Source organism: Arachis hypogaea, chromosome 13, assembly GCF_003086295.3.
Source record: "Arachis hypogaea cultivar Tifrunner chromosome 13, arahy.Tifrunner.gnm2.J5K5, whole genome shotgun sequence".
NCBI lineage: Eukaryota > Viridiplantae > Streptophyta > Magnoliopsida > Fabales > Fabaceae > Arachis > Arachis hypogaea.
Genome location: NC_092048.1, coordinates 96644542 through 96716630, shown reverse-complemented (window position 1 = coordinate 96716630; position 72089 = coordinate 96644542). Strand labels below are relative to the sequence as shown.

Below are 72089 nucleotides of genomic sequence, written 5' to 3'. Positions count from 1 at the left end.
TCAAGCACACTAGAATGAGTGAAGTGCATACTTCTTTTATTTAATCGTGACACAGCTTTCAATGCTAGTGTGTGTGTTCTAAATATGCACAATTTAGAATTCACAATCTTGTTTTCATCAATGTCACACACTAATTCACTCACTTAATTTTAGTGATCATCACTTCATTCCAACAATCTATGCTTCCTTGCTTTTGCATTTACTCGTTTACTATCCTGTTTTCTATCTTTCAGGATAATTCACCGTAAGCAAAAAGAAAAGCAGAAGAAAGAACCTGCATCAGCCAGTTGATCCACCAGTTGAAGGTGGCAATCCATGAAGTCGTCATCCCCCTTGATCATCTTTAAATGCACCGAAGACGGTGCAAACTTTTAAGTGTGGGAAGGTCGTCCGACCAATCGGCCGATTTTTGGGTGAAAATTTCTAATCTAAACACTTTCACTTTTCATTTATTTTTCTTCTCTCACCATGTCTTTTAGAATTTTTAGTTGTATTTTCTTTGTTTGCATACAAATATATAATAAGTTTAGTCAAAATAATAAAAATTTCATAGAATTTATCTATAGGGCACCCCAATTGATTTAAGTAAAAAAATTTTCATTGAACTTACTTGACTTATATATTGTAAAACATATTTTTGAGCTAAGAACACATAAGCTTGTGAGTTTTTGAGCCTAATTGTGTGGTTGTATCATATAACTACTATTTTCATTCTTGTGTGTGTTATTCTCTTTCTATGATTGTAATCTTTGATTTGTTTGATTCTTTATGTCTATTATTTGGTGTATGAATGCATTTATATGATTGAGGCCTTTATTTCATTTGAGCTCACTTACCCAAATGGCTTTACCCTTTAATCCACCTTTGTTAACCAATTTTGAGCCTGTTTAATCCCTTTTGTACTTAATTTTAGCACATCACTACCCCTAAGTGAAAAACAATAAATGTTCTTAATTTAGATCTTTGATTAGTTAGACTAGTGAGAGTGTGTATCATTTAAGTATGGGAAGTTTGAGAACATTGGTTGAGATAAAAGTTTATTTTTGAGTTTTCATTAAAAATCTTGGAAGTTGGGTACATATTCATGCATTGAATATTGAACCATATGCATTAATCTTTTTGTATATATTATGTTATTAAAAAATAAAAAAATAATATAAAAAGAAAGAAAAGAAAAAAAAATGAGAAAAAGAAAAGCAATAAAAAAGGGACAAAATGCCCCCAAGAAAAGTAATAATAACAATGCATATGTGTTATGGTTGAAAAGAATACATGAGTATGTGGAAAAAATGAGAATTATGGGTAGCTAGGTGTTGTCTTAGAATTGTATAGGTTGTTATATGTGTTTGGTGAGAGCTTAGGTTAATCAAAGATGCGAATTTCAAGCTCACTTAGCCACATATATCCTCACCTTGACCCTAGCCCATTACAACCTTGTGGAAAGTCCTCATGATAAGTGTATCTATGCATTGAATAATTATTGATTGTTAGATGAAAAACAAATATTAGAAAACAAGATTAGAAGAGAATTGAGAGAATCAACCCTATACACTTGAGTGATTAGAGAGTATTGATACAAAAATTGTTGTCGATAAGGAATTTCACAAAATATTTACGTTGCAAGTATAGCCCCAAACCAACAAACAATTCTCACATCAAACTAAATTTTTGGTTTTGTCACAAATACAAACCCCAATAAGAATTAACCGAAGTATTTAGACTCCGGGTCGTCTCACAAGGAATTGCAATGAAATGGTCAATTATTGGCTATGAAGGGGCAAAGGGGTTTTGTTTATAAAAGGGCAAGAAAAGTAAATGGCAAGAAAAGTAAATCAAACAAGCAATTAAAGATGATAAGTAATAAAGAGAAACAATTATTAAAGAGAGACATTCATGGCAAGGATTGAGATCATAGTCTTTCCATCCTAGTCACTAATAATAATAATTAACAAGAATTTATCTTATTACGTCATCTCCAACGATGAAAGAAGGTATGAGTTATCTTCCATGAGAGAAAGTCAAACAAGACTAGCTAATCTCAATCCAAATGTCCTAATCAACTCACTAATTGGATTAGCAAGAGATTAGAGTCAATATAAATGATATTAACTAACAATTCTAGATCACCAACATAGATTGGATTTTCATGACTCAAGATTGCCTAATTACTCTTTCCAAGCCAAGAATGCTCAAAGTCTACTCTAAAGCCCAACCAAACATTTTGTTAAACACTTGGTGAGTAATAAAGGAAAGCATGGTAAATATGCAAGAATAATAAAATCTAACAACTACTAATTGCAAGGAGAGTAAATCAACAACTTAATTCGTCAATGAAAGAAACATCAACATCAAATTGCATTAAATGTAAACCAAATCCAACATGAGTTCATCATCATAAAAGAGAGCAAAGAGGGAAATTAACACTACAACCCATGAGAATAAAAGAGTAGAAGCAAGAATTCATAAAGAAAATAAGATGAAAACATGAGATTAAACCTAAATCTAGAAGAGATTAACCTAACCTAGCCTAATTCTAGAGAGAAGATGGAGCTTCTCTCTCTAGAAACTACTCTACATGATGCTAACACTTCCAAAAATTACTCTCCCCTTGTCCAAGCTTGAAGTATGCATGAAATAGCATTAGAAATGAGTTGGATTGGGCCCAAAATGCTCTACAAATCGCTGGCCACGAGTTGCTTTTAGTAAATCACGTGCACCAATCGACGTGCACGTGTACAGTGTGCGTGCGCATCCCTAGAAGTCAGAAAACTATGGCAAATTTTATATCATTTTGAAGCTTCGGATGTTAGCTTTCCAACGCAACTAGAATCACCTCATTTGGACCTCTGTAGCTCATGTTATGATCGATTGAGTGCGAAGAGGTCAGGCTTGACAGCTTTACGGTTCCTTCATTTCTTCATAAGTTCTCCCACTTTGCATGCTTTTCTCCTCACTTCTTCCATACAATACTTGCCTTATGAACCTGAAATTATTCAACAAACACATCAAGGCATCGAATGGAATTAAGGTGAGTTAAAATCACCAATTTTAGGGCCTAAAAAGCATGGTTTCACATTTAAGCACAAATCAAGGGAGAATTGCAAAACCATGCTATTTCATTGAATAAATGTGGGAAAAGGTGATAAAATCCCCCAAAATAAGCACAAGATAAACCACAAAATCGGGGTTTATCAAATCTCCCCACACTTAAACCAAGCATGTCCTCATGCTAAAATCAAGAAAGAAGCAAAGGGGTATTAACATTTATTCAATGCAAACTAACTAAATGCAATCTATCTACATGAATGCATCCACTTGGTTAAAACAAGTCAACTTCCAAGAAAACATATTTAAGTACAAGGGCTAAAGCCATAGCAGTCAAATCAAACCACAATTGAATTGAATTATTAAAAATATTTTACAAACTTGCAAGAAAAGAGATGATCATGGGTGGAAACATGTAATTGAGCAATCGAACCCTTACCGGATGTGTATCCGCTCTAGTCGCTCAAGTGTATGGGGTTGATTCACTCAATTCTCCCCTAATCATGCTTTCCAAGATTTGTTTTTCATCTAACAATCAACAATTAATTCATGCATGCATACAAATATCATGAGGACTTCCCATAGGTTGTAATGGGGTTAGGGTCAAGGTAGGATGCATATGGTCAAGTGAGCTAGAGATTTGAATTTTTGATTAACTTAAACTTCCCACCTAACCTATCACAACCTATACAATTCTAAACAAACCTAACTACCCATTCTTCACTTTTCACACACACTCATGTATTCTCTTTTGATCACCACACATATGCATTGATTATTATTGAACTTCACCTTAGGGCATTTTTGTCCCCTTTTTATTGCTTTTCTTTTTCTTTCTTTTCTATATATTTTCTTATATATATATATATATATATATATATATATATACTTTTTTTTTCTTTTTGTTTTTCTCATTTTTTTTCTTTTTTTTTTCAAACTAAAATATATACAAGAACATCAATGCATATGGTTTACACATGACTAATACATGAGTATGTACCCAATTTATATATATATATATATATATATATATATATATATATATATATATATATATATATATATATATATATATATATATATATATATATATATATATACTTTTTTTTCTTTTTGTTTTTATCATTTTTTTCTTTTTTTTTTCAAACTAAAATATATACAAGAACATCAATGCATATGGTTTACACATGATTAATACATGAGTATGTACCCAATTTCCAAGATTTTCAACACAAATACAAAATATACTTTTATCTCTACCCAATGTTCCCAACTCTCCCAAAATCAAATAATGAATACTCTCACTAGCCTAAGCTAATCAAAGATCCAAATTAAGGACATTTATTGTTTTTCACTTAGGCTTGTAATGTGCTACAATTAAGAACAAATGGGTTAAGCATAGGCTCAAATTGGCTAACAATGGAAGATAAAAGATAGGATATTTGGGTAAGTGAGCTATTTGAAACAATGGCCTCAATCATGTAATTGCATGTATACACAAAATAATGGAGATAAAGAATCAAACAAATCAAAGATTACAATCATAGGAAGAGAATAATGCACATAAGAATGAAAGTAAGTGGTTATGTCTGATGTAACCACACAATTAGGCTCAAATCTCACATGCTTGTGTTCTTAGCTCAAAAATCATGTTCCACAAAGTATATAATTTAAACAGCAAGGGGAACAAAACAAAATACTCAAGCTAATGAAGGATGACAATTATTATGCAGATAGCTTATTCTAGCAAAATTTATGCAGATAGCTTTCTTTAGCATGTACTTCCACTTGTAACTGAATGAACATTCTAGCCAGACATAAAGGAATTCCTGAATTAAAACATTTCATAACAACAAGGATCAAGTGTAAATACAACCTGTTAGGTTGCAGCTTTTCATTCTTTCTTCTGTTATGCCCTTTCTGAGTCATATTGCAAACGTTCTTTAATTTGTTGGCTGTTTCCCTGCATACTCCTCACACGTTGCTGGCTTTTCAAACCCTTTAGGTATCCGGTTAGTATGCAAAGCTTATTTGTGGGCTTTTGAACTTACTTTGGTGTGTGAACACCAAACTTAGTTCCTTGCCAATGTTTCTCATGCAACAAATTAACCATATGTGAAATCATTTTTCCTTGCTACAGGTAATAAAACTAAAAATTATGAAATAGCAAATGGGTTAACTAGTGTATCTGATTGCTTGAGGCTAGCATTATGCAGAAAGTGAGAATGTTTTTTATGATGAAGTTTTTGGTGGAACACCAAACTTAATGTTTGGTCATATACTTCATTGAAATGACTAAGCATATGATCTAAGAATGCTTGAAAAGATGATTTTTGTGTGCTGTAAAGCACACCAAACTTAGAAGTCTGGCATGTGTTTCAAAACAGTGTATGTATCTGTCAAGTATGTCTAATAAAATTCAAAATCATGTTAAGGTGATCACAATTTATTGAATTTAAAAATGAACAAGAATCTTTAAATCATGGGTTGCCTCCCATGCAGCGCTCTTTTATTGTCACTAGCTTGACATTGGACCCCTCTTTTATGGTGGTTGATGACTGTAGTGTCTCAGCTTGTCCCCCCTGACTACGAGCTTCTTCTTTGTTCCTTGATGCTCAATTTCGGCGTGCTCAAGTGAGAGTATTTTGCAAATAGTGTAGTAGTCATTGACTTGTTGGTTTGTCCCCAACTGTTGATAGATCAACTGTACTTCATCACCCTTGGAGAACCCCTCTGTTAGAATCTTTTTGTTCTTCCAACCCTTTTTAGTCTTGTTCTTGTTTTTCTTCGTTCTTTTTGCTGATCCTCCTTCTTTGACTGTAGGTTTCACTTTGGGACTTTTCTTCTCAGTGGCTAACACTTCAATGTTTTCTTGAATTTCTTCATCACTCTGCACAGTCTCTTTTTCTTTTTGCCCTGTTGTATTATCTATTTCTTGCTTTGGAAGGTAACTACTGATCGTCTTGTTGATTCCTTCCTTCCACTGTAAGTTCTCCTTGTCAGTTTCCATGCAGTCCTTCTTTTCATCAATGAGCTGTGTTTCTAGAAATACATTCAGGGTGACGCTTTTATCATGCATTCTGAGGGTCAATTCTCCTTGATCTACGTCTATAATGGCCTTAGCAGTGGCCAAGAATGGTCTCCCCAGTATAATGGAATCACCTTCATCTTCATCTGAGTCTAAGACCACAAAATCTACAGGGAATATGAACTTGTCTACCTTGACTAGAAGGTTTTCAATCACACCCCTAGGACATATCACTGACTTGCCCACTAGTTCTAAAGACATCTGTACTGGCTTCACTTCCTCTATGCACAGCTTTTTCACTAGAGAGGAGGGCATCAGATTGATACTTGCCCCCAAGTCACACATTGCCTTGTTGATGGTCATACTACCAATGGAACAAGGTAGAAAGAAACTTTCAGGGTCTTCGAGTTTAGGGGGAAGTCCTTTCTGGATTAATGCTCTGCATTCTTCAATGAGCAGTATAGTTTCATTCTCTTGCCAACTTCTCTTTTTGTTTATAAGTTCCTTCAAAAACTTGGCATATAGGGGCATTTGCTCTAGTGCTTCAGCCAGTGGAATGTTTATCTCTAATTTCTTGAAGATTTCAAGAAATTTAGGGAAGTGTTGGTCCTTAGTCTCCTTGTTGAATCTTTGGGAATATGGCAATGGAGGTGTGAAGTTCACTCCCTGCATGTGATCCTTGGTTGGTTCTTCAATTGCTTCCTTCCCTTTTCTTGAAATTTGTGGCTGGTCTTCCTTTTCTTGAGCTTGATTTTGAGTTTGCTTGCTTGCTGTTACGTCCTTGTCATTGGCTTCCTCTTTTTCAGCCTGTTTCTTGTCATTTTCCTTTGGCTTCTTGGTTGCTCCTTCATCTTTCATCAAGATCTTTCCACTCCTTAGCTGTATAGCTTTGCATTCCTCTTTTGGATTAGGAATGGTGTCGCTTGGGACTGAGCTTAAAGGCCTCTCAATAACAATTTGCTTGGAAAGTTGTCCAATCTGTCTTTCCATATTCTTCATGGACGCTTCCTGGTTCTTTGTTGTCATCTCTTGGTGCTTCATCATTTTCTCCATTAAGATCTCCAAGTTGGTGATCCTCTAAGAGTCTCGTGAGATTGGTTGGTTGTGGGGTGTTGAGGGTTGAGGGTAAGTGTTTTGATTGGTGGCTTGGTTATGGGATGGATGATGGTTAGAGTTGGGGTAAGTGTTTTGTGGTTTTCTGTATGTATTTTGGTTATTATTCTGCTGGTTGTTGTGGTTTGTGTTTTTCCAACTGTTTTTATTTGAAGTCCTTTGCCATGGCTATTGAGTTTGATTGTGATTATCTTCCCATGTGGGTGATGGTTGGCTTGTGTAGACTGCTGCAACTTGGAGGCTATCAATCCTTTTGGCTATTTGCTCAAATTATTGTTGAATTTGCTGCTGCATCATTTTGTTTTGAGCTAGGATTGAGTCCACTCCTTCCAACTCCATCACTCATTTTCTTTGTGATGGTTGGCGTTGCCTTTGGTGAGCAAAGAAATACTGGTTGTTAGCCACCATATCAATGAGATTTTGGGCCTCTTCTGCAGTTTTCATGAGCTGCAAAGAGCCTCCAGCTGAGTGATCCAATGCCTTCTGAGATTTCAATGTCAAGCCTTCATAAAAATTCTGCAATCTGTCCCATTCATTGAACATTTCAGGAGGGCACTTCCTAATTAGAGCCTTGTATCTCTCCCATGCCTCATAGATGGGTTCAGTGTCCATTTGTGTGAATGTTTGTACTTCAGTCTTCAACCTGATGATCCTTTGAGGTGGGTAAAATTTGGCAAGGAACTTGCTCACTAGATCGTCCCAATTGTTGATGCTATCTCTTGGAAAAGATTCTAACCATTGAGTAGCTTTGTCTCTGAGAGAAAATAGAAATAACAATAGCTTGTAGCTGCAGGATGCACACCATTGGTTTTGACAGTGTCACAAATCCTCAAGAATGTAGACAAGTGTTGGTTCGGATCTTCAAGTGGTCCTCCTCCATAAGAGCAGTTATTTTGAACCAAGGTGATGAGTTGTGGCTTCAGTTCAAAGTTATTTGCATTAACATTTGGGGTGAGAATGCTACTCCCACAATGTCTAGGATTTGCAAATGTGTAGGAAGCCAAAACTCTTCTCTGTGGTGGATTGTTGTTGTTATTGGCTACTTCTCCTGGTGGATTTGTTAGGTTTGTTGAGTGTTCCTCCATATCTTGGAACTCTTCTTCTGAATCTTCTTCTCCAACAATGCATTTCCCTCTTTCAGCTCTTCTTAATCTCCTGAGGGTTCTTTCGTCTTGTTCACAAAAGGTGGGTATAGCTCCCCTTGTCCCTGACATACAAACCAAAGATAAAAATCACACAAAACCAGAAAAGCAGTAACACTTCAATCCATTGCTAGAGTGAAATTTTAGTTAGCTTAAGCAAAAATTCAAACAGTTATTGTGTTAGTTAAGAATTAAAGAAATAGAAAAGAAAAAGTGCTTGATCTAGATCTCCACTTCACTTAATCATTGTCAATCTAATCAATCCCCAGCAACGGCACCAAAAATATGATGTGTATTTTGGAAAACAAATTCCAACACCCAAAACTCACCGGCAAGTGGACTGGGTCGCATCAAGTAATAATAACTCACATGAGTGAGGTCGATCCCACAGGGATTGAAAGATTGAGCAATTTTAGTTTAGTGGTTGATTTAGTCAAGCGAATCAAGTATTGGTTTGAGTGGTTTGTAATTGACAGAAGCTAAATTGCATGAATTGTAAAGGGAGAGGGAAGAATTACAGTAAATTAAAGAGAACAGAAAGTAGAAGTGCTGAATCTTAAAGAACAAGTGAATTAAATTGCAGAAACTTAGATTGCAAGAAATGTAAATAACTAAATCTTAAAGTGCAAGAAAGGTAAATTGCTTGAATTATAAAAAGAATTGGGAGCTGGGGTTGCAGAATTTAAACAATCACAAGTGAATTGCAACAAGCAGAAGAGCAAAAGATGAATTGAATTGAAGTAGATCTTAAACAGAAAGTAAAAATGCTTGAAGAATTAAAACAGAAAGTAAATGTAGCTTAATTGCAGAAGTTAAAAGAGAAATTGAAGATCTCAGGAGTGGAAGAGACTAGAAAACAAGTCTAGATCTCAAATCCTTCCTTGATCCAACAAGAACAATTGTAAAAGAAAATGGAAAAGTAAATTGCAGAAGAAGTAGAAAAGAAAGCAGTAAAGAGAATTTGTATTCAAATCTTAATTTGCTGAAATTATGTAGAAAAATCACAAAGAGATCTCAATGTGAGATTGAAACAGAATTTCTTCAATTCTCCACCCAAGATCCAAGACAAGAAGTAAAGAGTGCTCAAGCAAGAACAAGGAAGAAGAGAGATCAATTCTCCTTCCAAATTCTCCAAGATCCAAATTCAAAGTAAAACTCTTAAAATTACAAAAATGAAAATTCTCCAAGAAGCAAAAGGTTTTTCTATAAATCAAACTAGCTTTTATTTATACACTTTTTATTTTTGGATTTTAGAATTTGGGTGGGTTTTTTAATTTGGTGAAGAATTGAATTAAATTGGATTTTTAATTAAATTTTCAGCCCATATGTTGCTTGCTCCCAGTGGTGTGCTCTGCTCTTGTGGGGAGCGGAGCATCAATGCTTGTTTTTGGCCTCTTTGTTGTGTGCCAAGGTTGGGTGCCTCAGGATAGCGCTCCGCTCTTGTGGAGAGCGTAGCATCATGGCTTGTGTTGGCATGTCTTGCGCGTATCACTTCCTCCTGGTCGTGTCAAGTTGTGCGTGACATGCTTCCCTGGCCGTGTCAAGTCGCGCAAGGAATAAGGAGAGTAGCGCTCTGCTCTTGGCAAGAGCGTAGCACTCCTTTTGCTTGGGTGAGGTCCCAAGTTCGAAACCTTGGGGAGGCATTGCTGGCTCTTTTTCTTTGTGAAGGAAGTGGCGCCTCTCTCCTCTTTTCCTTGAGGTGCATGGTTCGATCCTTGGGGGTAGCATTTTAGCCATTTTTGGCTTATTTCCTTTGTGAGTAGCGCTCCTCCACTCCCCCTTGCTCATGAGTTCAAACCTTGTGGCAAGAATTTGTAAGCTATTTCCTTGGATTTTTTTTTGAGTGAAGCCCGATAATGCTCTTGAAAAAAGCGGAGCATTATGCTTCTCCCCTTTCTTTCTTGGTTCCAAATTGTGCTCCGCTCTCAAGGAGAACGTAGCATCCAAGCCTTGCTTCCTTGGTTCATTGTTGTACTCCCAGTAGAGTATTGTGGCTTTCCTCCTTCATTGTGCCACGCCTCTTTGTTTCTTTTGCCACATTCTTCTCTTCCTTGGGCCACGCTTCTTAGGTCATGCTTTCTTGTTTTCTTCTTTTCTTTACCTACAAGTAATCAAAACAACCAATCAAAGTATCACCAAATTCACAAGGTTTATAAATCATTTAAAAATTAATTAAATTTAGCTTAAACCTCATGATTTAGTATCAATTAAATGGTAGTTGATTAATTCAAAGAAACCATGCAATTTCATTCCAAATTACTAACTTACAATGGAAGAAAGTGCATAAAACCTAATGAACAAGTGCAAAAATGCTTGAAAAACTATCATATGATGACTTGTCATCAATGATTGTCTCCTAATTTGTGCTTAAGTATGAAAACATACTTTTTAGGCCCTTTATTTTTTAATCTTGATTTACCTTCGATCCCATTAGATGCCTTGATATGTTTGTTAAGTGATTTCATATTTAGGAGGCAAAGATTGGATCAAGGGAATGAAGGAAAAGCATGTAAAAATGGAGAACTCATGAAGAAATGAAGGAATCGCAAAAGCTGTCAAGCCGACCTCTTCGCATTTAATTGACCATAACTTGAGCTACAGAGGTCCAAATGATGCGGTTCCAGTTGCGTTGGAAAGCTAACATCCGAGCTTCAAAATGATATAAGACTTGCCATAGTTGCACCGTGCACATGAGCGCGCACACGCACGATACGCGTACACGCCGATGGTGGCACATGATTTACTTAATGCAACTCGTGGCCAGCGAATTCTAAGGCATTTTGGGCCCAATCCAACTCATTTCTGATGATATTTAACCCAAGGATTGAAGAGGGATGAGACATCTAATCATTAGTTTAGTTTTATTTTAGTTTTATCATGCTTTAGTTAGTTTTTAGAGAGAGAAACTCTCTCTTCTCTCTAGAATTAGGAGTAGGTTAGATCTAGATTAGGAATTCTTAGATCTAGGTTAATTTCATACTTTGATTTACTTTTCCTTTTATAATTCTTCTTCTTCTACCTTTTCTCTCTCTAGTTTTGCTTTTAATTCTTGTAATTCTCTACTTTTGTGTTGATGCTTTTTTGTTTCTTCTATTTTCATTTCAATGCAATTTATGATTCATGTTCTTTGTTGTTCATTTGATTTGTTGTTGTTTAATTCCTTGCAATTGAGTAGAGTAGATTTACTTTCCTTGCAATTTTACTATATTTTCCTTTTATACCTTCCAAGTGTTTGATAAAATTCTTGGTTGGATTTTAGAGTAGAATTTTATGCTCTTGGCTTGGGAAGGTAACTTAGAAACTCTTGAGTTGCTAATGTCCAAGTGATTGACCATTGGGAGCCATTAACTCTAGATCTCACTAATTGATTTGGTGGAGAACTAGGACTTATGGACTTGGATTGATATAGCTCACTTGACTTTCCTCTACTATTAGTTAGGGGTTGACTTAGTGGGATTGATCCTTGCCAATTCTCATGTTGTGGTTAGTGATAGGTATAGAGATCCTTGACCACCAAACCTTGCCAAGACCTTTCTAGCTATTAGTTTATTGCCATTTACATTTCATGCCTCTTATCCCTAAAAACCCCAAAACATACCTCATAACCAATAACAAAGCACTTTATTGTAATTCCTAGGGAGAACGACCCGAGGTTCAATACTTCGGTTTATAAATTTAGGGGTTTGTTACTTGTGACAAACAAATTTTTGTATGAAAGGATTATTGTTGGTTTAGAAACTATACTTGCAACGAGAATTTATGTGAATTCTAGACCACACAAAAGTCTAAATCATCAAAATGGCGCCGTTGTCGGGGAATTGCAATGGTGTTGTGTTATTGGTTATTGTATATATGTGAATATTATAGATAGCTTGATTTTTGAATTGCTTGTTTGTTTTTGCTAGTTTTAAGACTTTACTTCATTCCTCCTTATTAGATTTTGTTTCTTATTTTCTCTTTTCATCATGAATTTTCACTTTGGCTATGAGTTTGGTTCTAACTATGTTGTAGGAAATGAGGGCTACAATGAAGATATGCATCAAGGATGGGATAACCAAAGGTGGGAGGAGCCATACATATGATCAATCTTCATGGCAACAACCTCCACCAATGCACTATGAAGAAGAGCCATTCTATAATGCATACCAATCCAATAGCTATGGTGAATCTCCTTGTGACTTTCAAGAATTACCAACATATGCCTATGAGCTATATCCACAACATAACCCTCAACCATACTTACAAGCCCCTTCTTACCAACCACCTTCATATGACCCTCATCCGTATCCACCATTACAACAACCATATGAGCCATATGAACCACATATAGAGTCACCACCCTTCCAACCTCAATACTTTCAAGAACCACCCCCTCCATATTATTACCAAGATGAACCACCTCCAATGTATGAAAATTTTTAACCACAAGATGAACTCTACTTCCCACCATAACCTCCTATGGAAGAATACTCATGTCCATCAATCCAAGAGCCATATGATCCTACTCGTGATATCCAAGAGGAACAAGAGTCAAGGGATCGTCTCAAGAAAACATTTGATCAACTTCAAGTAACCATGGAGCGTGTTGTGCAACAAGTGGAAAGAGGGGAAATTATTGAACCACCACAACTCTACCAAGAAGAACCACCTTCCTACTATGAATCCTTCCCCCAAATTGATGAACCCTTCCATCCACCCCAACCTCCAATGGATGACATCCTTGGTGTTCTTGTTCGAGGACAAGAGGAGATGAAAAGGGATGTGCAATAATTCACGGCAGCCTTGGATGAGATGGTAAACCGGTTAGCATCCCAATGCTTGAATACTCAAGGAACTCCCACGGATACATGTGGAGAATCAAATGAAGAGCATAACATGAAGGAGAAATTGGTGGAGAATGAAGGAAGTTGCTTTATATTAGAACAATTGGAGGAAGCCATAATTATTGAAGAAAAGGAAGAAGTGGTTAAAGACCTAGGAGATGCGGATCCTCCATGGAAACATAGAGTTGAAGGAAACCCCTCCAAGAAGATCGAACTTGATGCTAAGGAGGAAAGTGCACACCTTCCAAGGCATATTCCATATGAAGAATTGGATGGGATAGAGCAAGAATTGAGCTCCCTTGGTGATGAAGATCAAGCATCAAGTCTTAGTGGTGAAGAATTCTTTGAACATGAAGAACCTTCTCCCGGTGAATTTGAAGGCAATGTGGAGGTAAAACTCTCTCACCTTCCTATTTATGATTTGAGTAAGGGAAAAGGCTTAGATAGAATTGATGAACAAAGGATTAAAATTAAGAGATCTTGTAAAGAGGTGGAAGTCCCTAGAAATAGAAGAACGGGGGTTGGTTACGCTTTGTCAAGATCTTTGGAAGCATCTTTGCCTAGATTGCCATCTACTCCTTCACTTGAGTGGGTAAAATTCATTTCTATTAGCTTTATTGTCCCACTTGAGTATGGCTTGTGATGAGTGGATAATTTATACGCTTTTTGGCATTGTTTTTAGTATGTTTTTAGTAGGATCTAGTTACTTTTAGGGATGTTTTCATTAGTTTTTATGTTAAAATCACATTTCTGGACTTTACTATGAGTTTGTGTGTTTTTCTGTGGTTTCAGGTATTTTCTGGCTGAAATTGAGGGACTTGAGCAAAAATCAGATTCAGAGGTTGAAGAAGGACTGCTGATGCTGTTGGATTCTGACCTCCCTGCACTCAAAGTGGATTTTCTGGAGCTACAGAACTCTAAATGGCGTGCTTTCAATTGCGTTGGAAAGTAGACATCTAGGGCTTTCCAGCATTATATAATAGTCCATACTTTTCCCAAGTTTAGATGACGCAAACTGGCATTCAACGCCAGCTCTCTGCTCAATTCTGGAGTTCAGCGCCAGAAATGGATCAAAAACCAGAGTTGAACGCCAGAAATGGATCAAAACCTGGCGTTCAACTCCACAAATGGCCTCTGCACGTGGAAATTTAAAGCTCAGCCCAAGCACACACCAAGTGGGCCCCGAAAGTGGATTTATGCATCAATTACTTACTTCTGTAAACCCTAGTAGCTAGTTTATTATAAATAGGACATTTCACTATTATCTTTTGAACCATCTTTGAATTTTTGGATAATTTTTAGATCTTTAGACCTCCATGGGAGGCTGGCCATTCGGCCATGCTTACCCTCTATTCACTTATGTATTTTCAACGGTAGAGTTTCTACACTCCATAGATTAAGGTGTGGAGCTCTGCTGTTCCTCAAAGATTAATGCAAAGTACTACTGTTTTCTATTCAATTCATCTTATTTCGCTTCTAAGATATTCATTCGCACTTCAATCTGAATGTGATGAACGTGACAATCATCATCATTCCCTATGAACGCGTGCCTGACAACCACTTCCGTTCTACCTTCGACTGAATGAGTATCTCTTAGATCTCTTAATCAGAATCTTCGTGGTGTAAGCTAGAATGATGGCGGCATTCAAGAGAATCCGGAAGGTCTAAACCTTGTCTGTGGTATTCCGAGTAGGATTCAATGATTGAATGACTGTGACGAGCTTCAAACTCGCGATTGCTGGGTGTAGTGACAGACGCAAAAGGATAGTAAATCCTATTCCAGCATGATCAAGAACTGACAGATGAATAGCCGTGCCGTGACAGGGTGCGTTGATCATTTTCACTGAGAGGATAAGATGAAACCATTGACAAGGGTGATGCCTCCAGACGATTAGCCGTGCCGTGACAGGGCATTTGGATCATTTTCCCGAGAGAAGACCGAAAGTAGCCATTGACAATGGTGATGTATCACATAAAGCCATCCATGGAAAGGAGTAAGACTGATTGGATGAAGATAGCAGGAAAGCAGAGGTTCAGAGGAACGAAAGCATCTCTATTCGCTTATCTGAAATTCTCACAAGTGATTTACATAAGTATTTCTATCCCTATTTTATTAATTATTTTCGAAAACCCCATTACTATTTTATATCCGCCTGACTGAGATTTACAAGGTGACCATAGCTTGCTTCATACCAACAATCTCCGTGGGATTCGACCCTTACTCACGTAAGGTATTACTTGGACGACCCAGTGCACTTGCTGGTTAGTTGTGCGAAGTTGTGAACCATGGTATTGGCATCATGTTTTTGGCGCCATTACCAGGGAAAGAAAGAGCGATGAATTTTACATAATCAAAGTGTAATCACAATTTCTGCGCACCAAGTTTTTGGCGCCGTTGCTGGGGATTGTTCGAGTTTGGACAACTGACAGTTCATCTTGTTGCTCAGATTAGGTAATTTTTTTTTTGTTTTCTTTTCAAAAATTTTTCAAAAATATTTCAAATTTTCTCACATGTTTTCGAAAAAAAATGTTTTCAAAAATATATTTTTCTTCAGAATTTTTAAGAATGAATTCTAGTGTTTCATGAAGCATCTGAAGCCTGGCTGGCTGTAAAGCCATGTCTAAATTCATTTGGACTGAGGCTTGCAATTTGTTATCAAGAGCAAGCTAGTTGTTGCTAATCCACTTGCTGCTGTTCCTGATTTACATGCTGAAGCTTGGCTGGCCATTGGCCATGTCTAGTGTTTTGGACCGGAGCTTTCATTGAAAGCTTGGCTGGCTAGTGAGCCATGTCTAATTTCTGGACTGAAGCTTTAGACTAACATGGCAATATTCCTGGAATTCATATTAAAAATTTTGGAATCCTTATTTTCCTTTTTCAATTAATTTTTGAAAAATCCAAAAAAAAATAGAAAATCATAAAAATCAAAAAGATTTTTCTGTTTCTTATTTGAGTCTTGAGTCATGTTATAAGTTTGGTGTCAATTGCATGTGCATCTTTCATTTTTCAAAAATTCATGCATTCATAGTGTTCTTCATGATCTTCAAGTTGTTCTTGGTAAGTCTTCTTGTTTGATCTTTGCATTTGCATATTTTGTGTCTTTTCTTGTTTCTCATATGCATTCTTGAATTCTTAGTGGCTAAGCATTAAAGAATTCTAAGTTTGGTGTCTTGCATGTTTTCTTTGCATTAAAAATTTTTCAAAATTATGTTCTTGATGTTCATCATGATCTTCATAGTGTTCTTGGTGTTCATCTTGACATTCATAGCATTCTTGCATGCATCACATGTTTTGATCTAAAAATTTCATGCATTGCATCATTTTACTTGTTTTTCTCTCTCATCATAAAAATTCAAAAACCAAAAAAAAAATATCTTCCCCTTTTTCTCTCATCAAATTCGAAAATTTGGATTGACTTTTTCAAAAATTTTTAAAATCAAGTTGTTTCTTATGAGTCAAATCAAATTTTCAATTTGAAAATCTTATCCTTTTCAAAATCTTTTTCAAAAATCAAATCTTTTTCAAATTTCTTAGTTATTTTCGAAAATTCCAAAAATATTTTTCAAAAATTTTTTTCTTATTTTTATATCAAATTTTCGAAAATAACAATAACAATTAATGTTTTGATTCAAAAATTTCAAGTTTGTTACTTGCTTGTTAACAAAGATTCAAACTTTAAGTTCTAGAATCATATCTTGTGATTTCTTGTGAATCAAGTCATTAATTGTGATTTTAAAAATCAAATCTTTTTCAAAAACTAATTTCAATCATATCTTTTCAAAAATATCTTCTTATCTTACCTTTTTCAAAAAAAAAAAAGTGATTTCAAAAATATCTTTTCTAACTTCCTAACTTCTTATCTTTTCAAAATTTGTTTCAACTAACTAACTAACTTTTTGTTTGTTTCTTATCTTTTTCAAAACTACCTAACTAACTCTCTCTCTCTCTCTCTCTCTAATTTTCGAAAATATCTTCCCCCTTTTTCAAAAATTTCTTTTTCATTATTTTAATTTTTTTTTTATTTTCGAAAAACCACTAACCTTTTTCAAAAACTATTTTCAAAAATCAACTAACTCTTTTTCAAAAATTATTTTCGAAATTTTCCCTCTCTCATCTTATTCTATTTATTTATTCATATACTAACATCTCTCCCTCACCCACCAAAAATCCGAACCCTCTCTCTCTCTTTCTGAGTTCAGATTTTTCTCTTCTTCTTTTCTTCTACTAACAATAAGGAACCTCTTTACTGTGACATAGAGGATTCCTCTTCTTTTCTTTTTTTCTCTCCTCTTTATTATGAGCAGGGACAGAAAAAAAGGCATTCTTGTTGAAGCTGATCCAGAACCTGAAAGGACTCTGAAGAAGAAATTAAGAGAAGCTAAATTACAACAATCCAGAGACAACTTGATTGAAAATTTTGAACAAGTAAAGGAGATGGCTGCCGAACCCAACAACAATGCAAGGAGAATGCTTGGTGACTTTACTGCACCAAATTCCAATTTACATGGAAGAAGCATCTCCATTCCTGCCATTGGAGCAAACAACTTTGAGCTGAAACCTCAATTAGTTTCTCTGATGCAGCAGAACTGCAAGTTTCATGGACTTCCATCTGAAGATCCTTTTCAGTTCTTAACTGAATTCTTGCAGATATGTGATACTGTTAAGACTAATGGAGTAGATCCTGAAGTCTACAGGCTCATGCTTTTCCCTTTTGCTGTAAGAGACAGAGCTAGAGTATGGTTGGACTCTCAACCTAAGGATAGCCTGAACTCTTGGGATAAGCTGGTCAAGGCTTTCCTAGCCAAGTTCTTTCCTCCTCAAAAGCTGAGCAAGCTTAGAGTGGATGTTCAAACCTTCAAACAGAAAGAAGGTGAATCCCTCTATGAAGCTTGGGAGAGATACAAAGGACTGACCAAAAAGTGTCCTTCTGACATGCTTTCAGAATGGACCATCCTGGATATATTCTATGATGGTCTGTCTAAGTTATCTAAGATGTCATTGGATACCTCTGCAGGTGGATCCATTCACCTAAAGAAAACGCCTGCAGAAGCTCAAGAACTCATTGACATGGTTGCAAATAACCAGTTCATGTACACTTCTGAAAGGAATCCTGTGAATAATGGGACGCCTATGAAGAAGGGAGTTCTTGAAATTGATACTCTGAATGCCATATTGGCTCAGAAAAAAATATTGACTCAGCAAGTCAATATGATTTCTCAGAGTCTGAATGGAATACAAGCTGCATCCAACAGTACTCAAGAGGCTTCTTATGCAGAAGAAGCTTATGATCCTGAAAACCCTGCAATGGCAGAGGTGAATTACTTAGGTGAACCTTATGGAAACACCTATAACCCATCATGGAGAAATCATCCAAATTTCTCATGGAAGGATCAAAAGCCTCAACAAGGCTTTAATAATGGTGGAAGAAACAGGTTTAACAATAATAAACCTTTTCCATCATCCACTCAGCAACAGACAGAGAACTCTGAACAAAATACTTCTAATTTAGCAAACTTAGTCTCTGATCTATCTAAGGCCACTGTAAGTTTCATGAATGAAACAAGGTCTTCCATTAGAAATTTCGAAGCACAAGTGGGCCAGCTGAGTAAAAGGATCACTGAAATCCCTCCCAGTACTCTCCCAAGCAATACAGAAGAGAATCCAAAAGGAGAGTGCAAGGCCATTGACATAAGCAAAATGGCCGAACCCAAAGAGGGAGAGGAGGACGTGAATCCCAAGGAGGAAGACCTCCTGGGACGTCCAGTGATCAATAAAAAGCTTCCCTCTGAGGAACCAAGGGACTCTGAGGCTCATCTAGAGACCATAGAGATTCCATTGAACCTCCTTATGCCATTCATGAGCTCTGATGAGTATTCATCTTCTGAAGAAAATGAGGATGTTACTGAAGAGCAAACTGCCAAGTTTCTTGGTGCAATCATGAAGCTGAATGCCAAATTATTTGGTATTGAAACTTGGGAAGATGAACATCCCTTGTTCACCAATGAACTAAGTGATCTGGATCAACTGACATTGCCTCAGAAGAGACAGGATCCGGAAAAGTTCATAATACCTTGTACCATAGGCACCATGATCTTTAAGGCTCTGTGTGACCTCGGTTCAGGAATAAACCTCATGCCACTCTCTGTAATAGAGAAACTGGGAATCTATGGGGTGCAAGCTGCTAAAATCTCATTAGAGATGGCAGACAATTCAAGAAAACAGGCTTATGGACAAGTAGAGGATGTGTTAGTAAAGGTTGAAGGCCTTTACATCCCTGCTGATTTCTTAGTCCTGGATACTGGAAAGGAAGAGGATGAATCCATCATCCTAGGAAGACCTTTCCTGGCCACAGCAAGAGCTGTGATTGATGTGGACAGAGGAGAATTGATCCTTCAAGTAAATGAGGACAACCTTGTGTTTACAACTCAAGGATCTCTCTCTACATCCATGGAGAGGAAGCATAAAAAGCTTCTCTCAAAGCAGAGTCAACCAAAGCCCCCACAGTCAAACTCTAAGTTTGGTATTGGAGAGTCTCAACAATGCTCTGAACATTTATGAAGCTCCATGAGAGCCCACTGTCAAGCTATTGACATTAAAGAAGCACTTGTTGGGAGGCAACCCAATTTTTATTTATCTAACAATATTTTTCTTAGTTATATGTCTTTATAGGTTCATGATCATGTGGAGTCACAAAATGAATATAAAAATTGAAAACAGAATCAAAAACAGCAGAAGAAAAATCACACCCTGGAGGAGCATCTGCCTGGCGTTCAACGCCAGAACAGAGCATGGTTCTGGCGCTGAACGCCCAGAACAAGCATGGTTCTGGCGTTCAACGCCAGAAATGGCCAACAAATGGGCGTTGAACGCCCAAAATGGGCACCAACCTGGCGCTGAACGCCCAGAGTTGTGTGCAAGGGCATTTTACATGCCTAATGGGTGCAGGGATGTAAATCCTTGACACCTCCAGATCTGTGGACCCCACAGGATCATCTCAGGATCTGTGGACCCCACAGGATCCCCACCTACCTCCACTCACTTCTTCTCACCCCTCTTTCACATAATCCCATAAACACTCTTCCCCAAACCTCTTCACCAATCACCTCAATCTCTCTTCCCCATCACCTCTTCACCACTCACATCCATCCACTCTTCCCTATAAACCTACCTCATAAACTCCACCTACCTTCAAAATTCAAAACCAATTTCCCACCCAAACCACCCATATGGCCGAAACTTTCCCCCACCTCCCTCCCCTATATATAGCCCTCCATTCTTCCTCATTTTCACACAACACAACCCTCTCCTCTCTACTTGGCCGAAACATACTTTACCCCTCTTCTCCATATTTTCTTCTTCTTCTTCATCTATTCTTTCTTTTATTGCTCGAGGGCGAGCAATATTCTAAGTTTGGTGTGGTAAAAGCATAAGCTTTTTATTTTTCCATTACCATTGATGGCACCTAAGACCGGAGAATCCTCTAGAAAGGGGAAAGGGAAGACAAAAACTTCCACCTCCGAGTCATGGGAGATGGAAAGGTTCATCTCCAAAGCCCATCAAGACCACTTCTATGATGTTGTGGCCAAGAAGAAGGTGATCCTTGAGGTCCCTTTCAAACTCAAAAGAAATGAGTATCCGGAAATCCGACATGAAATTCAAAGAAGAGGTTGGGAAGTTCTAACAAATCCCATCCAACAAGTCGGCATCCTAATGGTTCAAGAGTTCTATGCCAATGCATGGATCACCAAGAACCATGATCAAAGTAAGAACCTGGATCCAAAGAACTATGTTACAATGGTTCGGGGGAAATACTTAGATTTTAGTCCGGAAAATGTGAGGTTGGCGTTTAACTTGCCTATGATGCAAGGAGATGCACGCCCCTACACTAGAAGGGTCAACTTTAATCAAAGGTTAGACCAAGTCCTTATGGACATATGTGTGGAAGGAGCTCAATGGAAGATTGACTCCAAAGGCAAGCCGGTTCAACTAAGAAGATTGGACCTCAAGCCTGTGGCTAGAGGATGGTTGGAGTTCATTCAATGCTCAATCATTCCCACTAGCAACCGATCTGAAGTTACTGTAGATCAGGCCATCATGATTCATAGCATCATGATTGGAGAGGAATTAGAAGTTCATGAAGTCATCTCTAATGAACTCTACAAAATAGCCAAAAAGTCATCCCCCATGGCAAGGCTAGCTTTTCCTCATCTTATCTGCCATCTATGTTACTCAGCTGGAGCTTTCATAGAAGGAGACATTCCTATTAAGGAAGAGAAGCCCATCACTAAGAAAAAGATGGAGCAAGCAAGAGAGCCCATTCATGGAGCTCAAGAGGCACAAGAAGCTCATCACCATGAGATCCCGGAGATGCCTCAAATGCAATTTCCTCCACAAAACTATTGGGAGCAAATCAACACCTCCCTAGGAGAATTAAGTGCCAACATGGGACAACTAAGGGTGGAACATCAAGAGCACTCCATCATCCTTCATGAAATAAGAGAAGATCAAAAAGCAATGAGGGAGGAGCAACAAAGGCAAGGAAGAGACATAGAAGAGCTCAAGGACATCATTGGTTCCTCAAGAAGAAAACGCCACCATCACTAAGGTAGACTCATTCCTTGTTCTTACACTCTCTGTTTTTCGTTCTCTATGTTATGTGCTTATCTATGTTTGTGTCTTCATTACATGATCATTAGTAGTTAGTAACTTTGTCTTAAATTTATGAATGTCCTATGAATCCACCACGTCCCTTAAATGAAAAATGTTTTAATTCAAAAGAACAAGAAGTACATGAGTTTCGAATTTATCCTTGAACTTAGTTTAATTATATTGATGTGGTGACAATGCTTCTTATTTTCTGAATGTATGCTTGAACAGTGCATATGTCTTTTGAAGTTGTTGTTTAAGAATGTTAAATATGTTGGCTCTTGAAAGAATGATGACTAGGAGACATGTTATTTGATAATCTGAAAAATCATAAAAATGATTCTTGAAGCAAGAAAAAGCAGCAAAGAACAAAGCTTGCAGAAAAAAGAAAAAAAAATAATAGGCAAAAAAAATATAGAAAGAAAAAGAAAAAGCAAGCAGAAAAAGCCAATAACCCTTAAAACCAAAAGGCAAGGGCAAATAAAAATGATCCCAAGGCTTTGAGCATCAGTGGATAGGAGGGCCTAAAGGAATAAAATCCTGGCCTAAGCGGCTAAACTAAACTGTCCCTAACCATGTGCTTGTGGCGTGTAGGTGTCAAGTGAAAACTTGAGACTGAGCGGTTAAAGTCAAGGTCCAAAGCAAAAGAAGAGTGTGCTTAAGAACCCTGGACACCTCTAATTGGGGACTTTAGCAAAGCTGAGTCACAATCTGAAAAGGTTCACCCAATTATGTGTCTGTGGCATTTATGTATCCGGTGGTAATACTGGAAAACAAAGTGCTTAGGGCCACGGCCAAGACTCATAAAAAAGCTGTGTTCAAGAATCATCATACTGAACTAGGAGAATCAATAACACTATCTGAACTCTGAGTTCCTATAGATGCCAATCATTCTGAACCTCCATGGATAAAGTGAGATGCCAAAACTATTCAAGAGGCAAAAAGCTATAAGTCCCGCTCATATGATTGAAGCTATGTTTCATTGATAATTTGGAATTTATAGTATATTCTCTTCTTTTTATCCTATTTGATTTTCAGTTGCTTGGGGACAAGCAACAATTTAAGTTTGGTGTTGTAATGAGCGGATAATTTATACGCTTTTTGGCATTGTTTTTAGTATGTTTTTAGTAGGATCTAGTTACTTTTAGGGATGTTTTCATTAGTTTTTATGTTAAAATCACATTTCTGGACTTTACTATGAGTTTGTGTGTTTTTCTGTGGTTTCAGGTATTTTCTGGCTGAAATTGAGGGACTTGAGCAAAAATCAGATTCAGAGGTTGAAGAAGGACTGCTGATGCTGTTGGATTCTGACCTCCCTGCACTCAAAGTGGATTTTTTAGAGCTACAGAACTCTAAATGGCGTGCTTTCAATTGCGTTGGAAAGTAGACATCCAGGGCTTTCCAGAATCGTATAATAGTCCATACTTTGCCCAAGTTTAGACGACGCAAACTGGCATTCAACGCCAGCTCTCTGCCCAATTCTGGAGTTCAGCGCCAGAAATGGATCAAAAACCAGAGTTGAACGCCAGAAATGGATCAAAACCTGGCCTTCAACTCCACAAATGGCCTCTGCACGTGGAAAGTTAAAGCTCAGCCCAAGCACACACCAAGTGGGCCCCGGAAGTGGATTTATGCATCAATTACTTACTTCTGTAAACCCTAGTAGCTAGTTTATTATAAATAGGACATTTCACTATTATCTTTTGAACCATCTTTGAATCTTTGGATCATTTTTAGATCTCTAGACCTCCATGGGAGGCTGGCCATTCGGCCATGCTTACCCTCTATTCACTTATGTATTTTCAACGGTAGAGTTTCTACACTCCATAGATTAAGGTGTGGAGCTCTGCTGTTCTTCAAAGATTAATGCAAAGTACTACTGTTTTCTATTCAATTCATCTTATTTCACTTCTAAGATATTCATTCGCACTTCAATCTGAATGTGATGAACGTGACAATCATCATCATTCCCTATGAACGCGTGCCTGACAACCACTTCCGTTCTACCTTCGACTGAATGAGTATCTCTTAGATCTCTTAATCAGAATCTTCGTGGTGTAAGCTAGAATGATGGCGGCATTCAAGAGAATCCGGAAGGTCTAAACCTTGTCTGTGGTATTCCGAGTAGGATTCAATGATTGAATGACTGTGACGAGCTTCAAACTCGCGATTGCTGGGCGTAGTGACAGACGCAAAAGGATAGTAAATCCTATTCCAGCAATGATCGAGAACCGACAGATGAATAGCCGTGCCGTGACAGGGTGCGTTGATCATTTTCACTGAGAGGATAAGATGAAACCATTGACAAGGGTGATGCCTCCAGACGATTAGCCGTGCCGTGACAGGGCATTTGGATCATTTTCCCGAGAGAAGACCGAAAGTAGCCATTGACAATGGTGAGTATCACATAAAGCCAGCCATGGAAAGGAGTAAGACTGATTGGATGAAGATAGCAGGAAAGCAGAGGTTCAGCGGAACGAAAGCATCTCTATTCGCTTATCTGAAATTCTCACCAGTGATTTACATAAGTATTTCTATCCCTATTTTATTAATTATTTTCAAAAACCCCATTACTATTTTATATCCGCCTGACTGAGATTTACAAGGTGACCATAGCTTGCTTCATACCAACAATCTCCGTGGGATTCGACCCTTACTCACGTAAGGTATTACTTGGACGACCCAGTGCACTTGCTGGTTAGTTGTGCGAAGTTGTGAACCATGGTATTGGCATCATGTTTTTGGCGCCATTACCAGGGAAAGAAAAAATTGCGATAAATTTTACATAATCAAAGTGTAATCACAATTTCTGCGCACCAGCTTGCTTGAAACGGACGGTCAACTTAGGATGCTTTGTGGGATGAGGCGTAAAAGAAAAATGTTTCGTGGTTGGCGTTGCAAATCAAGGCTCATTTTGGTTGATACTTCAAGAGTTGAATACAAAGGTTGGAATAGTGCTCACCTAGATGGGTCTAGGAGGATTGTTGGCCACTTCATTGAGAATTTATCTTGCACACCACCCGGTTGGTATAATAATGAGAGTCAACTTCAAGACGGGTGTGAAAACAAAGTATGGAATCCTGGATTACACAAGGAGAATCAATTTTGGGAGCCCCAAGCTTGTGAAGAACTCCATCAACACTTGGTGCAACAAATAAGGAATCTTGGGGCACAATAGAAAACCAAGCATTGGTGGGAGTTCCAAGAAGAATTTAAGCACAAGCCACCTTGAGAAGAGCTCCCCATAAGTCCAACTTAAGGACAATAAATAAAAGTGTTAGGTGGGAGACACCCCACCATGGTAATATCTTTTCATTTTCTCTTTTGTAAATATTAGTAGAATAGGTTTGATTTCATGTTTTGTTTAGTTTGTTGAGTATATTTAGTAGTACAATATGTTAAATAAGGTTTTAGGGTGTTTTGGTAGCTGTTTGGAGGTTTGGAAGGTTTGGTTTGGTGCAAGAACTTGGAAAAATTTTGAAAAAACAGAGTACCAACCCGCGCGTACGCGCACCTGGCACGTACGCGCGCCCGAGCATTTTCAACCATCCGCACGCACGCGTACATGGCGCATACGTGCGGATGCAAAAATTCTACCCCCAGCCAAAAACCCAAGAGTTAGGCCTCCACTGTGCAAAAATTGGGCCAAAGGCACAAACCAACCCGCGCGAACGCACACCTGGCGCGTACGCGCCCTTGATTCAAATTACGCAATGCACGCGTACGCACGCTGTGTGCGCGCGCGCCGATAGCGTCACCTGCCCTCATGGTACATTTTCCAGAGAGTTGGGCCAATCTTGGGCTGCCACTATGCGCCCGGCCTAGCCCACGCATACGTGCACTTGGCGCGTACGCGCCCTTCGGCCAATATGCGCATCGACGCGCACGCGTGCATGACGCGTCCGTGCCAGTAAATAAATAAAAAAAGAGTTTTTTTTCTCCTCTTCTATTTTCTTCTGTTTACCGCATTCGTATACTTCTATTCTTTACATTTCAATTTTGATTTTATAGCCTGTTTTCATTTTTTCTAAGTTTCTCATTTTAATAATGGTGTTGAATTCTTATACTCAATTGTTGAGAACTTCTGCATTATTTTGGTGCTTCGTGACTTGTTTAACATTAATGATCATAATTGTTCCACACACAAGATTAGTGCTTTAGTCCCTCCTCATTCATTATTCTTTGTTTTTGTACTTCATTATCATTGAGTTTGGATGGGATCTAATGCTTTCATGCTTATCACTAATCTTGTTTATGTCAATTCTTATTTGATCTTGATGCTCAATATGATCTTCATGCTTTGGTTTTACTCTTGCATCAAGTGTTAGTTAATATGCCTTAGTTTATATTATTTTCTCACTCACATGTTGTAGCTACCATGTAGTGAGAACCTTACCCTTATTTGGCATTAGCCCCCGCCTATGTTCTATTTGCTTTAATATCTTTGTTGTAGGCTTAATTTTCTTTTTTTTCTTTTTCCTTTTAGGTTGGCCACCAAGAAAGGAGGAAAAGGAAAAGCTTTTAAATGGGGCAGCAAACAAGTCATCCGCACAATCTTTTGGCAGAGCTCATCAATTGTAGCAACTCATCCACCTTGCACTTCTTTGCATGCACCGAGGACGGTGCAATCTTCAAGTGTGGGGAGGTCGTCCGACCGGTCGGCGATTTTGGGTGACAAGTTTCTAATCTCAACACTTTTGCATTCTATTCTAGGTTTTTAGGATTTTTACTTTCATTTCCTTATTTTCGCATATATACACAATAAGCTTAGTCAAAATAATGAGATTTTTCAAGATTTCTATCTATAGGACACCTCAATTGATTTGAGTGAAAACTTTTCATTGAACTTGCTTGAATTATATATATATCGTGGAACATGATTTTTGAGCTAAGAACACAAGCAAGTGAGATTTGAGCCTAATGGTGTGGTTACAACTTATAACCACTTATTTTCCTTCTTGTGTGCATTATTCTCTTTCTATGAGTGTAATCTTTGATTTGTTTGATTCTTTATGTCCATTATTTTGTGTATTCATGCATTTATATGATTGAAGCCATCATTTTATTTATCTCACTTACCCAAATAGCCTTACCTTTTATCTCCCATTGTTAGCCAATTTGAGCCTACGATTAACCCACTTGTTCATAATTTTAGCACATTACAAGCCTTAAAGCGAAAAATAATAAATGTCCTTAATTTGGATCTTTGATTAGCTTAGGCTAGTGTATGTGTATCATTCAAGTGTGAGAAAACTTGGGACATTGGTTGAGAAAAAAGGGTAGTTTTGTATTTTTGTTGTAAATATTGGAAATTGGGTGCATGCTCATGTATTAATCAAATGTAAGACCTTACGCATTGATGTTCTTGTATATAGTTTGAAAGAAAGCAAAAAATGAGAAAAACAAAAGAAAAAGAAAAACAATATAGAAAAGAAAAGAAAAAAATAGAAAAAAAAGGGAAAGAAAGAAAAAAAAAGAAATAAAAAGGGGATAAAATGCCCCAAAGTGAAGCTCAATAAAATCAATGCATATGTGTTGTGATCAAGGAAAAAAATGCATGAGTATGTGAAAAAAAGTGAAGAATGGGTAGTTAAGTTAGCTTTTGAATTGTATAGGATGTCATAGGCTAGGTGGGAAGTCTAAGCTTATCAAAGATTCAAGTTTCAAGCTCACTTAACCATATATGCATCCTACCTTGACCCTAGCCCCATTACAACCAATGAAAAGACCTCATGATACTTGTATGCATGCATGAAATAAATATCGATTGTTAGAAGAAAAACAAATCTTGGAAAGCATGATTAGGGGAGAATTGAGTGAATCAACCCTAAACACTTGAGCAAATAGAGTGCAAACACTACCGGTGAGGGTTCGATTGCTCAATTACATGTTTTCACCTATGATCATCATTCTTCATGCAAGTTTGTAAAAATATTTAATAGCTCAATTCAATTGTGGTTTGGCAAGGTCGCTAATACCTTTAGCCCTTGTGCATATATGCTTCTTGGACATTGATTTATTTTGACCAAGCAATTGCATTCATGTAGATAGTTGCATATAGTTTAGGTTGCATTTAGTTAGATTTCATTGAATAAATGTTGATACCCCTTTGCTTTCTCTTGGTTTAAGCATGAGGACATGCTTGGTTTAAGTGTGCGGAGGTTGATAAACCCCATATTTAGGGTTTATCTTGTATTGATTTTAGGGGGATTTTATCACCTTCTACCCACATTTATTCAATGAAATAGCATGGTTTCATGATTGTCTCCTAATTTGTGCTTAAGTGTAAAAACATGCTTTTTAGGCCCTTAATTGTTTAATCATGATATACCTTCGATCCCATTAGATGCCTTGATATGTTTGTTAAGTAATTTCATATTTAGGAAGCAAAGATTGGATCAAGGAAATAAAGGAAAAGCATCTAAAAATGGAGAACTCATGAAGAAATGAAGGAATCGCAAAAGCTGTCAAGCCGACCTCTTCGCGCTTAATCGACCATAACTTGAGCTACAGAGGTCCAAATGATGCGGTTCTAGTTGCGTTGGAAAGCTAACATCCGGGCTTCGAAATGATATAAGATTTGCCATAGTTGCACTGCGCACAGAAGCGCGCACGCGCACGGTACACGTACGCGCTGATGGGGCACATGATTTACTTAATGCAACTTGTGGCCAGCGAATTCTAAGGCATTTTGGGCCCAATCCAACTCATTTCTGATGCTATTTAACCCAAGGATTGAAGAGGAATGAGACATCTAGTCATTAGTTTAGTTTTATCATGCTTTAGTTAGTTTCTAGAGAGAGAAGCTCTCTCTTCTTTCTAGAATTAGGAGTAGGTTAGATCTAGATTAGGAATTCTTAGATCTAGGTTAATTTCATACTTTGATTTACTTTTCCTTTTATAATTCTTCTTCTTCTACCTTTCCTCTCTCTAGTTTTTCTTTTAATTCTTGTAATTCTCTGCTTTTGTGTTGATGCTTTTTTGTTTCTTCTATTTTCATTTCAATGCAATTTATGATTCATGTTCTTTGTTGTTCATCTGATTTGTTGTTGTTTAATTCCTTGTAATTGAGTAGAGTAGATTTACTTTCCTTGCAATTTTACTATATTTTCCTTTTATGCCTTCCAAGTGTTTGATAAAATGCTTGGTTAGATTTTAGAGTAGAATTTTATGCTCTTGGCTTGGGAAGGTAACTTAGGAACTCTTGAGTTGCTAATGTCCAAGTGATTGATGATTGGGAGCCATTAACTCTAGATCTCACTAATTGATTTGGTGGAGAACTAGGACTTATGGACTTGGATTGATATAGCTCACTTGACTTTCCTCTACTATTAGTTAGGGGTGGACTTAGTGGGATTGATCCTTGCCAATTCTCATGTTGTGGTTAGTGATAGGGATAGAGATCCTTGACCACCAAACCTTGCCAAGAACTTTCTAGCTATTAGTTTATTGCCATTTACATTTCATGCCTCTTATCCCCAAAAACCCCAAAACATACCTCATAACCAATAACAAGGCACTTTATTGTAATTCCTAGGGAGAACAACCCGAGGTTCAATACTTCGGTTTATAAATTTAAGGGTTTGTTACTTGTGACAAACAAATTTTTGTATGAAAGGATTATTGTTGGTTTAGAAACTATACTTGCAACGAGAATTTATTGTGAATTCTAGACCACACAAAAGTCTAAATCATCAGACGTCCCATGGCCTAGCCTGTCCAAAAGCCCCTAAATTGGCACCTAGGCTAGCCTAACTCTATGACATTCATATTCCCTCTTAGCATATACTAGCAAAAGTGAGGAAAATACTCTAAAGAACCAGAGTTAGACTAGACATCCCAAAAAGTCTCATCAGGATGAGGTATCCCAGGTCCGCCAGGGTGCAACTAGGAAAGAGAGAAGTCATAAGGTGCGTCAGGATCAAAGTAAGGGGTACTAATAAGGTGCTGAAAAGGACTACCACGTACTACATAGTTACGAATACGAGGTACCACACAATAGATATACTACTCGCCACGCATTGGGTTCTCGTGCACATACGGATGATCAATCTCGTAAAACAGGACTCTCGTGTCAATCTGAAGAGGTATAAGGGATAAGAACTGGGGAGTTCTTAATAAGGTCGGAATTTACAATTAAGTTCATTTATAATGGCCGTGATCACATAATCATATTAAAGTCTAGATAATTATATACATAACATATTATAAGCCAAAACACAAATAGCAGAAGAAACAAGAGACATATGCACAACCACGTTCAATATGCAGTCTCATAATTATGCACAAACATAGCAAAGAACAGAATAAGGGCACAAGAATATAACAGAGAATGATGCACAAACAAGTATGATACATGTCTGATCCAAATGTAAGTAATGAGCTCATTTTTCAGTTTCGACCCGCACTTGACGTAATCCGACCTTCCAAGTCAGATAAGGCTTTCCCAGAACTTAATACCAGATTAAGTACCGCATACCCTCTACCAAGTACTCTCGACTTGCAGGGATAGTATTTGCTCAGATCTCAATATACCTCAGGTATGCGAGTCAGGCCTCTACCAAGCTTTCAATTTGCAGGGCTGGTACATTTCCTACTGCAGCCTGTCTGGAAAGCAACAGCACAATATGGGCGTCCCCGCATAACAATCTCAAGCATCGTCCGAAGGCTCATAAATCACATATATTCAAACTTTCCATCACTTAGCAATTATATTCATCATTCTTTATCAACTTAAATCAAACATCACAACATCACTGTAACCTTATTTTACAGTTCTCTGCTTACTCTGTAAAACCAACCTTCTGCTGTATAACTTTTAACTTCTTTTCTTACTAACAAGTTTATAAGTTTCTGAATCCTGTTTTATTACTTTACATACCCCTATACCTTCTCTTATATCTTCTCTTAGGTGTTTATTAAAGAGAATTAAGGAATTCTGGGCTTTAAATTTTCTTCCTAAGGCTTTTAGAAAAAACTATCTTTTTATCAATATTTTATTATTATTATTATTAATAAAATAATATTATTAATAAACTAATATATTAATATCTTATTATTAAAATAATAATATTTTATTCAAAACTTTCGAAAATTATATTTTGACCCCTGAATTTTTTAAAAATTATATTTTGATCCCCTGAACTTTTAATATTTATACTTTAGCCCTCAACTTTTCATTAATTAACTTTCAACTCCAAATTTTTTAATAATTAAAATTTGACCCCAAATCCATCAAAAATCAAAGGTTTTCTTGTTCTTCAAGAACCAAAAATGTTTTTTAAAAAATTCATCATATTTTCACTTGATTTTCAGCTAGTTTTTAAATTTTTTGATAACCGATTTTTACCCGATTTTCACCAAACCAAAGAGAAACGTTTTCAATCAATCAAACCTCCCAAAATCACTTGAAATCTCATAGTTTTCTAGCTGGAAGCCCACGGTTTCAGCAGCAACAATAACAACCTTCAATAACTTGACTTTCAAGCATTAAAACAACATGATTTCATGATTAAATCATCATATAAACACTTAAAATCAAGCTTCAAGAAACTAGATCTAATTTTTCATCTCAAGAACGCAACCAATTATTGATTAATTTACCAAACCTTACTTCCTTTGTAGCTGCCAAAAATTGAACCAAGAATAAGCTTTCAAAGCACTTTTATGCCTAATTTAACATCAAAAAAACTTCAGAACCTTATGAACCGTCGAGGCTGAAGCTTCATAGTGATCAAAAGAAGGATTTTCTTACCTCAAAGCTGCTGGAAATCACGTCCTCTTGAAGCTTAAGGTGAGTGAACAAGAGATCTTAAGAGAAAACATGAAGAAAACATGGTTATCATGGTTTTCCACCATGGCCGAAACCTTGAGGAGGAAGGAGCAACCATCATACCTTGATTTACTCCATGAAAGTTGGCATAGAAATGAAAAGGAGAAAGAGGTTAACACTTTGGTCGGATTAGATTTTTTATAGGAGTTTATTTTGAGAAAGAACAAAGGTTGAAGCTTAGGTGTTCATGGAAGTTCTCATGGTTTCTCTCATGAGTTTCTAACTTGTTTTGGAAGAAAAATGATAGTAATGATGATGCTTAGGAGGCCGTGGGGTTAGGATAAACATTATCTTAAAATTTAGTGCAAAAATATCTCAAAAAAGGATAATTACTAAAACTAGATGTATTAGAACACAAGTATTTTCTTACTTTGCTCTCAAGAAATCATAGCTTGGAGAAGAAAAAAGGAAGCATGTGGTGGCTGGTCCTGGGAGTGCCACGTATTATAAGGTGATGACTTATCAAAATCTATTCTATCATATAAAAATCGGATTTCTGCATTTAATAATGGGGCTGACGTGGCATGTTTTTGAGAGTGTTTCCTAATTTATTTCTTTTAACTCATTAAATACAAGTTATTACGATAAACTAACTATATCAATTAATTGATTTGATTAGATATTTAAATATCATTTAATTTATTATAATTTATATCAATTTGATTTGGTAGTATTTTTTAATTTATTTATTTTAATATTCTGTTGATATTTTTTAATAGTTTAATTACTCTACTGATCCCTATAGTTTCGCAAAATTATTAATTAGGTTCCTATACTTTTTTTTCTTTTAATTGAGTCCTTGCACCAAATTTTTTTTAATTGGGTCCCTACACTTTTTTTCCTTTTATTTAGGTCCCTGTACCAATTTTTTTTTTTTTAATTGGGTCCCTATAAAATTAAGCCAATTCCTACTAAAAGGGACTTAATTAAAAAAAAATTTAGTGTAGTGACTCAATTAAAAAGAAAAAAAGTATAGGGACCTAATTGAAAATTTCACGAAACTATATGGACCAACAGAGTAATTAAACATTTTTTAATTTATTTCTTTTAATTTATTAAACCAAATTTATTGTGTGTACTAATTAATTAATTGAATTAATTTATTAGTCATTAAAATAATAAATCTATGAATAAAATAGGCAATTAAAATATTTTCAACAAATAATTGAATCAAATAAAATAATATCATATATATTGAGCTAAATTCAAATCATGTGAATTAAGGACTAAATTAAAATGAGATAATTTCTTACTTATTCAAGTTAAGTGCAATAAATATAAATTAATTTTGTTAGATAATCATTGTTGTCTGGTCTACTATATATAGATGGCCACACAAAATTATAAGAATCCTGATTTTTATCGCTCTTACTATTTCAACTCTTCTTTTCTTCTTTTTTTTTTTCTTTATGTATAATTTCTTTTATGTATAAATGTACCCAAAATGAGAAAGTACGGATGAGTGTTTTATTGATTGTTTGTTTGATGAATATATCTCAATTTAGGCATTCTACTACTGTGGATGGAAGTTGACCTATAGCAATTCAAAATGGCCAATGTATTTTTTTATAGTATTAGATAGAAGAATATTTGTTAAAATGAATATACTCATTGTAATGAATTTTTTTCAATTGTTTTATTTTTATGCCAGTCGTGTAAATTCTTTGAAGGCACAAGATAATAAAATATGTTGACTTTAATATCATTAGAAGCTAAATTTAATAGTTCAAATAAGCACCACTAATTATGTTAAAAAACTAATTTTATAATAATAATATGATTTACATATTAATTTTTTTGAGTAAATTCATTTCAAAATTAAATGTAGAAGTTGGACTCAATTACGTTAAAATTTTAAAGGTTATATAGAATTTGACAACAAAATTAACATTCATTAAGGAAATAAATTTATTTATGGCTATTTCCTAATTATAAATAATAACAAGACTTATAAAAAAATATTAGTGTCATCATTTTTATTAATTAAATCATAATATTAGGTAGCTAATAGTTTCATAGGCAGAAATTATTAAGTAATTAGTAATTACGTAAAAATTAGCAACGAACAAGCAATAAGGATTCAGAAAAAATTAATTATATAATATCAATTTTATAATTAAAATATTTCACATATCATATTCTCATATATTCTATTTATTATCTATTCTATTATATAAAAATTAGGTTTTTGTACTTAACGATGGTGTTAACGTGACATGCTTAAGAGAATGTTTAGCGATTTGTTTCTTTTAACTCATTAAATATAATTTATTATGATAAATTAACTATATCAACTAACTGATTTGATTAGATATTTAAATATCACATAATTTATTATAATTTATATCAATTTGATTTGGTAGTTTTTTTTTAATTTATTTTTTTAATGTTCTGTTAGTATTTTTTAATTTATTAAACCAAATGAATTATACTAATTATCTGTATTAATTAACTAATTAGATTAATTAATTAATCATTAAAATAATAAATTTATGAATAAAATAGGTTCTCGAGATATTTTTTACTAATAATTAAATCAAATAAAATTATATTTATTGAGCTAAATTTAAATCATGTGAATTAAGGACTAAAATAAGATTATTTTTTACTCATTCAAATTGAACACATTAAATAAAATTAATTTTGTTAGATAATCATGGTCTTTTGGTCTTCTATATATAGATAGCCACACAAAATTATAAAAAATCATCATATTTTTTAAGTTACTACACAAATATTATATTTTAGGTAATTGTATATTTTTTATGTTATTTTAAAATTATTATATAATTTTAAGATCATTTAATTATGTTTATTTTTTAAAAGCATTGTTATTATTGGAGAGTAACTAATGTTTGTGATAGTCTAAAATTGAAAAATAAAAATACAAAATATTAATATACTAAGTTTTTAAAGTATAAATCTTAAAGTAAATATATGTGATTATAATTAATGATCATAATTAAAAGTCTTTATTTTATTTCAATTTGTTCAGGATTTGTTTAACTTAAATTTTATTTCTTTATTAATTAGTATTTTTTTTGTATATTTAATTGTCATTAATTTATATAAATTAAAATGTATAACTTTAAACAATAGATACGTGTCTAAAAAATGAAAAAAAAAAATTGTTAGTAAAAAATTTATGTCGCTTTAACTTTTTTTTTTTTTTTGGGCATCATATCTTACATTTTTACTATAATTAAAAGTTAGAAGTAAATTATTAAATATAAATTAGCAAAAAAAAATATAATACTTAATGAATTATCATAATCACATTTAAAGGTATTTAAGTTATTTTCATATAATAAAAGTGATATGCTTCAAAAAATATTTGTATATAGTGTACTAATAAATATATGAGATATTTATCATAATTTTTATTTTTAATAAAAATATCATTGTATTAAAATGATGCATTTTAAAGATGTATAAATAAAATTTTTATTAAAAAATTTTACAAGATAGTAAATCCAATTTTATTTTAATTTTATCCTTAACATTTAGTTTTAATTTTTACCTTTAGAGTTTTAATATGTTTCAATTATACTATTAGAGTGAACAACATTAATTATAACTAATCAATTATATTATCTGATTTGATCAAAATTAAATAAATATTAAATTATTTAATAAATAATAAATAAAATAATAAAATAAATAAATTTAATTTAAATTATTTTCTTATTATTTTCTATATCTAAGAATCTTAATGTGCTTTTATGTATTTTGATTAATAGTTCTCAAAGGAGTTACTATTTTATTTACTAATATTTTAATTTTTTTATAATATTTTTCATAAAATTTGATTAATAGGTTCTTCTTCACGTTTTTCTTGAACTTTTTAATAAAAATATATCTTAATTTTTGTCTTTCATCTTTTATATTTTTTTTATTATACTAATTTTTGTACAGTGTATTTTTATCGACTACATACATTATTTTTAGTCTTTTTTTACTTTTTTTAATTATTTTATTACCTTATTTTTAATTATTTATTTTATTTTCACTCCTCATATGTTTATTGTGTTTCACTTCATTTTAGTTTTAATTTCATAGTTAACTTTCAATTATATAAAAGTCAATAGTTTCTTTCAAAACATGGTTAAATATATTATCTATTATATACAATCATTAGGATAAATAAACAAATATAAATTGAATATATAATTTAATTTTAATTTAAACTAAAAACTAAATAAATTGTCAAAAAAATAGCAACTAATTTTGTTTTTAATTTCTCTATAATCTATTTAAAGGTAAAAATCTCTCTATAACTACTAACATCGCCGATAATAAAATTATAAGTCTCTATATAATAAAAAATAGGTTAAATTACACAGTTGGTCCTATACTTTTGGTGAAATTACAAATTGGTCCTTACACTTTAAAAGTTTGTAATTGGATCCCTAAAGATAATTAAAATTTGTAATTTAGCCCCCGCCGTTCAAAAAGTGTTTGATTTAACAGAATATTCTCAGAATATTCTCTATTTTGAACATATGACCTGCACATGTTTGCAATAGGGACCAATTTGCAATTTTAGTGAAAGTATGAGGACCAACCATGCAATTTAACCATTTGAAAATGACTAAAAACTCCCTAGACTATCTGAATCCACCCTACCCCTCACCAGCTCTCTCACTCTCACTTTCTCACTTTCTAAAATGGCACCCCAACCCCAACGCTCTCTGTCTCTCACATTGGCTCACCATCGCCGTGCCTCTCGCCTCCATCACCACGCCGAATTCACTAATAAATTGAGTTGCTATTTTTGTGTTGATTTGTTGCTATTTTTTTCTTAGACATTAAATTGTTCGCTTTGAGCATGCTTGGGATTGGAATTGTTCTCTTTCATTTATCGTCGGTCTTCAGTATTGGGATTGAAAGAGAAGAAAAAATTGCCGGATGAGAGAGGCGAGATGGAGAAAGGAGGCGAGACCCGACTCGTGAGCACAAATGCGGTGGATCCGGCGTAGCGACGGTGAACCGGGGTGAGAGATAGAGAGCAGTGGGGTTCGGGTGTCGTTTTAGAAAGTGAGAAAGTGAGAGTGAGAGAGTTGGGGAGGGACGGGGTAGGTTCAGATAGTCTAGGGAGTTTTTGGTCCCTCCAAATGATTAAATTACACAGTTAGTCCCCATACTTTCACTAAAATTACAAATTGGTCCCTGTTGTCAAACATGTGCAGGTCACATGTTCAAAATAAAGAATATTCTGAGAATATTCTGTTAAATCAAACACTTTTTGAACGGCGGGGACTAAATTACAAATTTTAATTCTCTTTAGGGACCCAATTATAAACTTTTAAAGTGTAGCGACTAATTTGTAATTTCACTGAAAGTGTAGGGACCAACTGTGTAATTTAACCTAAAAAATATATAAAATAAATAACATATATATAATTTTAAAGTTATTAATCATATACTATGGACAAATTTTTTTTAAAAAAAATCTTCTGGATCAACATGTAATTTTTTTATATTTTTTTCTAAAATTTTTCAGACTTATCAACCTTTAAGTTGTCTATACATCACTTCTCAAAATATTATGATTTCACAAGATATTATATGTGGGGTACGGTAAATCACCTTTATAAACCATTTGCATACCAATTTTACGTATATCCTCAAATTAAAAAAGGCTACATGCATGTCTCAATTTACATATCTATGTAAATCAAATTTATGAAGTTCGAATTATGTGTTTTCATAGTAAATCGAATATATAAGATTCGAATTACTTGGATGCTATCTATGCTACTAAATCAAATGAAGGAGATTCAATTTAAAATGAGCTGGATTGCTACTAAGTGAGTATAAACCGAACCTTATTGCTTCGATTTAGCATGGACCACATAAATCGAAATTTATAGATTCGATTTAGTAAGGATGACATAATTCGAATTCTTTGAATTCAATTTACTTTCGAATCACAATGTCAAGTAATTCGAATCCTATAGATTCGATTTACTACTTATTACCCTAATTCAAATTCATTAAATTCGATTTATATAGAAATATAAAAGGAGACAACTAGGTAACGTTTTTGAATTTGGAAGATTCAGGTAATTTTAGGGTGGCTTTAATTTATCAACGTAAATTAACCTAATATGTGATATTAGTTATTGTTATATATATGAAAAACATGAATTATTTATGCATTGTTTGGATTAGAAGAATTTGTAGGGAAATAAAATGCTGGAGAAGAAAATGGATGGAAAATTTAATTTTTCATTATTTGGATCAACAAAGAAATTAAATGAAAAACATAATAGTATATGTGGAGGTCATGTAAATTTTTCTCTTTAAAATTGTGAAGAAAACTAATGCAGAAGTACAAACATGGATAAAAATACAGAGTTACCATTTGAATTATAATTTATATATAATATATAAAAATATTAATATAATTTTACTCTATTATAATTTTTTCTCTTCTTACTTTTCCTTCCATCCAAGCAAAAGAAAAATTTTCCTCTATTTTCTCTCTATTCGTTTTTGTTTTATCTAAACAACACACACACAAAATATACTTTTCTTTCCTCTCATTTTCTTTCTTTCCATTTTCTTTTCTCTTATTTTCCATCATATATCCAAACAATAGCTTAGTGTTTATCCATTTATCTTCTATTAATATTGTTATAACAAGGATACATGTGACTTTATAAAAATGATATAACCTAAACTCTGATTATCACAAAAACAATCAAAATGGATATTTGCAGGGATCACTCGCGTTTTGGGGCTAGATGGGGACTCGTGAAATCCTCACGACCTGCCACGCAAAAAGGATAAGGACTAGGAGTGGAAAACAGGACAAAACCCGTCGGACTGGCCCGCATAACCCGCCAAAAAAAGTAGATTGGGCTGAAATTTTGAGACCGCCAAACTTAAAAAGTCCGCCTATCCCACACCGTTTAATCCATGGGTTTCGGCAGGGCGGGGGCGGAGTGGGACAGGCTTTCCCGCTGGGCCAAGTTTTTATTTTATTAGGGTCATTTTTTTACAAATTTCTATTATGTTATTGATTTACGAGAGGATGAAGATGATAATTGAAAATGTTCTAAGTTATATTTTGGATTACGTTTTATGTTTGATTAATTATAAAATTGAAGATGTTTAATTATATATTTTGGATAATATTTGTTTTGGTTTGAACAATGTTGGTTTTATTATTTTGTTTTAAAAAATTTTGTTTATAATTATGTTTATTACATATTTATAATTATTAAAATTTTAATGTGTGTGAATTTAAAATTATAATTTTTTTATGTTTTTAGAAATTATAAATTTATTAAAATTATTGTGAAATTATATATATTATTTAATATTTAATGGTTTATAAAAAAAGGAGATCCCACCAACCCGTCAGCCTACTATTAGGCGGACCGGGGGAGAAATTCAAGACCGCCTTACTAGGCGGGGCGGGGCGGACCAACCCACTAGATGGCGAAATTTTGGCGAGACAGGGCGGGTTTTTCCATTTGCCACCCCTAATGAGGACATGGAAATAAGTACCCACTACATAGAACCTATTAAATATACACAAATATAAAATTATTAATTTATCCTAATTTATATATACATAAATCCATTTCTTGAATTTAGTAACCCACAATTCAAATTTTTTCTTTTTCTTCCAGACTCATTCTCAGCCTCGATCCTCTCTCTCTAACTCACTTTCTCTGCCTCTCAAGTCCGTCACTACGTCGCTCAATATCGTCTCAAAAAATATGTTATGTTATTATGTTGGAACATGTTTTTATGTTTTTTCTTTTTAAAATGTTATTTTTCATAACGAATATGTTATAAATTGTGTTGAACTTTATTAAATTGATTATTTTATAATTATTATTATTATGTCTTTTTGTGTTGATTTTTTTCAAAATTTTTTAAAGAATATTCGTAGATACCTGAGAAGATCTGCGTTTCCTAAGAGATAATTAAACAGAAACTTGCAATGACGAAAAAGGAACGCGAGCATTTTTTTTTGTTAAATAGGAATGAGGGATGGGAAGGGGACTTCTTACGCTTCCCTAAGTATTCATTACCATATCTAACTAGCAATGGAGATCCAATTTGAGTCAATTTAGAGGGGACGCGTGAACTTTATCTACATTGGGCCTTTAAGGTAATGAACTTAAGTTAGATTTGGGACTCTAACAATGGATTTTAGTTGATCTTGCTTGCATTGAGGTCTTTCTAGACTCAAATATGTCTTGGACTAATATTTTGAGTCATTGTTATGGCAAATACTAAACTATTTAACATTATAACACTTAGTGTATATAAAAGTTGGATATATTTACAAGATATTTTTTAATTCAAATTAAAAAAATTAATTATCTCTTTTTTAGCTTTAAATATTATTTTCTAATGTAACAAAAAAATAAAATTAACAATAATTACTCACATAATTAAAATAGATAATCTTAATATATACATGACACTATATATATATTATATATGATATATAATTTTTTTCTTTTCTATAATGACTATTTATATAATTTATTCAACAATTTTTTCATCTTAATATTTAATAAATTTAACATACAAAATATTATTTAACATACAAAATAAGTAATTTAAGTCATCATCTAAGACAATAAGCATAATAGTGCAAATACTTATTTATTTATTAGTAGTAAAAAATATGTAAATAGTATAAATTGATATTTTTTAGTATAAAAGCAATAATAAAAGTTAATTACATAATTAAAAAATTATGAAGAATTTCTTAAATAATAATAAAAAATAAGATCACTATTTTCATATATTACAAAGTTTATGAAAAAAATTTGGATAATAAATCAATCCTCAATAAATTATACATTAATTCTGTCAAAAAAATAATCAATACATTGGATATTATTATTTATGTACTAATATAATATATATTATCAATTATTAAGTTTATAATTAATTTTTAATCCAATTTTTGGTAATTAAAATTTAAATGATTGAAATTATTAAATGATAAATATTTTGCATCTAACCAATTTATTTTTTTATTGAAATTAAAAAGGATGAGTTGTTAATCAATTCTAAATTTAAATTTAAATTTGAGTAAGAAAATAAAAAAATATTTTAAATTTTATCTCGCTAACCAAAATTAATTTCAAGATAAGAAATTACTTTGTACATCGTATATATTGTAGGATAGTATAGTCATTTACTATTTTTTAATGGTAAATAATGGTGTAAGAAATTAGAAGAAAATGTATTTACAAGTTTAGGAAATATTAATTTATTTTTCAATAGAATAAATTATATATTGAATAACAAAAGTTATTATTGATTTCTCTTTACACTAACTAATACTCAATGATGGTATTTCGGTACACCATGTTACAGATAAGTGAGCATTTTTTCTATCTTTTCCTAGTGAATTTGTATCTAAATTATTGAGTTTAATAAAGAATTAATTATCTTTTAGCCAATATGGATGCTACTTTGAATCTTGTTCAATTCTGTTTATTTTAGGTAGCATTCAGCTGGATTTGATGGAGTTTCTGCAGAAGAAGAGATGAAGGTGAATGATACTGTCAACCCTGACCTCTCTGCACTCAAACCTGAATAACTCGAGTTATAGAGGTCCAATGGATGTGATTCCAATGGCGTTGGAAAGCTAACTTCCAGAGCTTTCTAACGATATTTAATAGTCCATACTTCTTCTCCGAACTTGCTGCCAAGGCTGCGCCTAACTTGAGATTTCTCAAGTTAGGCGCAAGACACAACAACAATCCGCGAGATTGGTCCTGCCCACTTCAAGTTAGGCGCACTAAAGCCCAAGTTAGGTGCATTAAAGCCCAAGTTAGGCGCAGCTTCACTCAACTAAATTCCAATTCATGCTGCCAAGCCCAAGTTAGGCGTGGATCTTAGTGAAGCCAAGTGGTCCCCATCCATTAATTGAAGATTTGTTAATTGCTATAATTAATTATAATTTAAATTCAAATTTTAAAAATAGGAAAAGATATTATTTTAGTTTTAAAAATATATTTTAAATTAATTAGGACTAGATATAAATAGGGGGATACCACCTCAACGTTATTCGATCCCAGACTACCAAAATACATTTTATTAAAATCCTTATTTTCTACTCTGAATCATGAGCAATTAATCCTCCATTGTTAAGGTTAGGAGCTCTGTCTAATTGTATGGATTGATTTTATAGCTTTATCTATTTTAATTCATGTATGGATTTATAATTTAAGAATTGTTTTCGCTCTTTATCTTATGAATTTGGGTGGAACGGAAGTATGACCCTCTTTCTATTTGAGTTCTTGTATAACTTGGAAAAGCTCTTTACTTGAACAACAGCTTAAAAACATATTCTCCTAAATTTTAATTATCTAGATTTAACGGGATACGTGACATATAATCCTTTTATTTTTGGGTAATTAGAGTTTTTGTGGCATATAAACTGGAATTTGATCATGTAGCTTCTAATTGGAATTAATTGACCAAGGAATTGACAGTTAATGAATTTTAGAGGAGACTAGAAAGGTCTAAGGAATTAGGGTCTAGTCACATATAGTTTGCCATAAATTAAATCCTACATAATTAAAATAGTTAGTAAGAAAAGTAAATCCGGAAAAATAGATAACTTTGAAGCCTTAACTGCCTTCTCAATATTTTATTTCCAACTTATTTATCTGCCTATCTTTAATATTCTAAATTTACTGTTAATACTTTTAAACTTCCAAACACTGTTTTCTGTTTGTCTAACTAAACCTATCAAACACTATTGTTGCTTAATCCATCAATCCTCGTGGGATCGACCCTTACTCACGTAAGGTATTACTTGGTACGACCCGGTGCACTTACCGGTTAGTTTGTGGTTATAAATAATGCACCAAGTTTTTGGCGCCGTTGCCGGAGATTAACTGTGATTAACAACTATTAGTTGTTTGATTGCTTAGATTAGATAATTTTTCGTTTAATTGATTTTTTTTAGTATTATTAATTTTGTTTTTCATTTTTTTCCTTTATTTTTCTTCCTATTCGTTCATCAAGCCCTGTTTCGTTTTATTTTTTTTATTATTTCGTTAACTTCAGTAGTGATTGTTTATACCGTCCTTCGTTTTTCTTTTCTTTAATTTGGTTCAATTTTGTTTTGTCTTCTTTATTTTATTTTAATATTTTTTTTTCTTATTTCATTAGTCTCGTTTAAATTTTAAGCGTTGTTATTTTTAAAAAAATAAAAAAAAATAATAATAATAATAATAATAATAATTTATAAATAAATAGCACTAATATTTTTTATTAATTTCTGAAATTAAGTTTGGTGTTTTCTAGTTAGTTTTATTTTAGTTTTTCTTATTTTAATTTTTTAAAATTCTGTTCTTTCTTCTTTACTTTCCTGTTTGCCACATGGTGCGTTTAATTCTATTTGGTGTTTTGTGCTAAGAAAAAATAATGGAGAGAGATCATATGGGTTACTACTCACACTCGAGTAGTGATTCATATTATTGTGGATGGGGGAACTACCCAAATTTTGGTTGGCAAAGTCAAAACTAAAGAAACTTCAGTGCTCCATGTTCCAACTATCAAGAACCACTATCTCCCTATCCATACCAAGAACCATCATCTTTTTACTCTTATCAAGAACCATCACCTCCTTCTTATTCATATCAAGAGCCACCATCTCCTTTTTCATTTCAAATACCATCAGATCTTGAGCTTCTCATGAAAGAATGCATACATGATATAAAGACAAGTGTCAAAAATGTAGAGAAACATGTGCAATCGATTATCAAGTCACAGGAAGAGGAGCAAGTAAATTCCTTCCCAAGAGATATAATGCAAGATCCTATGGAAGAAAGTGAGGAAATCAATCAAAGGAGTTTATACTCCAGTGAATTAGAGAACTTTTCACCCTCACACATGGAAGAAGAGGAAGATGCAAAAACAAAGGAGGTTGATGCACTAACAAAGAAGGAAGATACACAAACAAAGGAGGTTGCAAGGGATGAAAATAATTATGGAAATCTACACTCCAATGAAGTAGAGAGTGGTATAGAGGGTGAGTTTATTGAACCACCAATTCAAGAAGTTCTTGATGAAGGGTACACTCTAACCATCACACAACACCCACATGTTGAAATCAAAGAAGTGAAGATAACCAAGGAAAGCACTGAAAAGGGGATTGTGACCAAGAAACAGAAGAAAAGGTCAGAAAAAAATAATCCAACCTCTACCCCAATAAGCAAGGTGAATCAAGTTAATCACAATAAAAGAAAGCTTGTTAGGAGGACTTCATATCAGGGGGCACTAATCTTCACCTCTCCCCCCTTGGAGATATTTCTTTTAACCAATTGGAAGAAGAGGAAGAAACTTCAATAATCAAGTGTCAAGCTAGTGACGTTAAAGAAGCGCTTGTCGGGAGGCAACCCGATAATCTCGTATCCTTAGTTATTTTTCGTAGTAGTAGTTTTATTACTTATTTGATTTTATTGAGTTTTTACTATTTTCTAATCATGTACCTATTTTATAAAAGGAACCGAACACTTCAGACGACACACAAAAAAAAAAGAAGAAGCAGAAGCACACGACGCGCGAGCATCGCCGACGCGTACGCGTCATATGCATTTCTTCTTTGCTTGAGGACAAGCAAACCTTTAAGTTTGGTGTTGACGCTTCGCTTAGAAATTTTCTGTTTATTCTTATGGCACCAAAGGGAGGCGAATCATCTTCACAGGAGGAGCACAACCTGAAGAATAAAACGACCGCTAGGATAACTAAGGTAGTTGAGTTCCTTTCATTCTATATTCCTTCCTGCTTTTACTATATCATGTTCCGGTTTTCTGCCATTTTGCTTTATTTGTTGCATGATCCTTTATTAGTTAGAATCCTAGGTCTAGTTTAGTTTTCTCTTAATTACTTTAAAAGATGTCTCACGTATTACTCACTGAGCTTGAATTCAAATCAAAAATACAGAACAGATGTAGTGCATGAGAATTTGAGTTTAATTTTTAGAGTAGTCTCATTTACTTAGATGTGGTGGCAATACTTTTTGTTTTCTGGATGAATGCTTGAACAGTGCATATTTTTTATAGTGAAGTTTATGAATGTTAAAATTGTTGGCTCTTAAAAGAATGATGAAAAAAGAGAAATGTTATTAATAATCTGAAAAATCATAAAATTGATTCTTGAAGCAAGAAAAAGCAGTGAAAAACACGAAGCTTGCGAAAAAAAATATATATAAAAATAATATATAAAATAAAGAAAAAGAAAGAAAAAAAAAAGCAAGCAGAAAAAGCCAATAACCCTTTAAACTAAAAGACAAAAGGTAAAAAGGATACAAGGCTTTGAGCATTAATGGATAGGAGGACCCAAAGGAATAAAATCCTGGCCTAAGCGGTTAAATCAAGCTGTCCTTAACCATGTGCTTGTGGCGTGAAGGTGACAAGTGAAAAGCTTGAGACTGAGCGGTTAAAGTCGTGGTCCAAAGCAAAACAAGTGTGCTTAAGAACTCTGAGCACCTCTAACTGGGGACTCTAGCAAAGCTGAGTCACAATCTGAAAAGGTTCACCAAGTTATGTGTCTGTGGTATTTATGTATCCGGTGGTAATACTGGAAAATAAAATTCTTAGGGTCACGGCCAAGACTCATAAAGTAGCTGTGTTCAAGAATCAACATACTAAACTAGGAGAATCAATAACACTATCTGAATTCTGAGTTCCTATGGATGTCAATCATTCTGAACTTCAAAGGATAAAGTGAGATGCCAAAACTATTCAGGATTGCAGTTGTAAACCCCACTATAAGAAGAGACATGAGCTTAATAAAACTCTCATTCTCATGCAAATTCACATCCTAAGCTTATATTAGTTCTGGTTGCTTGAGGACAAGCAACAGTTCAAGTTTGGTGTTGTGATGCGTGAGCATCTTTCCTATCTTTTCCTAGTGAATTTGCATCTAAATTGTTGAGTTTAATAAAGAATTAATTATCTTTTATCCAATATGGATGCTACTTTGAATCTTGTTCAATTCTATTTATTTTAGGTAGCATTCAGTTGGATTTGATGGAGTTTCTGCAGAAGAAGAGATGAAGGCGAATGATGCTGTCAACCCTGACCTCTCTGCACTCAAACCTGAATAACTCGAGCTACAGAAGTGCAATGGATGTGATTCTAGTGGCGTTGGAAAGCTAACTTTTAGAGCTTTCCAGCGATATATAATAGTCCATACTTCTTTTCCAAACTCGCTGCCAAGGCTGCGTTAGGCGCAAGACACAACAATAATCTGCGATATTGGTCCTGCCCACTTCAAGTTAGGCACACTAAAGCCCAAGTTAGGTGCACTAAAGCCAAGTTAGGCGCAGCTTCACTCAACTAAACTCAAATTCATGCTGCCAAGCCCAAGTTAGGCGTGGATCCTAGTGAAGCCAAGTGGTCTCCATCCATCAATTGAAGATTTGCTGATTGCTATAATTAATTCTAATTAAAATTCAAAATTTAAAAATAGGAAAAGATATTATTTTAGTTTTAAAGATAGATTTTAAATTAATTAGGATTAGATATAAATAGGGGGATACCACCTCAACATTATTCGATCCCAGACAACCAAATTACATTTTATTAGAATCCTTATTTTCTACTCTGAACCATGAGCAATTAATCCTCCATTGTTAAGGTTAGGAGCTCTGTCTAATTGTATAGATTGATTTTATAGCTTTATCTATTTTAATTCATGTATGGATTTATAATTTAAGAATTGTTTTCGCTCTTTATCTTATGAATTTGGGTGGAAAAGAAGTATGACCCTCTTTCTATTTGAGTTCTTGTATAACTTGGAAAAGCTCTTTACTTGAACAACAGCTTGAAAACATATTCTTCTAAATTTTAATTATCTGGATTTAACGGGATACGTGACATATAATCCTTTTATTTTTGGGTAATTAGAGTTTTTTGTGGCACATAAACTGAAATTTGATCATGTAGCTTCTAATTGAAATTAATTAACCAAGGAATTGGCAATTAATGAATTTTAGAGGAGACTAGAAAGGTCTAAGGAATTAGGGTCTAGTCACATATAGTTTGCCATAAATTAAATACTACATAATTAAAATAGTTAGTAAGAAAAGTAAATCCGGAAAAATAGATAACTCTGAAGCCTTAACTGCCTTCTCAATATTTTATTCCTAACTTATTTATCTGTCTATCTTTAATATTCTAAATTTACTGTTAATGCTTTTAAACTTCCAAACACTATTTTCTGTTTGTCTAACTAAGCCTATCAAACACTATTGTTGCTTAATCCATTAATCCTCGTGGGATCGACCCTTACTCACGTAAGGTATTACTTGGTACGACCCGGTGCACTTGCCGGTTAGTTTGTGGTTATAAATAACGCACCAGTTACCAAGAAATATTAATTGATCTAATAACTTTTGTAATGATATAAGTTTATGAATTTGAAAATTTAAAAATCATTTCATAAAATGTGAAGTTTTAATGAGTAACAATATTGATTATATTGTTTTGACTTTAAAAATAAATATGATACCAACGAATAAAATTGTCCCAAGTAAATTTCAACAAAAACAAAAGTTCATAAATATTGCTATTAATGAAAAATTAATCTATTTTAAAGACAAATACAATTTTTTTTCTACAGATTCCTAACTCAGCAAGTCGAGGACGACTAATCCACCACATATTGATGCTATATTTATTAAGAGTCTGTCGCTAACTAATGGATTATTTATACACACAAGACGAGATTCGAACTCCAAATATTTGCTTAACCGGACAAATAAGATGATCATTCAACCAATCCAAATTTATTAAAACAAATATTAATTATTTTTAAGTTATAAAATATTTATAATAATAATTATTATATATATTTTTTATTTAAATTTTAATAAAAAATTTTATATAATTTTGTGTATTACCCCGTACAGGGTACGGAAACATACACTAGTTTAATAATAAAATATCATTCGAAAGATAATTACTAAAATTAGATACATTAGATTACGCTACTAAAGGATAAGCATGAGCATTACTAGTATAAATGATACTAGTAACATGATAATCATGAAAATAAAAGATATATCATGAAGCATTAGCATCGCTAAGTTCATCTACGAATACCGGTATTATCCTTTACCGGTACATTTCTAGCTCAGTTATTATATTACTAAACATAGATCAACATTAATCACTACAGAGGAGATAATAATAGAATATTTCGAATAAAATAATAATATATAAATATTATATTAATATAATTTTTATCTTGAAATTTGGAACCACCTCATCAAAATGAGACTAACCACGAAAGTTAGAATTTTGAAATTCGGACCCGAAGTGGCTCAAAAACATAACTTTTTGCGACGTGCCTGCTTAGATCAGGAAAGGTGTTTGGTGCAGTCAAGCTGCTGACTCAGTAGCTTGATGACACAGCACCTGTGCAGCAGAAGTGCTTATATGCAATATAATTCTTAAAAATTTCATAAAAATTTCGTTTGATCCCAAAAAAACGTCATTTCTTCGGGGCTAGGCCATTATATTCTACCCTCCAAAAAGAAAATTTTGTCCTCAAAATTTCAATTACCTGAAAAGAGAAACGAATTGTCTGTCCTCATCTTGTCTTCCAGTTCCCATGTGTACTCTTCAGTTCCAGTTTGTCCCCATGCTACCTTAACTAATAGTACCGTCTTGCCTCTTAGCTGTTTATCACTTCGTTCCACGATCCTGGCTGGTAAAGCTTGATATATCAAGTCGTCTCGTAGCTATATTGTCTCTGGTTGTAAAATATGACCTTCGTCGGGATTATATTTCTCGAGTTGTAAAACATGAAAAACATCGTGAAGGTTTGATAGGTAAGGAAGGAGTGCTATTTGGTATGCTACTGGACTGAGTCTTTTAAGAATTTGAAAAGGTCCTAAGTATCGTGGACTCAATTTCTTAGTTTTAAGGGTTCTATCTATTCCAGTTGTAGAAGTCACTCTTAAGAAAATATGGTCACCCTCGCTAAACTCTAAGGGCCTACGCCTAATATCTGCATATTTCTTCTGTCGACTTTGAGTAGTTTGAATCTTTTCTCGAATGTGCTTAACCTGTTCAGTAGTCTCTTGTACTAATTCTAGCCCTAAAATCCCACCTTCCTCCTTGTCATACCAGCATAATAGTGACTGACATTTTTTTCATAGAGGGTTTCATACGGTGCCATCCCTATACTTTGTTGATAACTGTTGTAAGCAAACTCAATCAATGGCAAATGCTTGTCCCAATTACCCTACTAATTCATCACACAAGATCTCAACATATCTTCTAAGGTGCGAATCGTTCGTTCTGTCTGCCGATCAGTCTGTGGGTGATATGTTGTACTCAAATACAACTTTGTTCCAAAAGCTTTCTGTAGTGCTCCCCAAAATCTAGAAGTAAACCTTAGATCCCTGTCTGATACAATTGATGAAGTATCCCATGCAATTGTATTATCTTCTGAATGTACAATCGGGCGAGTTTCTCCAAGTTATAACTAATTTGAATTGGTAGAAAATGCGTTGATTTTGTCAGTCGATTCACAATTACCCAGATCGCGTCATGTCCAGCAGAAGTCCTTGGTAACCCAATGACAAAATTCATCGTGATGTCTTCTGACTTCCATTGTGGTATCTCCAGCGGTTGTAAGGTTCCTGGTGGTTTCTGGTGTTCTACCTTAATCTTCTAGCAAGTGAGACATTTCGAAACATATGTAGCTACATCCTTTTCAAATCTTGGTACATTTTAGTCTTTCCAGGATGCATAAAAAATTGACTTTCATGAGCTTCCGTCAGAATATCCTTTCGCAAGTCCTCTTGAGCAGGTACACAAATTCTACCCTTATATCTCCATATTCCTTCTTTATCTTGACGTACTTCCTCTGGTTGATCCGCTTTTATCCATGTTAACAATGCCAACATTCCCGAATCCTGAGTCTGAGCTTGTTGAATGGCTGTCTTAAAGGCCGAGATCATTTTTTTCCTTGATCATCATCCACAATATACCTAGATTCTTCAGACTTAAAGTATCTGCGAGTACATTTGCCTTTTCAGGATGATAACTTAACTTAAAGTCATAATCTTTCAAGAATTCCATCCATCGCCGCTGTCTCATATTAAGGTCTTTCTATCAAAGATGTACTTCTCTACGGTCACCCTTTTTTAAAAAAACCGTGAGCATAGCTATTTTATTTTTTTCGTGTCACGGTAAAAAATCGTGATCATAAATCCTTTATGATCACGGTTTTTTACCGTGACAAAAAAAACAGTGGCCATAAATATATATATATATATATATATATAATTTATTTTCAGTTATAAGAAGCATTATTTATATAGATATTTAACACTGACTCGATGAGTTTTCTTAGAAATAAATCAACTATAATTAAAAATTATCGGAGTAATATGTTAGTTTTCTTATCAAGATTATCCAACTGTTAACAAATTAAAATTAAATTATAAACACACAAAAAAATATTTAAATAAGAATTTCGTTAAATTAGAAAATATGGTTTGTATATATAGAGCACATCCCCACACATGAGACGTTTTAAAGGTGTGAATTGATTATTTAAAATAATTTTAGCTTTAGTTACAATAAATACCATATATCTATAAATACATAATATTGTAAAAGAATGAAACATAAAGTAACATACAATTATAAATAAAATAAAACATAATGATATTTACATAGATAATATTTAAATGATAATGTTAAAAAAATAAAAAAATTATTTTGTTTAATATTTATGAATTTTTTTTAATTATTTTTTATTAATATTTTTTTGTTATCAAAGATGTTTAAAACGCTGAAGCAACAGTCAGCGTACGATGCCTTGTAATATTAGTGGTATAAAATCAATATTAATAATATATATAGTATTTATATAGTATGAATGTATGTAAAATATGAAAATGACATGTGAATATACTATAAGGCATACATGTATCTGAATCTTTATGACAGTCTGCGCTAGCACGGTAGAACCCTAGTTATGTGAAAGATAGATATGGAGATTAAAAAAAAAACACCTACTCAAATAAAAATATTAAAGACATCTTTTTATGAAGAGTGTTGTATTAAAAATGTGTTTTGTTTGTTAAGTCACATTTTAAAAAGAATAATATTTTTATAATATATCAAATCAAATCTTTCAATTTATTATCTAATGATAAAAAATATACATCTTTAGATAAAGACAATTATAAAATTTTTATGATAGTATCCACCTAAAAAAAATGCTAAAATTTTTAATAGAAGAATGATAGGGACTAGCAATTTTAGTGTTTTGTAACCATCAATTGGCCATCAATAGTGTTTTTAATGGTGTGAGATTACATATAATAATGAGATATCACTCACTTTTGTTTTGATGGTTAAATGCTGGCCAGAAAATACAAAAGTTGCTGCCCTAGACTTTTTCTTTCCAAAATTCAAACCAAATTATCTTAATTCTCTTTATATATACAAGGATAAATTTATTAATTTTTATTAAATTAATTTAACATAAAAAATTATATATATATATATATATATATATATATATATATATATTTTTTTTTTTCCCAAAATTCAGTGGGACAAATACCCCCTCACGGCCTCACCAATGAACTTGAGGTCCGTCCCAGAAGCTGGCACCAATATACACCCAACAGGAATTAGTATAGTGCACATACATACCATTTAAGTGAAAGGTGAAACGTTTCTATTTATGATGGTATCCATCATCGTCATGGCAGTAAATTATTGGCACATCAAATTAGTTTCATGAAGGGCCAAATATACAATTACTTGATTGATGCTTATTGGTTTTGATTATGAGTAGACATTTTTGTTCCCTTCATCAATTGAAAAGGCCGGGGTAAGTGTATCATCGGATTCCCTTATTAAGTTGTGTTTATTGAGGAAGCAGCAGCGGGTTCATGTTCTGGTTGAGGAGGAGGCAAAGATACGATGACGTGTGATGGCGAGCCACCTTGGTGCTGCGGTGGTAGGACTGGAGGATTGTTGAGAATGAACTTGGTGGTGGTGGGGATGATGGAGCATCTACATAGTGGGCATGTGGAGTTTGATCGAAGCCAGTTGTGTATGCATTCTATGTGAAACACATGCTTGCAATATGGAATCTGTAGAACCTCCTCTTTTACCTCAAATTCTCCCAGACATACACAGCATCTGTTCAATTCACAACACAAATTAACATAAATTGATAATGCATCCATCAAGTTATCATTCTTTTTACTTAAATTAAATCAATAGGGGACCAAATTAAAACACACTGAGTAAGGAAAAGTGAATACAAGAGGGACCATCATGAAAAAGAAATATCAAAAAACTCGTAAAGTGCAGTCCAGCATTTTCGCCACTACGCGAATTCAGACAGCATCTATCCTTGAAATTTTGGGCTCTTACTATGCAATAAGCGTTGACACGTGGCGGATTTGTTAATTATTTATTTTATTAATTCAATCCTGCTGAGTCATTTTCCAAATTGGCATTCTTTATAGAACTTTGCACAAGAAAGTCCTTCTTGATATATTCGTTAATCTTTTTACCACCTCCTTTTTTCTTCCTGGAACGCTTTTTGCGAAAATAATGGATGTCATAAACGATTCTTAAAGCTTTCAAAGATTCTGCCGCTAATAACACATTTCAACTTTAGAAGAATATCATTCGTTTCAGAATAGCATTTTACGAACACAAAGACGTGGTGCAGATTAGTTAAATGAAACTATACATCAATAACAACAACAATATGCGTGGAATGTAGGAATTCGGAACAGTTAAATGTGAAAACACATCAGATGTACATGAATCTGAGTCCAAACTCCAATAGGATAGAGATAGAATAGAAACCACTAGCTAGCAAGAGCTACAGCTAAAATTCTCTTTCTTCCAAGGGTAAGAATAAGATACAATTAAACAAAAAACAAAGTGTGCGTGAGAGAAAATTAAAGAGAAAAGACTTACACGGAGTCCCTCGATCTCAGTTCCTCATCAAATAAAATTCTTGGAAGTTTGTCCAGAAATTGCAGCGTCAGATCTAAACGGTATGGCTGTGGAACAACAACAAATTAAGTTAAAAAGGAAGACGTTAATACTATCTAGTTTATGTAATTAACAACAAAACTACAAAAGGCTAAATTTGTCTTTTAAAATTATGATATTTAGTAGTGAAAAACGTATATAATAATAAACAATGGATTAGTGTTTATTTAGTATATTCATGTTAAACTATTAAAAACCCTAACAGTAAAATAATATGTATGAAGACGAAGAATGCATGCGTGTTGAAAAAGGGAAGAAAGAATGTTACTTACCGAAGAAGGATAAGGGTAGGGAGCAGTTTGAGGATGGGGAATTGTAGGAAGTAAGTGAAGGGGAGGAGAAGAGAGAGAGGAAGCCCTTCTCTTGAGGTAGAACAAGTAGAATAGGAGAACCAGAATTATGGAGAACAGTATTGGAATCGAGAAAATGAAGGCCTGGTACAGCTTTAACTGAAGCTCCTGAGGATACATATGTGGAGACGCCGTTGGAATTTCTGTTTGTGAAACACCCATCGCCACCAACAATAATACATATACATATAACAGTATGTATGTTATTGTTAATGTTACTTGTGTTTCAGTTAGAATGCATTTGACCACAAAAAGGACGACAGATATATAGATGCTAAAAACTGTTTCTTGACGAGTATAGGAGAGGTGTATGTGTATATGATGATGAGGTTAATAGCACGCTACATATTCCATTTTTTTATTTTTTTATTTTTTGAAATGATGGGAACAAGGGCAGGGTATGATGAACCCTCCACTAACATAAATATATTCACATCTCTTGCTCTCTGATCATTCTCTTTCTTTCTTTGTCATTATCCACTGCACACTACTTTGAACCACCTGGGCGAGTGACTGAGAACTGAGAACTGAACTTATTGTGGATCTGAACTCTGAACCTTCTGTTTTAATACTAGTTAATTGATAGGCAAATTTTGATTTGACGCTACTAATTAATATAAAGTAGTATAGTATTATTTCTCATGCCTTTCGTAAGTGATGATTTATTCAGTGATCATTGAAACGATAATGGTAACCTTTTTAGATTTTATTCTTCTTCAATCAGGGTGACGAAAATGACACATTTGCCACTTCATTTCCTTTTGTCAACACAAATATGATGGGAGGACAAATTCTTCCTTTCTTTTTCCCTTCTTTCTTTTTTCTCATATATATTTTCGATTTTTCTTCGGCTCATTGTACTAATTAGTGGGCTAAATATATGCCCCAACCAAAGTCCAACAACAGTTTTTTCGCATTGAAAGAGATTCCACGAGGAAAAGGACAGGGTGTACCCTTCTCCTCTTTTGTTAGTTACCTGTGAAAAAGTTTTCGTGCATGTTTGTTCCGTGGTTTATACTTTATAGACCTGGACATTTAAAATTTACAAATAACTCAGACCAAAAAAGAAAAAAAAAAAACAAATATCCATTATTTCAGTGAATTATACAGTTATTTACTATGCCAGTGTCTCGAATTATCTCTTTTAGTGATAATAAAAATTAGAATAAAGTATCGTTTTTGTCCCTAAGTTTGGGGTAAGTCCCAAAATTATCCATAACGTTTCAATCATCCTATTTAAGTCCTAACGTTTCAATCGTCCTATTTAAGTCCTAACGTTTCAAAATTGATTCAATGTTGTCCTGTCGTTAGGGATCCGTTAACAGAATTGACGGCGGGACAAAATTGAGACGATTTTGAAACGTTAAGAACTTAAATAGAACGAAAACGTTAGGAACAAAAACGATACACAAAAATAAATTTTAATTTAATTTTATCTTTCAATAATATTAATTTTTTACTGTACATAGTATTCAATTATTTCTTAATTACATCTAAATAAATTACACTTAATCACATTATTTTCATTTTAAATAAATTTATTTTTTTATAATTTTAAAAAATTTTGATACATTAGAGACAAAAGTTATAATTTATATTTTATTATATATATATATATATATATATATTTTTTTTTTTCTTTTCTACAAATTTATATACTAGTCATTCTACAAATATTTCATGATAACTAAAAATATTTAAGAGTAAAATTATAAAAAAATTAATTTATTTAAAATGAAAGTAATATGATTAAGTGTAATTTACTTAGATGTGATTAAAAAATAATTAAATACTATGTATAGTAAAAAATTGATATTATTGAAGGATAAAATTAAAATTTATTTCTATGTATCATTTTTGTCCCCAACGTTTTCGTCCTATTTAAGTCCCTAATGTTTTAAAATCGTCTCAATTTTATTCCAGCGTCAATTCTGTTAACGGATCCCTAACACCAGGACAACATTGAGTCAGTTTTAAAACGTTAGGGACTTAAATAGGACGATTGAAACGTTAGGAACAACTTTGGGACTTACCCCAAACGTTGGGATAAAAACGATACTTTACTCTAAAAATTAAAACCAAACTTAGCAAACAAATTAGACAAAGATTTAACTCAAATTATATAAATCAACATGTGTTCTATATTAAGGAAATAGCTATGAGAAGAAATATCTTGGACCATGAAAGATCGGGAGAAACTCTTAATTTCTTTTCAATCTCAATGCTATTTCAAGGTTGCATTTGCCACCGTTCCTACATGCCTACCTACCTACCTAGCTTGGTGTAACTTTTACTTCTCTCTAATATTGTAAAAGAACACATGCATTTTGAAACTAAGGAAGAGACGTGGAGCTAAGTAGATGTATATATATATACTCTGATCATGATCACTATTGTTGGTGGAATATGAAGCAACTAAGCTCTTTCGCTCAAAGTGGGTTTGGGATCAAATCTCAAACAGCTCCATTACATCAGATTCTCTGTCCCAGTGGGTACGAATAAAGAAGTTTATCGTTTTGCACCTTTTCTTCAATTATATTTTATATATACATATATAAGCAAAGTGCTTCAACTTGCTCATCGTGACCTATTACCTAGACCTAGCTGATTGGATATACTATGCTAGTAAATCCTTAAGGTAGCACTCAAATCAGTGATGTTGAATTTAAATATTACGATTGAAAATAGTATTTCATCTCAAAAAAGAAAGAAAGTTGCTATCAAGAGATCTTCCTCTTATACAATGGAAAAGTTAAAATGTAAAAGTAACTTACTTGTAAAGCAAACAACGAGACATCGAAGGGGCGTTGGAAGAAAAAGAGATTTAGGGTCATAGTGCACGTTAACAGGGTTGTCCACCAATGACTAGGAGGGCTATCAAGTAGTACTAAATATATTATACTATAATGATGCAACTCTGGACTTCCAACAACATGAGCGTGATACTGATAGGCATAAAACTTGATGGCTTCTTGAACCTTAACTATACCATAATCATCATTCCAACTTATGTTCAACAACTTTCCCAATTGAATGATGTTTCTATCTGATAATAACAGCATACCAGTGTCCAAATACCTATTTTAGAAAACAGAATACTCTCATGTCTTTTTTATTATTGAATTAAATTTATCTACTGATCAGTGCAAAATCACAGTACTTTTTTCATCATACATACTAAAAACCTGCATGATTTGAATACAATTAAGCCAGCAGATGTACAAATGATTGAAATGTACAAACATCAACTCGGTCCTGTCCAGCATTGAACACTGATATTGCTAGTTATGCAGTGAATTGAAGCAGATAAAAGAAAAAAACTGAGGAGCAAATACACATACGTAACAAGAAAGGGGCTACAAGAAAAAGCCATAAGATATTGCACTTTTGTGCCTTCTGTCAAGATAAAGAAAAGGGTTTTGCAGATTAAGGAATAAAGAGAAAAGGAGTCACAGACAGACCTTTTTCATTCCCGTAAATGACATGAAATTTATGAGTTTGAATATAAAATCCGAAATAGTTTTATAACTCTACATATGTTGTAAGTGAATTCGACCATATTAAAAAAATACAAGAATCCAAATGAAAATAAAAAAAAAAGATAAAGAGTCACATTTTATGGTGAGTAACTAATATTTCCTTTTCCTAATTTTGAAAGTGGATGAACGGATGACATTGTCATCAGCGAGGAGTGTGTCCTCAAGAATGGTAATGGATTCAGGCTTGGTGAAGTAGGTGAAGAGAAGATAGATACCATCCAAGTAAGTGTTGGACTCTCCAGCTCTGTTTTTCTTCCTTATGCTATACGCAAGTGGAATTACTCCTCTGTTAAATACCTCCACATACATGGCACCCCCAGCAACAAGCAGCTGCAAACACACCCATCAATTTCAGTCAACTCCCATCTTATCTTAATCCTTACTATTTCTAAATTCAAATGTGAATGATAAAAGAACATTCAGCTAAAACACAAGCATGTAGCACACAAGGGTTATGAAATAAATACCTCCTCGTACTTCTGGGTGAGTGAAAGTCTCTCATCCTCGGACATGTCAGGCCTCAAAACCGCCATAGTTTCGTATTGCCTGAGTCCGGGTGGGCACTGGGGTTCCTCCTTAGGTTCGGTAGCTGTAAAGCCAGGCCCGGGAGTGATGGGGTCGTCCTCGGACCCGAATCCAGCGCCTTCGAAGAACGAGCCAGAGAAGTCGAGGGTTTGGGCTCTGAGAGGGAACCCGGATAATTGGGTTCTCTTTTGGAGAAAGGGAGGCTTGTGTGAAGGAGACAGGGAAGTGGAGAGAGAGTTGGAGGGTGGGCAGAGTGGAATGGACAGAGAAATAGAGGACGCCATTGTTGCTTGGCTGCTTGCACTCTCTGCAGAGACAGAGTGCTGAACTGAAATGATGTGGTGTGGTGGGAATGAGATTATACTTTACCCACAGATAAGGCAAATCCGAATTCTGCCAACGCCTAGGGCCCGGTTAACGGGTTGGCCCAAACATCAAAGTCTTATTTTGATGTTTCCCTGTATAAAAAGTATTAATTACTACAATAACGATTTTTATTTCAAAAACTAATTTAAACACATTCTAAAACCTGTTTTTTTTTTTTTTTTTTTTGTCTTGATCAAATAAAAGATCAGAATCTGAGGAATGTTATTATATAATCTAATCCATTTTGCTGAACTTATCAATTCATGTTTAATTTTTTTTCATATTATTTTCTAATATTCATGAGTATCTAAGTATATAATCTAACTTTATAAATAATGATAAAACCCCAAATATTAATATCAAGCATGGATTTTGGGGGAATTAAGTGAAATTTTGTCCCTTGACTTTATATTATAGTCGGTAAGACAGATAGTGCATGGAAATTACCAGACCATGTTTGAACTAGTTCAACTGATTTTACTGACTATCGAATAAAAGGTAGACATCAATTCAAGCTATTTTCAATTATGTTATAACGATATAAGCGATCCAAGAGTCGGTTTAGTCCTGCCTTCCTTATCTACCCCACCGTTCCACCAATTAGCTGAAAAACCAATGCCTACCTTGCACACCTGCATGCATGTAAAGGACATGGTAAAACACAAAATGTGTATAGTATAGCGATTTCCTATAAAAGAAAAAGATAATAATAAGACTAGACCCATGCTGCAAGAAGCATTACCTGTTAAAATCCAAGGTCAAAGCTTGGGAACGTTTCATCCTCAGGACTTTCACTTTCATTGATGATGACGTGATCACTCGAAGTCTATATGAATAAGCCAACATCAGCGGGCAACAAATATAACTCAAAGCAATATTTTAAAATTGAGACAGCTGAATATATGACCAGGCAAGGCGAGGCATTGCTATCGGAAATAATGGCACATGAAAAAAAAATGCAAAGCAGTCAAAGAAAACAGACCTGTTGGGGCATTATTTTGGCACTCCCTGTTAAGCAGAGTCAACTAAGAGTTACTTAAGATGTTATTATAACGCATAGCTACTGAGAATTTAGTCAAAATTTGCAAGCTCCACTTGACTTGCCTTTAGAAAACGAAGAATCGAGGGATTTCACAGTCCCAGTTGATCCGCAGTCCACAGTATGGAGGAATGACCCATGGCGTGATTGGCCACCTATAGAAATCCAATATAATCACATGAACAGGCCCTGAGAAGCATGTTAGCATCTAGTTATGTTTTCTATCTAACCTATGACGGAGCTCTCCTGAGGCGTAGGGTATTGTAAAATGGACAATATTTGATTGGCTGCACATATACCAGAAATCAGTCACATTCAGGTCCTTAAGTTGATAAAGAAAAACCCTCTAAAATGCATCCTCCTTGCAGATAAGAGTCACGCCAAAGGCAACCATTAAGTACGAACCATCACGTAAAGCCTTAACTGGTAAGACTGTCCTCTCTGACTTCATATCTTCTTTCCCTGGAAAGAGACAGTTCATGCTTGCATCTTGCTCAATACAAGGCTTACTTGGAGGTAGTCCTGCAATGTTATACACAAGGACAAGGTCAATATAGCATTGAATAGCCGGGAACATATAATCCTTATTAAGTGTTAACTATCTTTCCTGAAAGTATATAGAAGGAGGCTATGTTAGTATTTGCAATCCACTTCTGAGACAGACACTTGTCAATCTATAGTTCTTTCAGGAAAAACAAACTAAAGATTAGAAAAAAGAAATTTGATCTTAATGAGCAGAAACTGTAGGCAATGGACACGAAAACCTAACATAATGTGACCGAGGGTGTAAAATGAGAAGGAAAAAAAGAAGGGGGGGGGGGGGGGGAATATATAGTAAATTCTAAAACGTTCAAATGAAACTTCTAAATGGTATCATAACTATAAACTTCAAACCTCTAATTATTCAAGAACTAACCTTTAGAAACAGGTAGATTGACCTTGACAAGGCCATTTTGTCCATGTCTTAGTATTCTTCTCTGAACAACAGTATTACTATCAGTCTCTTGCTCATTCATCAGAGATTGATGGCTTCCTTCAGGTTCTCCAACTTCAACTAAATGTCCATCAAACTTTAATGATTCACCGGATCTTACAACTTCATCTTTCTTTAGGAACCTTCGTTCTAAAGGTCTTTTGCTTAAATCATATAAAACAACCTGAAAAAAATAATTGAAACTATGCCAAGCTTAAAAACAGAACATAAGACATCAACTAAAGTTTTTTCAGGATGATAACAGACAAATCGATGACAGATAAAAGACACTTATGGTCTTCTGGAGATAATAAGTAATCCACAGCAAGTGCAAAAATTAACCTGCCTCCCACGAGATCCACAAAATTCAAGTTCCAAAAAACCATCATGATACTTCTTGGCCTTTTTTGTTAACTGTGCTGTATATAGGACCTGCCATTCTAAAGTGAAAAGAAAGATAAAGCTGAATAATGAAACCACACAGGAACAAATAAAACAAATGCATAGGGGACTAGATGGCAAAAATTAGATAAGTACAGTAAGAAAGTAGAAACAATTTCACGGTAAATATATGCAAATGGCATACTGCAGATTAGAGCTGCAAGGAGTAAGAACAATGGGAGAAAAGGTAGTCAGCATCTTAAAAAAGAGCTGAGAAAATATAAAACTTTGTCAAATCACAAAAATTGTTAACTAACCCCTTTTTCCAACAGCTAAATTGGTTTCGTTATCAAGAGAAATATGCCGCCTGTCCACCTTCTCTGTGCTATCAACATTAGTTAAATTCTCTCCTTTAGCACTACAATCCGGTTTCTTATTTCCTTGACACTCACCAATGTCGATCAAATATGCATCAAATGAAACTGATTCACCAGGTCTAATCACATCATCTTTCCTTAAGAACCTGCTGTCTAGGAGTTTCCTGCTTTCATCAAACAGCATAACCTAAAATAGAGACACAGACAGCAGGATTGCAGGAATAAGCATTCATTAAAGAAAAAGGGTTAATTATGTATTTACTAAATGATTTTTTTTTTATGTATACAAGAAATATGGGTTTAAAAGTCAACCTGTCCTCCACGAGACCCATGGATAACTAGCCGTAAAAATCCATCATGGTACTTCTTTTCTTTCTGAGTTAGATGTGTAGTGTATAGCACCTGCCACTCTAATTGGAAACAGAAATTTTGGATTGTTTGGATATTAAAAAAAAAAAAATGGAAAATTACTTGCACATACGCAAGACAGAACTACGAAGTATGTAAACTGAAAAGTATTTGATGACAGACTAACCTGTTGAGCTAGGTTTTGTTGTTTCCGGACTGATCTCTGGTGACCCATACTTCAACAGCTCTCTCTTCTTAAATTCTGCAATGTTTAATACACCATTTTATAACTACAAATCTACAATGCAGCTCAAACAAGAAACTATTGCTAACCAACTGACGTGGTTAAGAGGCCCATCGCAGCATAACTTAAAATATAAACCAACCACTTCCAAATTTTAACATCTTCAATTACTTAAAATGAAATGAACCAAAAAGTCAATCTACCGAACTAACATATATGCAATAAAAGATTAAATAAATAAGCTTGGCATTATGAACCTTTGATAAGTCGTTGAGATGGACTGAGAGGCTTCCGTGTTTGTGCAGTGTTCCCATTCGCATTGATTTTGGTGTTCGTAACGGTAGGAGTCCTGAATATTCTTGAAGCAGTCCTGTGTTTTGTAGGAAGCTTGGGGTCAGAATGGGGCTTGTTGTGTGGCCGGCCCTCAGGATCGCCAATGTCGACAAGGTAGCCATTGAACTCCAAAGTCTCACCAGAGGCAACGGTTTCCTCTGTCTTCAAGATCCTGCACACCAAGAGTTTCTCGAACTCATCGTAAAGCGCCACCTGCACAGCGAATTAATTGCGCCTGATTGGATTTGAAATTGAAGGGTAGATAAGAGAAAAAGAGGTGGGATGGAGACCTTGTTGGTGGAGATTTGGAGGTGAAGGAATCCATCGAGGTAGAGCTTGCGTTTCTGTTTGATGTGCTTTGTGTAAGTCACCGACCATCGTTTCGACTCTTCCATTCTACTCTATTCTCCCCTCAAACCAAAAGCGCAGAATAGAATGAGTTAGGAAATTCCAAATGTAAAGAGCGCGGGAACTGTGACTACGACTCAAGCCCGACAAATGGTTGAGTTTTTAGTGGGAAGCCCAATAAAAGGGTTGATGTACTGTACGGAGAGGTCCGGCCCAAACCGAGACGGCGTAGCTTGCTTGTTTCCGTACAGTAATGGAGTGGAAGTTCTGTTCTTCGCAGTTTAAGGAACCTCCCTGGCTCCCTCAAACCACTCAGATAGGATGCTAATCTGTTAGCGCTAATCGATTAGTTATTTTTACCTTACCTAGACACAATGGGTATCATTACTTACTTGAATGCACTGTTGAGAAGCAATTCTCTGTTTTGCTTTTTATCTTTAATTTAGCCTCTACCCTTGGTGGCTTTCACTTGCCTTTTAAACTTTCCCCTGCTCTAATCAGTTGATTACTATTATTATTGGGTTGTATTACAGTGGGCGTCTCAATTCTATTCTTCTGAAAAAGGCTCTTCATTGCAAAATTTGAAGGATATTTTTTTTTATCTTTTTTAATTACCTATTAGGTTATACTTGTGCAAAGAGGCATTGAGCAGGGGTATTTTCAGACTTTCGTCGTTAACTTCCATAAGCATACACTTAATTTCTTGGTACTTGCATGCATGTGTGTGACGACTCCCTTGGAAGCTAGAGTACACACTGGTTACATATTAATTTTCGCCCAAAAGATAGAGGGCATACATCAGCAAAAAGAGAAAAAATAAAATAAAAAGTGGAATAATGACATAACGATAATAATCAGCATAAGCATGATTTATAATTGATCACGATGAATAATTAGGCTTGGATTCTTGGCCGCCATCACGAACCTCCACCTGTGAAAGGTTCACCTCCCCGTTGGCTTTCCTTGCTGCTAATTGCTGCTTGGTTGACTTATAATACGTGGCATAGAGAATAAGCTGCGCCGCCGATAGCAATGTGCCAAGTCCATTTGGTACCTGTCAATAAGATTGATTCAGTTCATTAACTGGTGGCATAGAAATGAAACAAAGAAAAGAGGGGCTTGTATGTAGTTGTATTTACAGTCATGAATGGATCGAAACGAATGAGAGCATAAGTGGTCCAAGCCACACCGTTCCCAAAGGACGCCAGTGAGATGGAAAGGGGCATGTATTCAACGCTTTTGGTCTTGACCACCAGTTTCTGGAATGGAATAATGGAATAGCATGAGTATAGCGTAGAGTGGTTGTTTTGGATGGTGAGGTGTATAGTTAGTACTTACCATAACGGCCAAGGGGGAAGCATACATCAAAATGTTGAAGACAATGCATGTGGATCCGACAAGCTGAGAGCGTCTGTTGAGGTTGTGAAGCAGGGTTAACGTGATGAGGGAGAGAACCGTAATGAAAATGAGTTCCACCATGAGCCACATGAAAACCTTGAGCCTCTTGCTGCGCTCGCAGTACATCAAGAAAAGGGTGACGTAGATGATCTCGATCACGCAACCTGAGCCGTTGATGGTCACGACCAGCAGGCTGTGTGGGTGCACCATAGGTAGCCCGTAGAGGGTCCAAACCATGCAGTTCGCTAACGTCGCTAGGTATGGCGCGGGAGAATACTGCTCCACTGAACCTCTCTTCCATATAGCGACAAAAGTTGGCCTGTTACATTACATATGCAATGCTTTTTCATTCAAAATGGCCCAACAACACATGCATGGTGCATACAAGGACAACGCAAATGCTAACAATCTTTGCGTAATGCTTTAATTTGCTTAGCCCCAAATTTCAATTTAATTCGTGCATGCTTTTTGACATTTAACATACAGACGGTAAGGTACGGTAACTTGAAAGTAGAAGATCGTATCATTTTTCAGCAAAAATACCCATCAACTCTCCCCCTCCCCCACCAGGCCACCACACAAAAAAAAATTTAAATCAACTCAACTGATCTCCCCACCCCTCTCACAACTCCCAATACCTATAAAAAAAATGAACATTTTTGTCTTTAGACAAAAAATTAATAATTAATCTTAAATAATTTAATATATTTAACAATAAATTATTATTGTTCAAGTGAAGTACCAACCGTATCTAAGAAAGACTATTGTTCAAGTGAAGTAAATAAAGAGTTATCTTTATCCAACCAAAGTAATTAAGTACTTAAAATTGGCTAATTACCATATAATCAAATTAAATATCAATAAAAACGTTAAACCTTAAAACCCAATAATAAAACAGCACAAGCAATACTAATTAATTAAGTGTTTTGCATTAAGACACTTGTTTCCTTTTTACTCTAGGAAGATCAGATGCAGATAAAAATTAACAAAAAATTGGCCTCATAAAAAGGGATAGTTAAGAATGAAGGCCAAATATATCAAACTTACACTGGGGACAAGAACAGGAAGGCAGAAATTATGTTTCCTGAGGAAGACAAAAGAAAGTAATTAAGATCAATGATGATATAGTAGATAGAGATGAAGTAACTAATTAATTAGAGTGCGAGAGAGACCTAAAATGCCGACAACAGTTCGAGCGATTTCTGCTGAAGCTGCTGCAGTCATGGCTGGTGGTAGCTAAATAATGAGAACGGAGATCGAAGCGATCAGCAATTCAGCAGAGGGTGGTACCTTGAAGAAGAGGATGAAACTACAATAAAAAGTTAAATCGAGTTGAGTTTGGTGTTATCCAAATTAATCTGGTTGGGTCATGTCATCTGCATGATTTATAAGCCTAAGTGAGTGTTTGCTCTCTCCTAACTTATAGTGCCCAAAACCTTACTCATTCACCAGCTATATATACACATACAATGTATATTCAGATACAAAAAGCGGTCGATTAAATTTCCGAGACACTCTCAGTGGCTCTATTTACAATGATACTATAATTATACACACAACAGTACAGTATTCATTTCCCCCCGTTACGTGTCCCATTCCTTCCTATAAACAATATCGAAGATATCACATCCCAAATTAGTGATGGACTCCTATTACTTAACCAACGCATGTAAACAAAAACAACTTAGGAAACTCTCGAGTCTTGAATAATGAGCAAGACCACAAAACTAATATTATAATGAGAAAAGTTTAACAGAAAGTATAATTTATTATTTTTAACTATTAATTTAAGTTTTTTTAATTTAATAATTTAATAATATATTTTTAACTTATATTTTTAAATATTATTGATTAACATTAAAAAAATTATTGATTTTTTAGCATTTTTTAATTATAATAGGCAATTCAATAATATTTGGGAGGCTATAAAAAATAGCGTAAACTTGTCTTATTTAATATTTATTAATTATCGTTAAAATTAATAAATATTAAATAAGATAAATTTCAGTTGTTTGCACTGATTTTTTATTATTTTTCTAATATTACTGTAGTCAATTTCAGCTAATATTATATTAAATTATCAAATAAGTTCAAGCTCATTAATAGAAAAACTTTTATTGAGTTTAAATTTTAGATATTTTTATTGAATTTTAAAAAAATTTTCATGTGTTGAATGTGATCTTTACATATTAGATGTGTAATATTAATTGTCAATATCTTTTCTTCTTTTAATTAATTTGTTAACCAATTTCATGAGTCTTTACAATCAGTCAAGCTATCAGTCAAGCTAACAATCGAGAGAAAGGATCGAGTTCTCTAAAAATTTGAAAAAAAAAGTGTTTATTCAACTAATTCTTTTGTGCAGGTTTTGCAGGAAAAAATATTTTCAGTGAATATAATGAATTATAGCTTCACTAGTAATATCATTATAAGAAAAATGCTTAATACTGTCAGATGTATCGAACTACCGATAGATTTAGCAAGGGTAGTTATCGACGAATTTAACGACAGATTTTTCAATGGTTACAAGTGTAAATCCGTCCCAAAAAAATCTTACTATTGGATTCCATATAATCTGTCCCTAATTCTAACGGCAAGAAGGGCACAAAAATTTATTTTATAAGCACCAATTTTACCGAGGGATTTACTGTCGAAAATTTTCGACGGTAATGTGATTTAATGAAATGCGGCATTTTGGACAACTACCAGTACATTACCGTCGAATTTATACGTTGATAAATTCGACGGTAAAATTGAATGAAATTCAAATTTAGAAACCCTTTTCCCCACTTCTGTAACTTCACCCTCTCCTCACTCCTTCTCTCTCACCAGGGACGGACTTAGAGGGGGCGAGTAGTGGCCTCGACCCCCCAAAATTTTTAAAAACTATATTTATATATGAGATATTTATTTAAAAAAATAAAAAATATTATATAATTTAGTATTTTTATATGTATTATTTTTTATTATGTGATAGATTTATGTCTTAATTATTTAATTCACTAATATTTTTCACTTAACTAATTTAATATCATATCCTCAAGTCTTTGTAACTTTCAAATTAGTTTTTATATAATATTTTCTATATTTATCTAAAAAAAATCATTTTTTTATTTTATACTAACATATTTAAAATTTATATTATTATATTAATAATTATTTGCGTAGTTATATTTTGGTAATCACATTATGTACTTTAGATATTCTTTTCTTATAAAAAATACTTATTTTTCTTCTAAATTTACGTTGTTGAAAAAAAGACTTTTATAAAAATATCTTATATCTTGTATTCTATAAAGGTATTGTGTCTTTCAAATAATTAATAATTTATCATTTATTTTTAAATTTTTAAAAAATTTTGAAAGAATTAATTTTAATTAATAAAATATGTGATTATTTTTAACTAAACACGCTATAAATTATTGGTACTTTATAATTTTATAATGTACTATTGATATTGTTATATTTTTTTATGTAACTAGCATATTAAAAATAAAATTGTAAAAAAATTATAATTATATATATATTTTTTTTGATAAATTTTTTGAAAAACCAACTCTAATAACTATATGTTAATTATTTTTATGGAATGAAAAAAAAATTTATCTAAAATTCGGCCCTCCATACTAAATTTTCTGGATCCGTCCCTGTCTCTCACATTGGTTCTCCCTTTCCTCTCCCTTTCTCACCAGAGATCTAGACATCACTATTACTGTCTCGTGGGTCGTCGTTGCTGCCAGATGCCAGATGTCGCCATCGCTGTCTCAGGTTCCATCTCCATGTTGCTGCCTCGTGAGCCGTCACTGCTGTCGGGTTCCAGCCATTGCTGTCGCTGCCGGGCTCCAGCCTTCACTCTCGCTGCCTCAGGTTCCTCCTTCAAGTTAGTGTGAATTTTTCCTATTCTTCAGTTTGTCAATTTTTAGGTTTAGGTTTCTTTAATTTTCTCGAATTTATATGTATTTTATATATTTTTTATTAATTTTGTATTTGATTTTTTGTTTTAAAATATAAATTTGTTTAAAATTTCAATTACTTTTGAAAATTTTTATTTTAAATTTTGTGTTTAAATTCTATTTTATTTTTTTTAATTTACTGGTTAGGATATTTCAATTTTAAAATTGAAGTTTAAAATTTATAATTTTTTTGAAAAGTTGTGTTTAAACTTCATGTTCTTATTTACATTTATTAAGGTTAAGTCAATCAATTTAGGTAGTTAGCATTAACTTTGTTTAGTAATTAGATTATTTCAAGTGAATTAGGTTTTGTATTTTAAATTAATATATTTGTATGAATTAGATTCATTATATTACTTAAGTTAAATGACTTTTTGAATTAGTTTTACTTAGTGAATTTAACAAGTCCTCTTTTATTATTAGGACTATTATTTTGTTTGAGATCTATTGGAGTTCACTTCTTTCATAGTTTCTGTAATTATATTTTGTAGGTTATTCGTGCAGTGCTCAAGTGAATTCATTTTCTATCTCTAAATATAATGAATTGTTTAAATTTTATGTCTGACTTACTTTCTTAGGATAGAATTTAAGGATGGATGTAGGAGAAAATTTTTTAGTGACGCCTTCTCGAAACTCTTGTTTACTAAAAAATTTCGGAATAATAAGAAATTGTGACTAGAACGGCTAGAAATTGATGTTTGCTTGAATACATGCTTGTTTTAATTAATGCTTGCCATTATTTCCTATGTGAAAATTTGAAAAAACTTTTTGGCAGAGATCTTTAAGTTAAAGGAAAAATCTGTCGAATTTTCTTTTAAATCCTTGTTTGGTTTGTTAAAAAATAAAGATTAGATTTGGAGGAGGTTTCTAATTATAGATGAAACTCTACCAAAATGTTTAAAAAATCTAAATATAATTGAATAATAAAATTAAAAACAAAAGTCTTTTTCGAGACATGACATAGCAAAAACGAAAGACACAGCAAAATTTAAATCGAATTTGAAGTTCATAGATTTGTTCAAATTTAATTTAAACTACTAAAATAAGAAATCTAATCAGAACAAAATCTGAATTTAATTTTGATATGCTCTAAAATGTAGCTCTTCCTACTTCTTGTATCTTAAGTAATTTTTTAATCTGAACTAATTTCAACAAACTTTGTTAGAAGCGGTTTAGATTTAGAAAACTTTTTCTACTTGACTTTTTGAATTTGAACTAATTCCAACTAACATTGTTAGAGGTGGTTTAGATTTAGAAAACTCTACATGTATGCAAGCATTAGTTGTTTATATTGAGGTGTTTTTATAGTAGGATTTGAGTTGTAGGTTGTGATTTGGATTAGAGTCACTGATTTTTGAAGTATCTTTGAATTTTATCTTGTTATGTTCCTGCAGTTCTATCAAGTTGCTGCATTATTTGGGGTTAATCCTAAAAGGCTTTTTGCATGCAGATTCTTTTGTTTTATGGTTTTGTGCACATATTTTTGCTATCATATTATTTTTATGACTGGTGTTAATTGGTATGCTCTTTGTAGACATGACAATAAGCATAGGTGTCACGAATCGGCCTCGTAATCTAGATAGAAGGAGGGCGTCTACTAGTATTCCTTGGACTTTTCGGCCGTCGCCCTCTATTCTGACCACCCATGGGACTTCATAGGTAATGGGTGCACAGGATTACCTATTCATCATGGTCCCTAACCCCAAATATGTGGCTCCTTTTGCTGCGCCAACCCCGCCACCTGGAAGTCGCCTGGCTACTTCACTAGAGTGGACTCCTTCACCACCCCATTCATTCAGCAACCCACTACTTCGACTACGACACCACCTCTAGCGATAGATAATATAACAACCCATATTTTCAGTAACAGACTTCTCGAGCTTCATACACTAGGAATTCGCAAAATCCCAATAACACGGTTAGAATGCGCTTGACAGGCTGATTTTAAAAGTGCAGAAAAAAATAAATATTAATATTTTATTATAATAATATTTTAAGATAATTTTATTTTATTGATATTTTAGTTATGATATTTTATGATAATAATATAATAACCAAGCCAAAAATCTACCAGTACGGATTAATGCCGGCACTCTTATTACTAGTATCATTTATACTAGTAGCTCCTATAATTGCTCTAGGAGTATAATTACTTATGATCTAACACATCTAGTTTTAGCAATTATCCCTTTAGTAATATTTTCTTAATTATTACGGGTGACTAATCACCCTTGAGATTTGGCCAGCTTCAATTATAGCCACCTCCTGCTTGCTTACTTGTCTTCGTACATGACTTGAGTGCCACATCTTGGTTTCCTTCTTTTCTTCATACGTAGCTTGGAAAAAAAGAGAACGAGAGAAAAAGGTTGAAAACTCCATAATCGGTAAGTTTCTAATGTTCGATCCTTTGGTTCTAAAACTCTAACGAAGAATCTAAACCGATTAAAATGTCGTCTCTTCCTCTTCTTCACAACCGTACTAGATTTGTCAACGTCAGAAACTTTTTTCTGAGCCTGTGAATGAAGATTTGTTATTATATATATTATGATTTATAAGTCACTTTTTATTAAAAAAAAACTAGGAAGAAAGCGATCTAGAAATCGTCGAGAAAAAACCAGTTTTTATAAGCTAACATGATGAGGTAAGGTTTGGTAAATTTATTATAAACAAAATGTGTTTTTATGCTGACTTATGGCTAAATGTCTGAGGTTTGAAACTAAATGTTTCCATGACATTTTGATAGATTCTGGTGGATGAATTTTTGGGCGCTGGGCGCTCTCTCTCTTTAGCAACTTTGGGCACTATGGGCACCCTTCATGGGACCTCACCTGGGCATTTGGCACCTAATCATGAAATATATGTAAGGCGCCCAATCATATACATGCTTGAAGGCGCTGGGTATAACGACCTAATTTCCAGTATGACATGCTCATACCGAAACATCAAGTGTTACCAACTTGAAACTACATTGACATTGTTATTAATAATATCAAGCCTGTAATTGGGTTAATGAAACTCAATTTTTATGAAAAACCTTTCTTAAAGAAAATAAAATCACAATCAAAATGATAAACAAATATATATATATAGCACTTACAAGATGAAAAGTTAGTTACTCTCTCACAGTCCTGAACATATATATAACTCAAAACATCTTCGGAGTCTGGCTTATAGGAAACCCCTAATCTGATGCCCAGACTGGGCTAGTCTTTTAAACTAATCTTTTAGAAAACAAAAGTGAGGGTCTAAGACAAAAGAAAGACTAAATCGGAGAGCTACCAAATGAAGAAGCTGGTGTCACTACCTAATCGTTGTTAGAAGTCAAGTCCACGCTCTCTATATCCATCTCAGGATCCTCATCATCCTCAGAATTCAGATCCACAATATCTATCTCCTCGATGTCCTCATTGTCATAAATAATAATGACCTCTGATGTACTCTGGGGACTACCATCACTGCTGTCGCCTACAAAAACTGTTCCACTAGGAGAAATTGACTCAACTGCTGAGGGCTGACCAGAAGCTACGGAGGAAGTCCCGATAGGCTCTAAGGTCAAAGGGTCAGAGGAGCAAGTAGAAAGAGACTCTATCGACATATCCAAACCTACTAGAGGAGACTCAGGGATGTAGTCATTGACGACAAGGCCAGGCTCAAGCACTATCTGACCATCCTGATGTGTTAGAATAGGACCTCCATGCATGTGATCAAAAGGATGGTGAATAGAATCGGAATGTAACCACGACAGCAGAAAAGCATACGGTGTATCGGGATCAAAGAGAGGAGAAGCTAGTGGGTGTTGAAAGGTATGATCTCTAACTACGTACTTACGGACTTGAGGCTCCACAGCCACCACATAGAAGCTGTGAAGGACAGGATTCTCCTACACATAAGGCTGCTCGAACTCATAGAAAATGACACCCGTCTCCATCTGAAAGGGGTAGGAAGATAGGGGGTAAGAACTGGATAGTTCTTAGTAGGGTTGGGGTAAAATAAGTTAATTTGCTTTTTATATAACGGTCATGTGTTCTGAATCAATCAGACCACAACAAAAGAACATAGAGCAAACAACAAACAAAAACAAATAGCAAGTGATATACACAACCAAGTATGAGGCATGTCTAGACCTAGTGCAGGTAATGAGCTCATCCGTCGGTTTTCGACCCGTGTTCGACATTACATTCTTACAAACGTTGTTTCTCATTGCCATCGCTTCGGGGTATAGTGCCTGGTACACTTTTGGGTTATAGCGCCCCTACTGCTCCCACGATTAAAGTGACGGCTCACACTCTTGGGCTATAGCGCCCATACCGCTCTTCAGCAAATCGCCCGATAAATCGATGACAAGAAGAATCATTGGTGTAGCACTTCCAACCACAATTATCTCATCACATAATTATATAACTTTCAAGATATAATAATTCTTTATCCAAAATTCCACAATTTTTTTAAAATAATAAACTAAAACATAGTAGGTCATGAGATTAACTTTAGAATCACTTTTCCAAATATCTCAGAGTTATGCTTAATTTCTATGAATACTTTTAAAAAAATATGCATAAATATGCCACTAGACTAAAATACATAAATATGCTTAAACTTTGAAAAATGGTATATTCTGTAAGTTACTTTAATTAAATTTACGTACTTTAAAAATTACTCTAAATAACTTTGAACTTCTATAAAAAAATTCAGTCTTCACTGGTTACTTTATAAATTATTCAAAATATTGTACAATTTTCAAATACTCAAAACTTCATTAAAATAAGTAAATTGGACACGATTTTTCCGTTTTCAAAAAAAAAAAAACCTTGTTTCATTCAACTAGAGTCATATTTTTTTCAAAGTCGTCTTCCACTTTAAACCCTTTATTTCAAACCAATTATTTTTATTCAAAAATCAAACTCAATTTAATTTCAATAAAGTTCATATATTTATAAATAAATAATTTTTATTCATTAAATCTTTCTCAAAGCCAAGTCTCTGCTCCTTTTTACACGAACCCTCCATTTAAAATATTCGTTTTAGTTATATTTAATTCCAAATCAATATCCGACCGATAGAACTCAGTTACATACTATTATATAACTCAGATTTCAGCCAATTATTCAACAACATCTCAGTTTTCAATTTCTCAACATGACCGAATCACAATAACAATTTCAGCAGTAATTTAGCTAAAATTTCAACAGCCAACAATTACAGATTTGAACAACAAATATCAACAGACAACAA

General features: G+C 34.0%; 4 protein-coding genes and 1 non-coding gene across 5 annotated transcripts; all 5 read right to left on the bottom strand.

The window, feature by feature from the left end:
* Positions 1-17982: 17982 nt before the first annotated feature.
* On the bottom strand, positions 17983-18090 carry LOC112739728 (small nucleolar RNA R71). Its single transcript, XR_003170664.1, has one exon. It is a non-coding gene; the product is annotated as a small nucleolar RNA R71 (small nucleolar RNA).
* A 33227-nt stretch (positions 18091-51317) lies between these two features.
* Positions 51318-53660, bottom strand: LOC112732408 (probable E3 ubiquitin-protein ligase RHA4A). Its single transcript, XM_025781121.3, has 3 exons — positions 52956-53660; positions 52606-52691; positions 51318-51810 (listed from the first exon to the last, which is right to left on the bottom strand). Exons 1-3 carry the CDS (start codon positions 53193-53195, stop codon positions 51522-51524), a joined length of 615 nt encoding a protein of 204 aa, XP_025636906.1. The 5' UTR covers positions 53196-53660; the 3' UTR covers positions 51318-51521.
* Positions 53661-56467: 2807 nt separating this feature from the next.
* LOC112732407 (small ribosomal subunit protein bS6c) lies at positions 56468-57533 on the bottom strand. The gene is made up of 2 exons (XM_025781120.2): positions 57040-57533; positions 56468-56902 (listed from the first exon to the last, which is right to left on the bottom strand). The coding sequence occupies exons 1-2, from the start codon at positions 57379-57381 to the stop codon at positions 56663-56665; spliced, it is 582 nt and encodes a 193-aa protein (XP_025636905.1). The 5' UTR covers positions 57382-57533; the 3' UTR covers positions 56468-56662.
* Positions 57534-57805: 272 nt separating this feature from the next.
* LOC112732405 (uncharacterized) lies at positions 57806-61956 on the bottom strand. The gene is made up of 13 exons (XM_072212153.1): positions 61449-61956; positions 61083-61371; positions 60769-60843; positions 60546-60643; positions 60174-60420; positions 59818-59915; positions 59419-59659; positions 58908-59024; positions 58733-58789; positions 58564-58657; positions 58446-58467; positions 58206-58289; positions 57806-58095 (listed from the first exon to the last, which is right to left on the bottom strand). Exons 1-12 carry the CDS (start codon positions 61551-61553, stop codon positions 58209-58211), a joined length of 1524 nt encoding a protein of 507 aa, XP_072068254.1. The 5' UTR covers positions 61554-61956; the 3' UTR covers positions 57806-58095; positions 58206-58208.
* Positions 61957-62150: 194 nt separating this feature from the next.
* On the bottom strand, positions 62151-64523 carry LOC112732406 (bidirectional sugar transporter SWEET4). The gene is made up of 5 exons (XM_025781119.3): positions 64077-64523; positions 63952-63988; positions 62845-63223; positions 62646-62765; positions 62151-62560 (listed from the first exon to the last, which is right to left on the bottom strand). The coding sequence occupies exons 1-5, from the start codon at positions 64126-64128 to the stop codon at positions 62387-62389; spliced, it is 762 nt and encodes a 253-aa protein (XP_025636904.1). The 5' UTR covers positions 64129-64523; the 3' UTR covers positions 62151-62386.
* Between the last annotated feature and the right edge of the window lie 7566 nt (positions 64524-72089).

Coding starts and splice junctions, on each gene's coding strand:
- LOC112732408 (XM_025781121.3), bottom strand. CDS start 53,195: ATGGGTGTTTCACAAACAGAAATTCCAACGGCGTCTCCACATATGTAT. Junction 52,692..52,955: donor CCTACCCTTATCCTTCTTCG/GTAAGTAACATT, acceptor GTTGTTCCACAG/CCATACCGTTTAGATCTGAC. Junction 51,811..52,605: donor CTGAGATCGAGGGACTCCGT/GTAAGTCTTTTC, acceptor TGAATTGAACAG/ATGCTGTGTATGTCTGGGAG.
- LOC112732407 (XM_025781120.2), bottom strand. CDS start 57,381: ATGGCGTCCTCTATTTCTCTGTCCATTCCACTCTGCCCACCCTCCAAC. Junction 56,903..57,039: donor TCACCCAGAAGTACGAGGAG/GTATTTATTTCA, acceptor GTGTGTTTGCAG/CTGCTTGTTGCTGGGGGTGC.
- LOC112732405 (XM_072212153.1), bottom strand. CDS start 61,553: ATGGAAGAGTCGAAACGATGGTCGGTGACTTACACAAAGCACATCAAA. Junction 61,372..61,448: donor TCCAAATCTCCACCAACAAG/GTCTCCATCCCA, acceptor TTCGCTGTGCAG/GTGGCGCTTTACGATGAGTT. Junction 58,790..58,907: donor AGTTAAGGCTTTACGTGATG/GTTCGTACTTAA, acceptor GTATATGTGCAG/CCAATCAAATATTGTCCATT.
- LOC112732406 (XM_025781119.3), bottom strand. CDS start 64,128: ATGACTGCAGCAGCTTCAGCAGAAATCGCTCGAACTGTTGTCGGCATT. Junction 63,224..63,951: donor TTCCTGTTCTTGTCCCCAGT/GTAAGTTTGATA, acceptor GTAATGTAACAG/GCCAACTTTTGTCGCTATAT. Junction 62,561..62,645: donor GTTTCGATCCATTCATGACT/GTAAATACAACT, acceptor TCTTATTGACAG/GTACCAAATGGACTTGGCAC.